Genomic DNA, 68,538 nt, shown 5'->3' on the forward strand with positions numbered 1-68,538 from the left:
GGGGGGGGGGGGGAGGGGGTCTCTTGTGCATTTGGAGTATAGAAGATTTTGAGCTTCATAATTCTTTTGAAGGGCAATGTTATCTTAGGGTGGAATGTTTATGGAACGAGAAAGGTGTCATATACTACTACAAAAAAGGCCTTTTAGAATGGTTAAAATTGACTTTTTACATCGATTGTATGGTTGTTCTAAGAAGTAATGTTATATAAAGTGATGACCCTTTTAGATTGGTTATAACCATTCTAAAACATTCATTTATTAAAATGGCTATTTTGCAACCGTTCTAAAAGGATACCATTTTAGATCTGTTGATTTAGCTAACTGATCTAAAATGATAACCATTTAGATTCATTATGAGAAAGAATTGTTCTAAAAGGTTAAACATTTTAGACCGTCTGTGCCTATAACCGATCTAAAAGTGTTTTTTTTTTGTATACATTTTATATTTCTTTTCCTCCCTATAAACAGAATCAAAACCATACATATATACCATATCACAAACAAGTTGATCCACAACTTATGTTTCATTGAAAAATAAAAGCAAAATGTACTACACTACTACTCATTGCAAATAAACTACACTCAAACGATATAAACAAATTCTTCTACCCGTTAAACCATAATATACACACAAAAAATAGATTCATCTCAACCCTAAAAATCCAAAAAATTCAATAAATGATCACTTCTTTAGATATTTGTAGAAAAATTCAAGTTACATTGCGAATATATAATATAAAGTGCAAAGTCAGTGAGTCAAAAATGAATAAGTTGTCGTTTATTGTTAAAAAAAAAGTATTTGTAAAAGCCATAAATGGAAAGACTGAGTTGAAAGAAAAGGAATTTTGATATATTCAGTATATTTTCAATACAAGTTCAAATCTCCCTTTTATAGGGTAAACAACTAGGCCTGAAAAGAGACATAAGGAAAAAATATCAAAAAAGATAAATATCAAGATAGAAAGATATCTTTGACATTTATAGCATAAAGGAATAAAGTACTCAAATGATTAAAATACCATATTAGTTTTAGCAACCAAAGCCTCTATGTTCTGTTGGTTTAATTCGTCTGGTTTAATTCTTCTGGACAAAGTCATTCTGAATCATCAATTTTTCCTACAAAAAGAAAAGAGTGGTCAACTAACCTTATTTGCACATTTTTTGCTTGAGAAATGAGATCATCAACTTTTTTTTAAAAAAAATTTGTAACATGATTAAACCAATAAATACATAAAAAAATCAATGTGTGCCAATAGACCAACTAATATTATACTTTTAAACAGTGTTGTTAAATGGCGGCCATGACGGATTTTCATGGCGGTTTTTCGAAAAAATGCCACCAAATAGCGGTGGCGTGGCGGGTTTGGGATGGCGGCGCCATGGCGGTCGTGGCGGTTATGGCGGGGTGGCGGAAAATGACATTTTTTTTTTGCCTTTTGTCCGCGGTAGGAGTTGGGCTGACCCGACCCAACCCTACCCAGTTATTCATTCAGCTAAAAGACCCTCCAGCACAGCTCTGTGATTCAGAACAACCTTCCATCTAAGAGAGAACCCAACCGCGAGCCTCCCTTGCACCAGCCGCGTCCCTCCCGCACCCCACACGCGCATGCAGCCGCGACACCAGCAGCCGCACGCGCACGCAACCGCGACGACCTCCGGCAGCGACGCACCGGCACGAACGGCGGCGACGAGCTCCGGCAGCGACGCACCTGTCACGAACGGCGGCCTGCAGCGAGAAGTTCACGTGGAGAAGACGAAGTTGTCGCGAAGAAGAAGAAGGCGAAGAAGAAGACGTATGTTTTCTTAGTTTTATTTTTGCTGTTTGACACCCCCTGTTTTCTGTCTGCAGCTTTTTTTTCCTTTTGCTATTTGACACCCCTTTTACTTTTAACAGTCTCATTTTTATTTTTTTCGTATTTGACACCACAATTTTTTTTTTCTGTTCAGTCCTCTTTTAAATGGCTGAGTTTATTTAAACTCTTTAATGAGTTTATTTGGTGTTGGTACTTGATTATTGTATGAACTTATGAAACATTTTTAGTTTATTTGAATGCAATCCTTTGTTTTTTTCAATTTCAATGAGTTTATATATATGTTTTTTTTTGTCCGTCATGACATCCGTCATTTTCCGCTACGCCATCCGCCATATTTTTATGGCGGATTTTTTACTTTCCGCCATGAACTGCCATCCGCCATTAACAACATTGCTTTTAAAAAAGATTGCATATGTCTTGCACATGATTTTTAACATGACTAAACAGCCAAGAGAACAAATTTCCTTCAATTTGTCCCTAATACTGATTTTAAATTTCTACTCATAACAAAATCAATCGAAATGATAACATGGCTAAACAGCCAAGAGAACATATTTCCTTCAATTTGTCCCTAATACCGATTTTAAATTTCTACTCATAACAAAATCAATCGAAATGAGGAGTAACTCACGCAAATCAAACTAATTAGTAAAGAACAAAAAACAAAAGTAACTCAAATTGCCTTCAACCTTTGCCCTTTTTGTAGCTTTTGAGAAAATGAGAATGTTTTGGGGATTTGCAACCTAGTATAAGGATGACTAATCAATAGTAGAAAACAATCCTCAAGCAAAATCAGCATCAACAAACTAATTCACGAAGAAGGATGGATAGAAATTACCATCCCAAATCTTTGAGTATTTCTAGTCATAAATCCAGAGTAATCTACCATTATTTTACATAGTAGAAGTTAAGGCCATGCCAGAAAACATCATGTAATAGCAATTAGATGTCCATTATGGCCAATAGACTGAATAGAAGTTCAAATTAACATTCGTAATAAACTTTGTATTTTGAAAACAATGTGACTTGACTACATGCATCAAGAATGGAGTTTAATTGGTTTAATATTATGAAAATTACTACGTTTTTTAGAATATAGATACAAGATCAAAACCAATAAGATTATTTTATAAAAACAGTGAATTACAAAATTATCTTCCTGCTAGGTGAAAAGCAAAATAAAAGTGTCATCCATTCTAGATGCGATATTCAAAAGTCAAGTTACAACATACAAAAATTACCTTGATAATTATTAGTGGAAGCTTGAGTTCTTTACTATTGATGACCTGCAAACTAGACTTTTCTACAAGTTTTCAAACCTGAATCATTTTCTAATATCAAAGCACAAAGCACAGTTGCTATACATATGATCACTGATCCGTGCACAAAAATAATTTGAGAAAATTGAAGTTAAGTTCCAATCACAAATTTCACAATTGTCTCAAAAATAGATTTTAATGTAGAATAACCAAATTTCATCACAATTGAATAAGAATGTTTTATTATAAAAATAAACACTACGAGGAACCAAAGAGGAAGAATTTGGTCAAAAGATACCTCAATATTGTCAAAAGTATCTTAGTCGGGCAATATTGATTTTCCTGTCAAGAACCATTTATTCAAGCACTTAGTAAGACTATATATAAAACAGCTGTAACATCCCATTTTTTTCATAAATAAATTTAAAAAGTTTTTTTAGTAAAAATAATAAAAATAAATAAATAGAGTAAATAATAGGTCGTAAATGCCCCTAGCTATAAATAACAACATGCTAGGTTTTTCAGACTGACTCCTGAGCCTCCTCTGTCTCTCATCTTCGTTTTTCCTCTTCTCCTCTCAAAACCCTTTCTTTTTCCCGCAGCTCACTAAACCTGTTTCAGAAAAACGATGATCTCGAACTCATTCACCGTTGGATCGTTGTGAAATTTAAACACCAGGTTTACAACCCAATTCCGAGCATTATCACCGTTGGAAATTTCAAAATCATGTCTGAGCTTATAGTAAAACCCTTTGCATTGTAGCCTTTTAATTTCTCGCAAAAACCCAAAACTGTCTCGGTAAAATTATGATCCCGGTTTCGTTAACCGTTGGATTTTCATGAAATTTGGATATGTTGTTCGAAATTCAACTGCGCACACTTTCACCGTTGGGATTTGTGAGATAAAATTCGTGGAGGGAGAAAAGGAATCGCATGAAGACAATACAAGTGGAGGTTTCAATCTCTTCTCCGTCTCTCTGACGTTTGAGAATTCTATCGGAACAGTCGGAGGAATAACTGAAGGAATCTCAGGGAACCGCTAGAGATGCTGCTATCGCTGGCTGAAGACACGTGAGTCCGCTGAGAGGTAAGGGATGAGTTATTCACAATTAGGGATTAGTGAAAACATATGTAGGAATCCTTAGAGATATCAATTGGAATGAGTTTTAGGGTGTTTTTGCAATTTTCATTTTATCCTTATAATTATTACAGTGAATTATATATGTTTGACAAACCAATTTTTGTGAAATTGATATGCTATTGTGTTGAGTGTGAACCCTATAAATCGAACATTTTTCTAATTAATATGAATTGATGAAATAAAGTAAGGAAAAATTCAAAGAGAGATATTGATTTTGTATTTTCTCTTTTTCTTGTTTTTATTAGGTTTTTATATATAATTTAAAATAATTAATGTCATAATTAAAACTGACCAAAGTGTTGATATAATTATTTAGAATTTGTGCATTGAAAGCTTACTTTGATATTTGTGATTCAATATGATGTATGCTAGCTTATATATATAGAGGTAGTTATTTATATTAATAATTTATGTAAATAATATTGTAGAGTGTTATAGTATGGTTCCAAAACTTATTAAGTGTTGGAGTTTGAGAATATTATGGTTAAATTTGATGAACATGTGTGTGTTGTACCTTATGAATATCATTAGGAATGTTATGAGATGGTTGATGTGATGTTTTGAGATGTTAAAGTGTGGACATGATATTCGATTCTGAATAAGTGGATGTGTTCAACACTTGATGTTACATTAATTATATTGTGAGCTACGAATTATACAATAACCCGACCAGTTTTTATGCGCAGTGTTAAAGAGAAAGTGTAGGTTCCTAGTTAGGAACCAGTGTTAAATTATAGCACAATTGTGTTAAACATGTTTGAAACATGAGTGTGAGGTCGTGGCATTGTATAATTCATGAGCAGTGTTTATAAATGAAATATGTGATGAATTATGGAATAATATGTTGCCTTGAGATTATAATATTGTTATTGAGATTGAGTAAAAGTGTAAAGTAGAACATGTGTTGAATTGTGAGATACATGAAAACATGTGATGGTGGATTGTGATATTATGAGATGTGAAATTGTGAATGAGTTTTGGTTGTGAATAAGTGTGTGATTAACTCTTGATGTGACATTATTTGTGTTGTAAGCTGTGAATTGTACAATAACCCGACCAGTGTTATCTTGAAAAAAGTGTAAATGCGCAGTGTTAAAGAGAAAGTGTAGGTTTTCTATTTAGGAACCAGTGTTAAATTGTAGCGCAATATGTTGTACGTGTTAAACACACGAGTGTGAGGTCATGGGTATTGTATAATTCACAAGCAGTGTCTGTGTGCTAAAATGATTTTAGGGGTCAGACCTGAATCAGGAGGGAGAGACCCTGACAGACTCTTCGGAGTGTAGGCCTTAGGGGTCACCGGGTTTGAGTGCTCCTTTAAGCCTATGTTGATCCCATATGGTTGGAGCATTCTCGCAAAACATCGTAACCCTGACTGGTCTCCCTATGATCTTACTTGGTGAGAGTGACCTGGCAAACCCATTGTTTGGTGTGTCTTGTTATGTACTCCTAAGCGCCCCATGGTGGTTTTTCACTGACATGGTACCACATTGCATATAGGCTTGAGTCTTAGCATAACTGTCTCATGCGCTTGCTAATTGTTTATTATGAAATTGATGTGTTATTATGTCTGGATCAGAGCGTGTGATTCTTGTGTAATGTGATTGATGATTGAAAAGTGAACTTTGAATGACAAAGTGGTGAAATTACGTGAATTACGTGTAACTAAGTTTTATTTGATTTATATGATATGTGTATCTAGTTGTCTTGTTTCTCTATTAGTTAAGAATGTGATAACTCACTCCCCGTGTGTTGTTTGTATTTGGATCCTGTGATGATCTTGAACTTTGTGTTCGAGGGAGCAGATGACTAGGTGAATTGCTTTAAGGAACCATGTGTTGAAGGGCGTCGGGACACAACGCTCTGATAGGATGTGACATTGGGGTATAGGGTTTTATAGACGGCCTTGTTTGAGCCGAAGTGAATTTATTATTTATTTAGAAAAGCTTTATGATGATGTTAGAAAGGTGAATGTGAGCCTACTACCCTCTTGAAAGGATTGTATTTAAATATGTTTTAAAAACTTGAATTAAGTTTAATTTTTTTTTAATTATTTCTTTTATTATTTGTACATATATGTGTGGGGTAGAGGGTGTCACAGAAGACATAACTTGTTCTGGTGAAGTACAAGAATGTTGAACCAATCAGACTCTTAACACCCTTCCTGAGATTTAGGCCGCATCCATTGCCCAACATGTGGTGTCTGAAAATAAATATAAATAAATAATATACCACATCCATATGGTAGAGCAGTTAAATACATGAATTGCTTCAAAGAAAATTTTATCAATAGCATACTTGAAACATCCTATTAAGCTTTTCATCTCTAATGTTTCCTAGACCATACAAAGTTACAGATCTTGAACCCTACAATTCATAAAATTACAGCCTTAGGACAAAATGAGATTTTTAACTATTTTGGTTTTCTCTTCTGTTATTTTCTAAATTCAGTGTGTCTGCATTGGCTTATTTTGTGCTCAAAACAACTTATAATTAAAACCTTACTGAGAAAGATTGATGGGAAAAAAAACTTTCCTTGAAAGTTAAACAAAACCAAACAAGCTCATAAATGGAAAAAAGGTTTCACTACATACACTTTATCCTGGTATTAACATTATTCAATCACAAACCTTCTTGATAAAAATAGGGTTGATAGTGATCTGACCAACACTAGAACCCCCAAGAACTATTTTCCCAAAGTAGTTGACTAGATCACATGCCAAGAAAATATTGACTACATAAAGGTTGCCCAGTCACAATCATTCAATAAAGAATCACATTTGTTGTAATTTAGACTTTAGAATAGCAGTAAACAATATGAATGTGATCAGATGTATATCAAGCTAAATTAAAAGGAAAGGAGATCAATTTCCTTCAAGTTTAATTGAATTTTTTTTATCACATGTTAGAAGGAAACCCAACAGGCCAAAGAAATAAAAATATCTCCCCCCCCTTCAACAATATATACAAATTGCTTGTTGAAAAAATTGTAGAAATAAGGTCTTCCTAATTTATAATTTAGATGCCTTAAATTTGGAGTAGATCCAATTCAAACTTCAAACTCCAACAAAAGTACACTACTATTTTCCAAGTCCACATGGTAAATCATTAACCTCTTTTGTAATGCCTACCACCTACCAACCCCAAGGAAAGAAAAACATTAAACCAAGTCAAATCATCGATAAGCAAATACACCAAAACCAACAATCGATAACTCTCCAAGTTCTTAGTCTATAACACACACCCCTCTCCCAAATCCTAGCTATTCAAAGTTCATTTCATCTAGCTGAAGCTTTGAAAAATGACAAAGTAATAGGAACCAATGCTGCAACTAAAACTAAAATGCATTTCAATTCTCAACTACCAAATTACACCATATAGCATGTTCAACCTTCCTACACACCAACTTTTAAAACAGTCAACCATTTCCAATAAATACATATGAATTCCCAAAACATAACATCTCTATATCATTTTCCTTCTTAATCAAACACATTGTAAATGCAACAACGAACAAACAAACCAAGTCAAAACCAGATGAAATTGAAAAGCTTTAGACAACGAGGGAGGGAGCTCAAGGATTCTTACCTTCACAGAGGAAAAAAAGGGAGAAGGCAGCAGTGCGAGGAAGAAGGGAGAAGGCAACAACGTGGCGGTAGACAGCGACAACGTGAGACGAGGGGCGTGAACAAAAAGGGGCTTTTTTTTCCTATGTGCCAAACGAGACTTCAAGAGAGAAGAGAAACCTGGCAAATGCGAGAAATGACACTCTGACGACAACAGCTGTTCCACAGGCACGACAGTGACAACTACAAACAGAGGTTCTGGTTTTGGGTTTGAGTTCCTCTATGGAAAAGGCAAACAGAGCACTAAGTGAGACTAAGTGCGAATATTGTGTATTGGAGTTTTGTTGGGCATCAAAGAATTTAGAATGGTTTAATTTATGACAGTTTTAAAAAGATATTGTTTTAGGACAATTTAACATATAATTTGTTCTAAAAAGATATTACTTTTCAACAGTTTAAAATACAATTGTTATTAAAAGAATCTTTTAGAACCATTCCTCTACAACGGATCTAAAAAATGTATTTATTTAAAAATGTTGCCACATTTTGTTAGAACAGTGCTTTTATAATTGTTCTAAATAATTGTTCTAAAAAGTGTTTTTTTTATTAGTGATAATAACAATAATTAATGTCTATTCATATTGTGACATCGACTTCAAAAGGAGATTGTGGGAAGACTTGAAACTTATAAAGCTCAAAGTAGTAATATGGTGTGGTGCACTATAGGAGATTTTAATTGTGTAAGAAGGTTAGAAGAAAGGCAAGGGGAAATGGAGTATGAATATAAAGGTGGAGAATGTAGAGAATTTAATTATTTCATCGGTGATATGGAGGTGGAGGACATTCCTTTGGAGGGTAGAGGCTTCACATGGTATGTTCTCAATGGCAAAGCTAAAAGCTTACCTAAGAGAATTATGGTGTCATAGGAGTGGATTGAAGTATAGAGTGGGACTATGCAATATGTGTTGGATAGAAATGTATCCGATCATTTCTCCCTACTCCTTAAGAATGTAGTGGTAGGATGAGGGTATAAAACCTTTTATGACCCTTGGTGTGTGGTTGGAGGAGAATAACTTTATTGAATTTGTGGAAGCTAAATGGAAGAAAATTGAAGTACATGGATGTGGGAAATTTGTTTTGAAAGAAAATTTGAAAAAAATTGAAAGGGAGGGTGAAATGGTGGAGTCATGAAATTTATGGCAACTTGAAAAATAAAACTCAAGTGCTAGAAGAGAATATGAGTGATTTAGATAGAAGGAAAGTGTTGGGTTGAGTGAAGTGGAGATTGGTAGAAGAAAGGAGTTATAACAAGATTTATGGAAGACAATGGTACAACATGAATCCTTGTTGAGACAACAATCAAGGATGAAGTGGGTCAATGAGGGAGATTACAATTCCAAGTTTTTCCACATCATGACAAATTGGAGGAGGAAGAAAAATATGATTGGAGGCTTAAACATAGAAGGTTCATGGGTGGAGGACCCAATCCTTATTAAGGAGGAAGCAAATAATTGTTTTCAAAGGAGATTTAGTGAGGAGCATTGGTGAAGGCCACTTCTAAATGGGCTGGCTTTTTGAGAAGATACTTGAAGGGGATAATGAGGTGTTGATCGCCAATTTTGAAAAAAAAGGAGGTGAAGGAAGCAATATGGGAGTGTGGGAGCACAAAGAGTCCAAGGTCAGATGGTTATAATTTCAAATTCATAAAAAGGTTTCGGAGTGTTCTTAAACATGATATTATGAGATTTGTTGAGGAGTTTCACACAAATGGTGTTTTCCCAATGGGGACAAATGCTTCTTTTGTCACCTTCATCCCAAAGGTTGTGGATCCACAAGATTTTGGCGACTTTAGGCCTATATCCTTGGTTGGATGTATGTATAAGGTGGTTGCCAAGATACATGCAAAAAGAATCAAAGGGGTGCTTAATGACGTGATTCACTAAAGACAAAGGGCATTTTTAAGGGAGAGGTTCTTGTTACATAGTGTACTTGTGGCGAATGAGGTGTTAGATGAAGCTAAAAGGAAAAAAGGCAAGTGTTGGGTGTTCAAGGTAGACTATGAAAAAGCCTACGATTTGGTCTCATGGACCTTTTTGCTTTATATGCTATGGAGATTAGGCTTTTGTGAGAGATGGATTAAGTGAATTTGGGGGTGTCTTTCCTCTATTTCTATTTCCATCCATGTAAATGGTAGCCCTACACCGAAATTCTCTCCTTAAAGGGGTCTTAGGCAAAAAGATCCTTTGGTGCCTTTCTTGTTTACTATTGTTGGGGGAGGATCGAGTGGCCTTGTGAGAGAGGCCTTTTCCAAAAACCTCTTCAAAGGCTATTTTGTGGGGAGGGATAAGGTGAAAGTGAGGAAAATTCCTTGGGTGAGTTGGAAAACTTTGTGTAAACCAAAAGCACATAGAGGGTTAGGTATTAGAGATGTAGATGTGTTCAATGAGTCTTTGCTAGCTAAGTAGAATTGGAATCTCTATCATCATGGGGATACACTTTGGGGGAGGATTCTTATTTCCAAATACGGGGGGTCAAATTTAAATGGTAGGGGGGGAGGGGCTCTCGAATCATTCAAATTGGTGGAGGGACTTGAGAAGGGTTTGTGGGAGTTGAAATATAAAGAGATGGTTTGAGAGTCTTTTCTCTTGGAGAGTGGGAAGTGGGGCTATAACAAAGTTTTGGTTAGCTAGGTGGATGGGTGATGAATGTTTGGCCCTCAAATATCCGAGGTTGTTTCTTACATCATCTCAACAAAATGCAAACATTAACCAAGTTAGTTTGGTTGTTGATAATGTATGGAAATGGAACCTCCAATGGAGAAGGCAAGATTTTGAATGGGATGGTCTTCAATTGAGACAACTACTAGATGAATTGAACGCCCAAAATATTCTTGGGGTAGGCTGTGATAAATGGTTGTGGCTGGCTGATCCAAGTGGACAATTCACTGTAAAGTCAGCTTATGAGGCAGTTTATAGTTCACGATTTGTATCACAACCAGAGGAGGTATTCATAGAGATGTGGAAGCTGAAAGTGCTGAAGAAAGTACAATGCTTTGGGTGAAGGCATTTCTTGGATAGACAGAATTTAAGGAAGAAACTTACAAGTCCAGGAGGAGGAAGACAAGTGCCAATGGTGCAAAGAAGAAGAATCAACATCACATTTGTTCAGGAACTCTAATGTGGAAAAAGATTCAATCAATCAACAAATCTTGTATTTCTCGTGGTTATGGATCAGGAACGGGGATGTAGATTTTCTTTTATCTGCATTGCAGCTCATTGCTAACTCAGTTGCATGCTTCATAGAGATATAACATGTGAGGTGTGGAGGTATTGGACTATTGATTGGGACATTATATGCAGTGCTAACTCATAGGCAGAGGATATCATAATAACTGCAGGGCACGTAAATGCAATGGTGTTGGCGGGTGCGCTGTGGTTGGTTACATTAATTATAGACACTCACTCTGTAATATTGGATTTAATTGGTTACAATATATTTATGGTCAACTCTGTCATAAATAGATTATAACCAATTGAAGGATATTGGTGATTATGACCGCGGATGGACTGTGCCTTTGTAACAATTACCGGGTACATCTTATACCTAGCCTTGTTTAATACATATTTTGCTTGTTAAAAAATTATTAAAACCAAGTGATTAGATATAAATGATTAAAGTACTGAAGTTAAGGTTGAATCATTTGAATAATATTTGAATTTGATCTTTCACAAAAACGATTATTGGCTAAACTATTTTTTCTCAGTGAATTCTGAATTAGTCTGAATCTCTTTTTCCCAATGAAAAGAAGGGTTAGGAAAAAAAATTAAAAGTTAATGAAGCTTTGACTTGAAAAATTTAATCATTTAGCTATTCATTGATCTCTACCTTTACCAAGTTTCATATAGTAATAACCACTCAATTTCGTTTATCAAATACCCTGCTGTCGAATCTTCTAATGCCCAAAATTTTGTTATATTGATGAATGATGAATGATGATGATTGGGAAATCAAGTAAACAATGTGATCTTTGAGGAGGATCTTTCATGTAAAACCCTCAATGATAACGTATGGCTAGTCGAGCTTACGTTGCTTCATATATACCCTAATAAATGTAAATTCAACTCTAATTTTTCCTACTTGGAATTTTTCCGGCTTGATAAATTTGGTACTAAAATTTCAATTCAAGTTAGGCCAATTTGAATAATATTAGTAGTTGTTGATAATTGCATTGCCATAAGGAATATCTAGTTATATGATATATTATCGAAGATTCAAATCATGTGTCCCTATTACCTGTCTCTTTCTCCATCACTTTAATTGAAAAGGGCCATGTATGTAAGAAAGAAAAAGTAAACAATTAAGAGAAAGTCACTACATACAACAACAAAGAAATTTTCTTGCTGGTATTAATTTTCAATTCAGGGACAGAAGAAAGGGTAGGGTTAAGGATAGGTGATATGATTGATGTTGACACTTTAATAAGATATAAGAGACTAGAGTTTTTAGAAATGTCTTATAGACACAATTTCATTGAAATCAATATTACAAAGTCTCTATGGAATCAACTTAGGCAATTTTTCAGCATCATCTTCAATTATTGAACCAATTTCTCCAATGCCCCTGCTACTTCCCACATTCTTCCAGCTGCTCCCAAATGAGATCTCACCGTCATAGGTTCCTCTGGTGATGATCTTGGGATTCTCTTCCTCATCAGTAGTTTTAATTGTTTCAGTTGTGGAGTGAATCGATATCTCTTGCTTTGTGGTTGGTGCAATGCCTTTTTCTTCTTCTCCACTTGTGATGTGAAAAGGAGGGCTTGTGAGTACTACATTATCTGGGGTGTGCACACTATCCACTGATGCTCTAACTGAATTGTCACATTCTTTGGAATGCAAAGAATCTGAGTGTTTGTTAGAAATTGAGTTTTTTTTGGACAGAGATTGTTTAGCCCTTTTGTGCCAGTTTTTGAGCCCCCTAGAAACCTTCTCAGTGAAAATTTCTCTCCTCATGCTAGAACCCATCTGTGACATAACGATAATGTAATGTAAGTTGTTATAACTCATAATCATTTATTTAAATGGACCATCTGCTTTTAAGAAGAGTTTAATTAAAATACATTGACATTGTAAAACCATTTTGTATGGTTATTCAATCATGAATTGTCATATAAGGTGATTACTTTGAAAATTATATATAAGGTGATTTACAATGAACAACGTAAAAATTGTTGATCTTATAGTGTATCAAAATTAAACTATGTTGAGAATTAGCATTAATTACAGGCCAATTTGATATAATCATTGTCAAATTGAAGGCAAATAACCACAAAATAGCTACACAGCTACACCTATAACAATCCTAAGGCCAATGATAAAGTCCTTTTTGCCATTGACACAAAAAGGAAAAATTGAATCTATCAAATGAATGAAATGAGCATCTAAATGATTTGATGTATATTTACCTGAGTAACAAGTGCATAAAGGGGCAGTGTCACATAACCACAAAATAGCTGCACAGCTACACCCATGACAATCCTAATGCCAATGTCCTCTCTTTTTCGATTGAAGCAAGACCTTGGACCAAATTCATACTGTTGTTTGTGAGTAGAGTCAGCATAAAAAACAAACTATCTCAAGTACACATTACTTACCCAAGTCCAGGTGAAGAATGCAAGTTGAAAGGAGTTCTGCAAAAAATCATAAAAGGTGATATTATTAGGATGTTATGCATAAACATGTTCATTTTCTTTAAAACTAATTACATCAGACTCTTAAAATCCGTGTTATTCTATATCTCTGTAGATTACATCAATTAGGAAAGATGTAGTGTGGTTTAAATGCCTGATATAAAAGACATCAGATTTTACTTGTGTAGAGTTTTTACATTACATTTTATTTTCTCAAACAAATTTTACACTTTCTACACATTCAGGGACTAAATCAGAATTTTTGTTCTTTCAAAGACTAAATTATCACTAGTTTACACATTCAAGGACCACATTCAGGACTGAAATGGTCATTTACCCATTGTTATTACTTTAAGCTGTTGGAAGATGCTTGATTATAGTGAATGATTTTAACACTTTTATGTAATGTATGTATGTGACAATATCTACCTGGATAAGGATGAACTTGAGTAAATGGAGAAGCCATTCAGGTTGATGAAACCAGAAATGAGCATCACTAGGTGTTACAAGTAGACTTCCTTTGATCACTGGCTTTTCCTTGCAACTATCCACACACATCTTTGTTATTATGACTTGCAATTTTGTCCCAGCAAGCAAAGCAACCTTCAAGACAAAATATGAAAGCATACAAAAGTCACAAAAAAAAAGGGTAGAAGAAACAGAAGAAAAATAAAATCTGTACAATCAATTTAATGCAATGGACAAAATTATACGAAATAGTATAAATGTACCACAAGCGGAATAAATGGAAGCCAGAAGTAATTATAGAACTCTGCAAACAAAATGAAACCATTGTTAAGTACTAATGCTTTTGTTGCAAAAAATGTTTTCATGCCATGAAAATATATTGATAGATATAGAAAGGACAAGACTAGTGACAACTTGATACAACATTGCATACCATGTGCGCTAAAAAATATGAAAAGTATGGAGAAAATCCAGATCCAAATCCTGCAAGAGCATCAAAAGCTTGGGTTCATAATTTTTTGTCCTTGAAATTTAATCTTTTGTAAGTATAAAAATCTTCTTTATAAATATTGAGGTAGCCGAAACCGGTTGCCCACATGACTAGGAACCCTGTTTCTGATCTGACCATAGGGATTACCAGTACCTGATTCCCATAACCTTCTCAAAATCTTCATCATAAGTGCGACAAAGAAATTTCTTGAAGTTGAAATTGCAGCCTAAAGAAATATTAGCCTGCAATTTTAGGAGAAGAAAAGTTTTGTCTGGTGTCACAATGGAATAAGTATGTTTGACAACTTACATTATTGTAATGAGGCTCGGTCCAGAAAAGCCAAAACCTATAAAGAGTAAATTTGGTCTAAATTCTATATGCTCAAAGAGTACCATGAATTCCTACTACTAAGGGAGTTGGTACAAAATTATAGATGATTTCACTTACTGCAATGAAACCATTTCGTAGAGTGAAGTAATCATCTTTTGATACTGAGCCATAGAACTGCCTAATAAAGCAAACCTACATAGAACACTATGACTTTAGTTAGTATAGGTAAATAATTGGATGATTTTGTGGCAGTTTTTTTTTATCATCACTTTATTAGAATTAAAACACTGGTATCTTTTAAAAGTTCTAGCTTCTAACATAAAAAAATCAGATGAAATGAAAGACAAACTAAGAAAGTAAGAACATTTATTCAACTTGAGTTTAAACTGACTTCCTAATGAACAATTGCAGATAACCCCAATATTTTGAATAGTGAATCATCTTGCATTTTTTATTTTGGTTCAAATGAATCATCATTTATAAGACTATAACTCAACTACTTGCCTTGAGGTTTTTGATGTTTATAAGGATAAAATCAAGGATTTGTTATGAATTTTTAATTGGAATAAACTGTACAGATTTTTTTTATCATGTGATTCAATCATGAATTACTATTTAATTAAATTATTTTGTAATAATTACTTTCAAAACCATATGATTTTAGGGTGATTTCTAATAGTTGCACTGTAAAAACTAAAAATGTTTACTATGGAAGTATATCAAAATTAAGATTCAAAACTAAACTACTAGTGGTTGGTATATTGTCTTTTGCAGTTCAAAATTTTCATTCACATTCACTTACCATCCAAAGCAAAGGAGAATGATAGCTCCAGAATTTCAAATGACGCTTGCCAATCAATGTTTGGCCTATATACTGGAACCTTCTTGGATCTGTACAGGGAAAGTTTACAGAGGAATAAAAGTGAGTAATAGTATATGTCAAGGTTGATTTTTATTACAAAATCTCAATACAGTCTCTCTAGAATGACAAATAAATCAAGAAATTAGGTTACCATTAGCTATCTGATATTCAAGTGTTTGAGTCTCGTCCTCCCATCTTTTCCATTTTCTCATCTGTCATAGAAAATTGTAATGCCAATTGTACATCAACCCAATAAATGGTTCTCCCAGACCTTGCATCTATCTTGTGAGCTATTTGTACATTTAATGAACATGTATTTGAATACTTTGTTAACTTTAGCTCTTCGATTTTATGCCAATGTATGTTATTAACATGCTTCATCTAGCCAGGAAGAAGTGAGCATAATGGGGTTTCTTCTTAGCTTTTTCCTCTGCATTACTAGTGATTACAGTTTAGAAACACATATGATGATACTCCCTCCAACCTCGTATACATCATAAGCAAAAACATAGTCTTGTATAAGGGTGTAAATGAGCCAAAACTATTTGAGTTTATCTTGTTAAATGCTCGATCAAGCTTATTTGTTTAATAAAATTAACAAACTCAAGCTTGAGATTTAACTCAATTATTTAAATAAATCAATCTCAAGTTTTGCAAGCTTGACATTGGTAACTTGTGAATAATTCGTTTAAATTTATACTATAAAAAATTAAAATTTCATTAGTTTCACAATATCCTACCACATGTGTAACACTTCTTTTTATTTGTAGGTTACCATCTAGTATTGACATATTTTATTAAATACTAAATTGATTAAGTTAAATAATTTAAGAACTTTTTTGAAAATTAAAAAAATTTAAGTTATAAATGAATTAAGCAAGTCAAGTCAAGCCAAGCTCAAGTTTTAGTTTTTAAACAAGTCAGCTCAAGCTTTTAATTAAACTTGTTTAAGTAATTGAGTCAAACTTTAGTCATTCATTTTTTTTTTCACAAGTCAAGCCTAAATCTTTATTGAACTCTGCTCATTTATATCCCTAATCTTGTATGTTGGACTTAAATATAAGTAAATCAACTAATTTTGTCATACTTAATGTTATCATTCCTAAAACATTCTTCATTTAATTTTAATTCTATTTTTAATGACTCTTATTTATTTATGATAACAAGTTCTAATGAAAGATATTTTAAAATAATCTTATTTTTTTACTTGAGATTAATAAAATTAAATAATGTTAGCTAATTTTTTTAATTAGTGTGAAAATACTTATAACTAAATCTAAAGAAAATACAATACAAATGAAATACAATGTAGATGGAACATTACAGACAAACTGATCACAATAACTGACTAATTAAGCTACTTATTTCAGGTTATAATAAAGGGTCTAACGACTATATATTAAAAATATAAAATACTTTTACATTCTTATTTAATTAAGCATAATGTTATATAATTTTTAAGATAATTATTATAAAAATTAATAAATGATTATTATAAAAATTAATAAATTTATCATATTATAAAATAATCTTATTTTTTTATTTGAATCACCGGAATATGGATATATCATTTAATTTCGGAGCATAATTATTAAATGATTAGATTCACCGTGGAATAATCAATTCTTTTTCTTTAAGCTATAATCACAAGAATACTAAATATATTCTTTGAATTATAAATGTTGAAAATGATATACCTCATATTCAAACTTCTACTATAGAAAAGCCGGTGTATGGTTCTCAGGTTACGTGTTATGAAAACTGTTATGTGTAGACAAATTCTTCTCTCTAATTTCTACATGATTGAAAATGGTGAACATACCTTTGCCTTCCCAAGGCACATTGTCAATGTGCAGAACAAAATGTGAAACACGGCCAAAAAGGAAATGAATATGTTTAGCTGCAGGATTCCATCACTTGAAATTAGACTAACCATGCCCTACATTCATCAGCAATAAAAAATTGATGATGTATATATCAGTTGTTCAGTATAACTTCTGTTACAGATTGTGTATACGCAAAAGGAGAAGAAATAAGGAACGAAAATTTTCTTTAACTTGGTAAAACTGATACATTAGAAATAAACACGTACAACAAGGAATATTAAAATAATAGACTCCATTTTGGTTTTAAAATTTCAACAATTAATTAAAAATTAATGATTAATATAGTAATATATTAATTTTAAAATTTATCATCAAAATTATTTTATTATCTTTTATGATTTTCACTTTCTTTTTTCTCAAATAAATCTTTCCTTTTTGGTAAAGTAGGATATTTTGGACCGAGAATCAGAAAATAATTATGAGATATAGATATTAAGTTAAGGCATTAATCTTTCTCAATAAAAAATGTTTCTTGTTCACATACTCAGATTGAATCTCAAATTAAAAGATTAATTATCTATCAACTATACCATATACCATATCATAAGAGAGAGTAAATATCTTAATTAATTACCTTTATATTTCTTTCTTATTTATTTGTATGAATTATTACTGTATATGTTTATGGATTGAACATAAAATAATATTTTCTTCAAAACTGGTCTGTAGTTTTTTTATCTATCTACGTACTTTAAGATGGTGTCAGCATGAAATTAAGATTAATTATTATTAAATCAATCTCACCTTTGCTTCACAATAGTTGACTTCAATTGTGGATTCATTGGTAGCAGGTGCTACGTCCAATCCTGAGGTTGAAGTACGAGTAGCTGATCCTGTGAAGCCCACAACATCCTTACACGGGAGAAATGAATTTGCCACACCCTTGCTGATGCAGATTTTTGATATTGGCACTTCCGATATTGTGAGAATAAAGGACATGAAACCGAATTTCATCATTTCTATTATTCAATCCGAAAAACAACAAATACCAAAATTAAGCTTTTTCATCGATCAAAACAAGTTTATTTCACAAAAAAACTGATCAAAGGAAACGTTACCCATCAATGAAGAAAGTAAAATGCAAGTAGCAAATAAAAGATAATTATAATAATTAAGTACATTAATCCCACAGATGCGCACAAACCTGTTTTGGTTTTAGTCAAAGCCTTCCCTAGCGATTTTCCTTTCCCTTTCCTCAAAATCTGGAGCATATATATATATTATACATTCAAAACCAAAACTATAGGTCAGAATGAAATTTTGAATCAATTTTAAATATCTACTCAATAGAAACCAAAATAAAAAAGTAAAAATTGTTATCCTTTAGCCACATATCACTTTATAATAAGAGAACAAAGACACTTGTGATTTCTAACCTAGCTATTACACTTGTTATACATGTACAGGCATAATTACCCGTATATTTATTACCTCAGATAATTTGTGGAGTCCACCCTCAATGATCAAAGATATCATAAGAAAGAAGAAGCAAAAGACTGAAACAGCCCATGTTGGCGTTTCTTCAAGGGATCTTTCTTTTCCTATGTCCATAATCGCCTTTGATCTTCGTTAGTTTCCTTAGTTTCTGCCAAAGATATTCTTTGTATATCTTGAGACAAGAGAAGAGAGCATGCACCTCTTGTTATTGTAAGTATGCATACATATGCATGATAATATATGATACTATGGTTAAGTGAGGGCAAAATTAAGGAGGAGAATTTGCTAAAGAACTGTGCCAAGCTCAAGTGGGCGAGGCTTGGTAACACCAACATTGGTGTTATGATCTTTATATAGAGGTGATATGTGTGGTAGTCACATACACGAGGGAAGTGATTTTCCATTAAAGTAATAGCATACGAAAGAAAAATTAATAAACTAGTTCTACAAGCAACAAATAGTTGTCTGTTTGTTGAATCCCAAAACTCCGTACACCGTACAATATGCTGAATATGGCTTGTTTCTAACATGTCAGAACTGTCAAATGACCAACTTGATCACTTCAGCAACGTGTCGGCCGCGTACTGCCAAATTAAAGGCACAAAATACATTGACTAATGACTTAATTATTATCTATGATTATTGGACTAATCAATTAATTAAGAGTTTAAAGAGAAAAGTATGTGAGTATATATTATGGTACGTATATATATAATGCAGAAGTTGGTGAGGTTAATTTTGAGATGGATTTTTTAATCTTTTAGCCTAGCTTTAGTGTTTACTAACAATTTTGGATTACAAATTTATGTAATATCTATAAGATTTAATAAACATATTTATGGGGTGGATGTTTAAATTGGTAGTATCAGAATTCAAAAATTAAATTGCATCAGAATGCAGTCAACAAGGTAAAAGTAAAAGAAATGAGAAAGAAATTTAAACACAATCAAACGTATTCATAAAAAAATGTTAATTCTTGCAATATAATAAGATAGTTTAATTATTGGAGTTTAATGAATACGAAATGTTAATGTAAATTTTTTTATACTATTAACCAACTAAAAATTATGTTTAATATAATTTTTAAAATAATTATTATCAAAGTCAATAAATTTATCGTATAAATATAATAATTTATAATTAAATAAAAGTATAAAATCACTTTAGATTATTAATTCATATCCTATCTTTTCTAGTTATTGTTGGGTGGCAATCTAAAAAAATTATATATACAATCTAATTAGTACGTTTTAATTAAATTCTAACAAATACTACCTAATGGCTATCGTTTAAGACTTTGACATGTTCCAATTAATTAGCCTTTTACATACAAATAACTTTCAATAACCATAAAGAAATCCTTATCTCAAACGAAAATTCAAGATTATTTGGCTAAGTCTCGAGGTTCTTTAATTGATTTCATGAAAGACTTTCTTCAACTAACCTTGAATCAGTAGCAGGTCAATTACAACACTTTAATGTTCATGATTTTTGACTAAACTATTCTCCTGATGTTTCACTCGAATTAAAACCAATCTTCGATCAGCCTCCTTCGTGACGGCTAACATACACTTCGAACATGTTTACAATCAACCAAAACCTAGAAAGAGAAATTAAGAAGCCATTAAACAGCTCCATGCGCACAGAACTAAGGGTTCAATTGTGAGCTACTATTGTCGCTTCTTATTAATGATTCACATCGCGTTTTAGTTTCTTTCAAACGTCGATGAAGGTTGATAAAAAGAAGAGTCACAGTTTCCTTGAATGAAAATACTCTTAGCCTTCCTTAATAATTTAGAAGATTTTGATAGTGTTAATTTTTTAATCAATCAAATTATATATTATCTTTTCATTATTCACTTTTTTATGTTTTTCAAATTCATCCTTGATTTTAATTTTTAAAAATTTTAAAATATGATTAAAGATAACTTTAAAAATCTGAACCTTGAAATCTTTTTAGTTACTTTTAACACTTTTTCTAATTTAAAAAAAGTTACCTTTAAAGTTACTAAAAAATTTTAGGGTTCAAACTTCTAAAGTTATCTTTAATCATATTTTTTAATTAAAAAAGATACAATTTTAAAAAATAATAATCAAGGAATACTTTGAAAAAAATAATAATTAATGAGAAGATGATATGTTATTTGATTGGTTAAAAAATTAATAATATCAAAATCCTTCAAATTATTAAGGACATTATAGAAACTCTTTTTTTATCCTTTTCTTTTTTTTCTTTCTTTTTATTTTGGGATGAAGGGAACAAAAATAAGAAAGAGGAAAATGAGATGAAAAATATTAAGGGTTTGTTTTACATATATTTTTTATTTTCATTTTTAGTGGAAAAAAGAGTCTATGTAATGAGTTTTTTTTTTAATTTTTATACTGTCATTTAATTATAAATTAAATATATAATAAATTTACTCATTTTTATAAAAATTATATTAAAAGTTATATTTATTTTCATTTCTGATTGGTTGACCCTATAAAAGTTTTTAACTTTTTCTATGAAAATATTCCCTAAATCAAGTCCAAATTTGAAAATAAAAACATTTCCAATGTTTTTTTTTTAAGAAAAACAAATCCATGCAAGAATGAAAACGAAAAAAATGTGTGCAGTAGCATTTGTAATTAAATTAATGAAAAAATATATGTGACTCTTTTCTTTTTCACACTTTGTAACACTTTCTTCTTCAAGATACAGCAACGCCCAGCCCTAATCTCTTACTTCTCCTCAGTTTCACTCCATGCAAGATCTGTCTATAATTATTAATCAATGAGAGGAAACAATTTCAACTTCCCGGAGGTATTCCTAGACTAGCTAAGGTCTTCTTCTTCCATATTTTTCATTTTATTTATTTATTTTTGTGTTGGGATCAGTATGAAGCATGCTACAACTCTCTCACATCATTCCTCCATCTTAAGAGGTTCTTTGGTTATGAGGAGGGAAGAGAAGAAAATAGTTGAGAAAAGAAAAAAAGAGAATCGAAAAAAGTAAGTAAGAAATAGGGAAAAAATAGAGATCATTTGGTTGAAAAAAAAAGATGAAAATCAAATTAATTTTTTTTTATTAAAGTTAGTTAATAAGTAATAAAATAATAATAAAAAATAACTATTAAAGTTGAGTAAATGATGATTTAAAAGTTTTTAAAAAAGGATTTTTAAATTATCGTTGGAGGATAAGATGGTAAAAATAATTTACAGGATAAATTTCTCCTTCAATCTCCTCATATGAGAGGGGGAAAAAACATCTAGGTCCCACACATTTTTTCAAAAAAAAAACCTACGCACATCAATTCAACCAAACGATCGTGTTCCTGCGCCTTTCGTTCCTCTTCTCATTCATTTATCCAACCAAAGCAGCCTTAACTCAGCATTGAGCAAAACATGCATGAAAGCACCCTGCAATCCACCGGACTGAATAAAATTTATGTTGCTTTCACTCAAACAGTGGATATGTCAAAAGATATTGTTTGGCAATGGTTGTACACTACTCTTCCATATATGCTTCTTTCCCTCTCTAACAGTGGTTCCATTTATTTTGTTTTTTTTTAAATATGTTTAATAAAAATATTTTATATTATTCAAAATCTATTTTTAAATTATATAATTTTTTTTTATAAATTTTAATTTATTAAAAAATAATAAATCATATGAATTTCAATATTTTCATTTTTAAAATAAAAATAAGATATTAAAATAAATGCATTTTCTAAATTTAAAAATATGAAATTACAAAATATTTTATTTACTATTTTACCAAGTCTTTTTATTTTCTGAAAACAGAAAATATTAAGGCAAAATAAACACATTTTACAAATTTGGACTATTTAAAAATACAATTTATTTTTCAGAAAAAAATAAAAACATTTTCTCAAACCAAAAATCCTTCGTTTTTTTTATCATATTTTGAATGATTAATTTTTTTATTTACGGCTAATATATTGTAACCTTAGATATGATGCTATAAAAAATTGTTGCGCTCATCATATCAAGAATTTTTATTTAAAAGAAACAGTTTTAAAATTAACGGTGGAGTGAAAAAAGGAAAATAAATCACTAGTACTTAATTTATATTATAACAAAGAAATGTGTACTTGCCTACTTTAAATAAATGACTTTTATATATTATCATCATTCAGTTATAAAATATATTTAAATATAATTATTATAAAAATTAATAAACTTATTATACGTATTAACATCAATTTGTAATTCAACAATAATGTAAACTATCAACTGGTGTAATTTATTTATTTTTATCAATCTTGAGCTATGTTATGTTTTTTATGAATGAGCTAAGTTTTCAACATTCACCTTAACTACTAGCATTTTTGGTAAATTGGGGAAAGTTTTTTATGATATTTGTTAATCAATGTCATTAGGGCATTGATTAAGTAGTCAAAAGAAATAAATAATTAGTGTGAAAAGTATAAGAAAATGTAAAATAATCATAAATAATATAATTTCATGTATTTTAATATATAAAAAAATCATCTTTTAATTATTTAAATAATATCCTAAGAATACTAGTTAACATTTATCTTTCTTTTAAATGCAAGCAAATGCAAAATTAATAAGTTCACAATAATTAACCTTAACGAATTCCTGCTAAGTCAAATTGAGGAATATTCCATTCAAGAACGGAGAAACGATGCTTGCAATAACTTGTACAAATTAAGATGTAAAGAAAATCCAATACCTAGATACTTTGTTTGACCAAAACATAGCTGAAGTGGCATGAACTTAATTTAATTCCCGTAATCACAGCAGTTGGTGCCAAAAAGTCAATAGGATGGTGGCTATACCACGTTCCATCGTCGCATTTGTACGTGCTTATCATTTTTCCGTCATGATCATGATATGTACGTATTGCTATTGCTACAAACATTTTTTTTTTCGGTTGCAAGGAAAACAGCGTACGGCTGGTCCATGTGATTTTTCGAGTTAATTAAATCAAATTATTAAAACGTATAATTTTGCCAGAATATTGACTATATTTAAATGAGCACTTAGCTATCGTATTGGATTCCCATTTTGATGGGTGATTTCTTTTTTCCTCCTAGAAACTGTAGACTCACGGTAGCAATTTGAAATAAAACAAGTTATATGAATTAATATATGAAACTTCTAGATCAAGACTTTCATGTGTGTGCATGTGTATATATATATATACACATACATATTCTTGTGTATATATATACTATCGCTAGTTCTCCACATGTAATTATTTAACTTCAAACGAAAAGTATGATATGAGATCCAGATGTGCAGTGGATTATTATTATTACTTTTATTTTTATCTGCAGAAAATTTCTCTAATAACATGACAGTTCTATGTTGATGTCTGCAAGGGGCCAGAAGTCAAATTATGTGATGTAACAAACTTCCACAAAACAAAGTAATAACAATTTGCAAGTTGCTATATGTTTTGTTTGTGATTAAGAATCCTTTTGGTTAAATTTGAAATATGTCATAAATTAAGATTAATTTTATAAAAAAAAGTATTATAATTTTGAAAAGAAAAGGATTTTGAGTGTTATTTCTAAACTTTAATTACTATCTCAACAGCCATAGGAAAATAAAGAGAAAAGGATGAATAATATGATATTAATCGATATCACGTTTAAACAATATCATAAAACATAGGAAGTATTATTTACACATATTTTTAAATATTGGTGAACTTCAACATTTTTTTTTTGAAAGGCACTCATTCAACATATTAATACCATTTTATTATGATCACAGTACGCATTCAATATATTTGATATTTAACTGGTATTTTTTTTTACGAATCAAATGTATTTTCTATATTTTCCGTAAGAGATAATTACATTTAAATTAAATAAATTACTATAAGCGACAAAAAAATTTATGTAAATTTTATTGAATGCATTGCATAATCATCTATATAACAGTCTTAATTAGACTTAATTCATACCAGATATTTAACTAGTATGAATTATGTTATAATAAGATATGGAAAATAATCTTTTTATATATAATTTTAATATAATTGTATTTTAAAGAGTCCAAATTTATTGATTATAAATAAAATAATCCTTATCAATTAATTTATACGCTCAACAGTCAATTATTATACCATCTATTTGAACTTAAAATTTCTGTAAATTAGAAACACATAATAAAAAATGAAGGTTACGACATCTAGTCTTATCAGATTTTAAGGAGGGTTCAATAATAATTGATCATGATACATGCATGAAATGGAGTAGTTATTGACACAAAATTAAGGCGCCGCCCAAATAATGATCAACAACCACAACATTCTTACCAAAAGTTCCCGTTACATTATTGTTAGGGATTAAGGATGGCTATTAACACTTATTTTTTGAGACATTTTGTTAATTATAGATTTAGATTATATTCGGTCACATTTCAATTAGTTTATATTCTTTAAAACACATGAAAGAATATTTTTAAAAATGCTAACATCTCATTTTTAGTTTTTTTATATCTTCTTCAATTTTTATTCTCAATATATTTATTAAATTTATTTTATTATTATTATTTTTAAAAATAGATCATAATTTTATTATTTTTATATCATTTTATATTTTTTTTAACTACTTTAACAATAAATAAATCTTACCAATTACTTATAATTTAATAAATTAATTTTTTAGTTACTCGTTGGTTTTATCAATCATAACTTAAATAATATATTATAAACTATAAAATCATGTGTGAAATGCATAACTAACGAATCAATTAACATAAATTGTTATAATTTATTCAGAAGTCTTAAATTCAAATATTGTATTAAGTGTATAATAATTCTATCAAACTCAAATAAAATTATCTCTATTGAAAAATAATAGGAGAAAACTATTCCCAAGAGTCACTGTAGTGGATGGGTTCAACGTGTGGTGTGCTAAATTCTGCATGTTGCACGAAGAGTCAACTTTTGCTTTTCGTGGAAAATCTTAATTTTTTTTACCATTTCAGTTCAAAGTGCAAAATTAGGAAGTAAAGAAAATTAAAAACAACTTTTAGTATTAACCATAAGAAAAATGTTAGTAACACGCATTTTAATGATTGATCGAGATTTATTACAAATTATAAAAAAATTTAGTGTCACATTTTAATTAATAAGTTCTACATATTTTTTGGTTTAGATCATAATATTTTTTATTAAAAATAATCATGTTCAAGTTGTACGATAAAATTTGCGTTGCTTGTGTACTAGTGGTCTAGTGCTATTCCCAAGTCCCAACAATGTACGTTAAAAAACGAGTAAGAAACGTGGATGCTATTCTATAACAATGTCAAAATGTCAGCATAATTGAGTGGTTAGGATCAATCATTTGCTGAATTGGAGGATGGATGGATTTGGCGAAAGGGTTTAAAGAAGTGGGATCTGGTATTTTTGGACAGAAAATTGCACATGTATCAGTTTTGAAGAGAAAATTATTAAATATATCTTTCTGGACAATAATAGATACTATCTTATGTTTAATCTTTTTGAGTAAATTATGCGTAATTGTTTAAAGTTCCGCTACAATTTAAGTTATTTTAATGGTGTTGTTAAATGCATCAGAAATAAAAATAGAAAAATTTAGAATTCTAGAATTTTTTTTCTTGACTATTGATAATATAAATATTCATCTAGAATATGAAAATATAATTTTAAAGACTTTAAAATGGTTAGAAGATAATATATATATATATATATATATATATATATAATAGATTATATGTATATGTCACTAAAGACAATCATATTTAATTAAATAGAATTATTATGAATGATAAAAAAATTTATTTCAAATGTTTAATAACCAAGCACATATTTAAAACTCAAATTCAAAATTACTAACTTAGCTAGAACAACCTCATGCCAAAAAAGATTAATTATGATTCATATATTAGTAGATATTAAAGTAATTAATAACTTATTTATCATTGTAATGATATGGCCAAGGCAAACATATCAATAAAGTGATTTTTTTTGTATTGATATAAAATATCTATCAACTCTATTGATTATTAATCGTCATCAAAGAAATTGGTTAGTCACCTAATCTTTCTTTTTAATTATATGTTTTCTATCTATGAGATTCAAACTTTATAGTTTATTTAAGGAATTTGAACTCATTTCCATCTAGACCTACAACATATTTATAAAATAATAAAGATTGTGTAATTATTTTTTATTCCTTTTAATTTTGAATTCTATTTTGATTTTTAATTTAAGTTGCTGTCTAAATCTATTTGTGCTCCCATTGGTCTAGTCTCCTCACTCACCCTCACATCCAATAGTCTCCTCTTATGAAATTGTGAACTTCACTCACCTTGAATGCATATGGGATATCCTCTTATATTTTTAATATCAACTAAATAATTTGACATGTATTAACCAAATATCAAAATTCAATTTTAAATAGAAATATTTTATCTTTGAAATTTAAATATATTCCTAGGGATTTGATTAATTAATGTCTATATCAACGGGTTGATTTAACTTTTTATCTCTGTCAATCCATTGTGAGAAAATAGACAATGTATCATAGTATACAACAATTTTATATCATGTCTAATCATAAATCATCATATACGATAAGTTAGTTAACTTTTATAATAATTAATTTAAAGTAATAATAACCATGATTTTTTATTGATTGATTGTGTAAAATTATTTTACACCATCAGTGCATGATTATTAAGCTCATTATTTTCAAAATCTTTAATTTAAATAAATTATCAATAATTTTGTAAAAAAAAGAATTTATCAATAGTTAAATATATAAAGATAAATGAGCTAGAAATTGAATAAATTTGGTGTACTAGATGCATTCAACAATAATTCGAATATCATTTCTTTCTTAGTGATATCAGTGACACATTTGAAGTGTATTTTATAACGTATTGTGGTTAATTTCTAACTTTTTTACTAACTAAAAAATTTGTTTGACAAATAAATTTTTTTTAGTAGTTTCTAATATTTTTTGAAATATTATTTAAAGTAAAAAAATTTAAAATATCAATTTTTAACTTCTAACCTTTTATATTTATTCATCTTTTGTTTTTGAATATTTATTAGATTTTCTTTTTAATCTTTTGTATTTAAAGGTAAATTTATTATTTTTACCTTTCTTTTACATATCATAGATTTTTCTCACTTTTACCTTTTTATTATATATGATGTTGTTAGTGATATATAATAAGTTTATGTAGTTTTTTTTGTTTTTTATATTTTATAAATAAAAAGTGCAAGTGTTTAAAATTAATTTATTACTAAAATTACAAATACTACAAAATATATTTTTTAATCAAGAAATCAAATTAAAATTTATATAAATTCATTACATAAATATGTCTATTTATGTAATTTTACATTTTTTAATTATTTTAATATATAATTTTACCAAATACTTATAAATTAATAGAATTTTTTCAAACATATTCCTTAATGGCTTAGAAATCCGTTTTAGAGCTCAACACCGGTAAATGGGTCATTAATTCACTGTTGTTATAAACACTATTATCCTTGTCATTTTAGACCTTTTTGTTTATTTTGTTATTTTTTTTTAGCTAAACTTGTTTTGTACTATACTTATACGCATATAAACTTATATATTTTTTATATAGGTAAGTGTCTTTTATTTTATTTTGTTACAACTTACTAGCTTTTTAGTGATTTAAACCTATGATTCAGAAGCGCACTAAGTCTCATTTAAACCTATGATTTAAATTTAATCAAATTGTGAATTTATTGCGTAAAAATACAAAATAAAATTATGATTCTGTTATGTATCTAAGTTGAGATACTTAACTAAATTACGATTTTGTTATGTATCTGAGCTAAAATACGAATGAAATTAAAATACTTTATATAACAAAGATGTATTTTTATTGTGTATTTTTTTCATCCTCTCTTACACAATGAAAATACATTTTTGTTATATATTTTATACGACGAAAATGTATTTTCTCTAAAAGGATAATTTGAAAATATCTTTTTTAAAGCATGTGGGTGTGAATAGAAAAACTAGCAATGAGAACAACAACTCCCTAAAATGAGAAACCCTTTGTACAACTCACGATGCAACCCCAAATTTATCACATTATGCACTAGAAGTAGTGTCTCACCAACAAATAGAACAAAAATGCCAACAATATGCACCAACAACATAACTAAATCAACAACCAGAAATCTAATGGAAGCAAGCAAAATGAAGGGGAAATAACACAATGTCACAAATCATTGAAGAAATGGAGGTTACTTGTGCGAAGTGGCCAATGTAGGTACATCAATGGTAGTGGAGGTAGCGAGGGTTCATTGTGGTTGTGCAGAATAACAAAGACATCTAATCTACTATATTATAAAAGAGAACCTCAGGAAAATTACTGGTGTGTCCCTTCTTAGAAAATTGTCACCTGTCCGTTTTGTTGGTTTTATTGTCATTTTGATGTGTTAAATTACTGGTGTGATCCTTCTTAGAAAATTGCCACCTGTCCCTTTTGCTGGGTTTATTGTCTTTTGATGTGTTTTTTTGTTTGTCCTCAGCTTCTACACGTGGGTGGTTTACGTGTTGATTTTTTTATCTGCAATGATTTACGTGTTAAGCAAGTGGTTTACGTGTTAATTGTTTTGATCATCAAGGAATTTTTGTGCCATGTGTTTGATGGCTAAGGTAGCTTCCACTCTTTGATTGGGCACGTGGTTTGGGGGTTTTGTGCAATCCCGTTGGTTGTTGTTGTGTCATTTTGGTTTGTTTCTTTTTCAAGTTTGAAAGCAAAACTAGATTTGAAGGTGTGAGGCTCGGCTCTGGTTGTTTCTTTACTAACTTTTATGTGCATGGCTGTGATTTTCGTTTTTGTTTTCCAGTTTGGTTTTGTTCTATTGTTGGGGTTGTTTTGTTTTTTTGTTTAATGTCTTTATGTTCGGTTTGGTTTCAGTTTGTATGTGTGTTAGTCTTTTTCGCTATTTTTTTTCTTTGGTGCTTTGTTCACTAACTTTTATATTGTGCATGGCTGTGATTTTACAGTTTTTCTTTGGTTGACAAGTTTCTTTTGGGGTTTGCTTTTCCTCCATTGCTGGGTTTGACTGTGAGAAGAAAAGGTAATGTTTATGTTGTGCATGTGTTTTTTAGCTTTCGTTTGGCTTTTGCTGGGTTTGTTCTGATTTTGTTGTCCTTTTGTTTTCTTCTTCGGGTGCAACACGTCTGTGGTTTACGTGTTTTTTTTTCCTAAAAAAAAAAAATGTTGTCCCATGTGTCTGATGGATAAGCTAGCTTGCATTGTTTGATTTGGGTGTTTTGCAGAATGGTGTTGGTCGTTGTTGTGTTATTTTCATTTGTTTCAGTTTTCAGTTTGAGAGCAAAAGTGTTTGTTTGATTGGTCGTTTGTTTGCTAACTTTTATGTTGTGCATGGCTCCTATATGATACGTGTTGATTTTTTGATCAGCAAGTGGTTTACGTGTTAAGCAAGTGGTTTACGTGTTAACTTTTTCATCAACAAGGAATTTTTGTGCCATGTGTTTAATGGCTAAGCTAGCTTCTAATCTTTGATTGGGCACGTGGTTTGGGGGTTTTGTGCAATGTCGTTGGTTGTTGTTGTGTCATTTTCGTTTCTTTCCCAGTTTGGTTTAGCTTTGTTGTTCGGTTGGTTGTGAGAACAAAAGGTAATGTTTTTTTGTTGAATGTGTTTGTCTAATTTTTCTATTGTGCATGACTGTGATTTTACATTTTTCCTTTGGTTGAGAAGGTTGTTTTGCAGTTTAGTTTTGCTGAGGTTGATTGGGAGAAGCTAAGGTAATTGTTCATGTTGTACATTCTTTGCTTGACAAGTTTGTTTTACAGTTTGTTTAACTTTCAAGTTTCTGAGGAAAACTGTTTGTTTGTTTCGTCGTTTGTTTTCTAACTTTTATGTTGTGCATGACTGTGATTTTCCTTTTTGTTTCCCAGTTTGGTTTAGCTCTAGTGTTTGGTTGGTTGTGAGAAATAAAGGTAATATTTTTTTGTTGAATGTCTTTATCTAATTTTTGTATTGTGCATGGCTGTGATTTTACAGTTTTTTTTTTAATTGCCAATTTTGTTTTGCAGTTTAGTTTTGCTGAGTTTGATCTGGAGAACCTAAGGTGGTATTCATGTTGTGGATTCTTTGATTGAATAGTTTGTTTTACAATTTGGCTTTGTTTGGCTGTTAGTTTTGAGTGTGGCAAATGGAAATTATACTTTTGTACCCAAGTTTGGGTTTGGCTAAGAGAAGTTGAGGTTTGAGTTGAGGATGACTGTTTTTGTATGGTTTGTTAATTTTGGTGTTAATGGATTTTTATATGTTAATTATGTTTAGTCACATGTGCAGATGTTTTGTCCATATGTTTATTTTTACTGATTTATATGGAGTTTATTATGGTCTTATGTGTGTTTTATGAATTTTCTTCTTTGTTTTGTTGGTGATAGGCTGTTAACTTTGGTTTGCAGTGGTTGAGGTGGTAGTTTATTTTTGTGCCCGTTTGACTATATGCTTGGTTTTTAACTGATATTCTATTTTTCTTGGAGTTATTGTTCAGGGTTTCTGATTATAAAGTTATGCCACGTGTTGCTGATAAAATAAAATTGATAGATGGATCAAGGGAAGCTCTTAAGCTTTCTGTAAGGATCACTGATCTTTGGTTCATTGGGATTCCCGGAAAGACTGAACAAGTCGAAATGGTGGTTGTTGATTCTGATGTATGTTTTTGGCGGTTTTTTGGGATTATAAATTATGTTATTATATTATTGGTCATTCAATGAATTATTTATATCCTTTCTATATTTGTAGGGAGATGAAATCCATGTTGTTTGCAAGCAGGATCAGCTGAAGTCTCGCAAGGCTGATTTGAAAGAGAATTTTACTTATGTGATGCATAATTTTAAAGTTATCAAGAATGATGGGAAATTCAAAGTTTGTGATCATGAATATAAATTATGTTTTACTGGAGTTACTGTTGTTAGGCAATGTGATATGGAACAGTTACCTTTTAGGAAATTCAGATTTGTTTCTTTTTCCAGTGTCATTGCTGGTGATTTTAAAATTGGACTCTTGGTTGGTAAGATTGTTGTTTACAATTTGTGGATTGATTTTGATTGACTTGCTTATGTCTTTTTAAGTAAGATACATTTACCTTGTGGTTGTTTTAGATGTTATTGGCATGGTTGATGAAGTGGTATTCCGATATGTGTCATCCAAAAATACGAGGGTTGTTTTGAATTTAAAGGATTTAAGGTTATCTTTGACAATTTAATTTGAGTGTGTATGATTGTTGTTTGTAACTGATGATGATTAGCTGCTGATATACTGATACATTAATTGTTGTTTCCTTCTGATAGTGGCCAGGTACTATCCTGTACACTCTGGGAAAATTACTGCTTACAATTTTTGTCTTATTTGAATGATATTGAAGATGAAAGGCCGATCGTTATTCTCTTGACTCATGCTAGGATTAAGGAAGCACAGGGTCAGTGTAATGTTAGATTTCTCAATTTCCATGCTTGCTAGATTATATTTTTTTGGGTCTAATCTGTAGGATCATATCCGGCATCGGTCAGTAATTCTTTCAAGGCGTCCAAACTCATGATCAATGATCTCGTGCTGGAAATTCAAGAATTTAGAGAGGTATTTTGGCAATGTGGTGCTTATGTGATTGTAATTTCAAATTGTTAAAAATATAAGTAATGTTTGTTGGGTTTTTGCATTTGTTGTATTGTTATAGTCTTTTAGATTTAGGGATCGAGGTTAGATCAATTTTGGCGCCTATTGGACAAGGGAGTTCATAGGTTTCAGGCTCATCTCAATTATCATCAAAAGATGTGTTTCTGTCAAAGACTAAAGTAAAAAATATCTCTGAGATTAATGCCAGTCCAGAGGTGATGTTCTTATTCATTTGTAGTTTTTCTTTGTAGAAAATCTAATGTCAGTTTCTTCAAATAGGAGTTTGTTTGTGTTACTGTCGCCAAGATTATAGCCGTAGTGATGGACAACTATTCATGGTGCTATCCGCCTTGTGGTCAATGTTATAAAAAAGCTAACATGCAAACTGTGCTGTTCACATGTTCGTGTGGCAAAGAGAATGATCAACCTGTACTGAGGTGATTGATTCACTGTTTAATTAGTATGAGGTTCATCAAGTACTTTTTCTTATGCTGGTATCTATATTGGCAGGTATCGGGTTGAGGTGATGGTTAGTCACAAGGGTGAACAAACCAAATTTTTGATCTGGGATCATGAATGTGCACAGTTAATTGGTCAGTCAGCGGATGAAGTCAACAGGCTCAAAATAGAAGTATGTTATTGTATAGTCATGCAATGTTTTTTAATTTACACTGAGCATTTGTTACCTTGGTATCGATTTTGATTCTTCTTTTTCTACGCAAGGATGGGGATGTTGATTTAAATGCCTCTCCTCAAGCATTAGATAGGCTATTGGGTTGTTTCCTTGCATTCAAAGTGAAGGTGCAACCAAGGTTCAGGAATTCTGTTGTTCTTAAATATTCAGATGAATTAGAGTTGATCAATGTTGTGCTAGATTTGATTCCCGATAGTGAGGTTGTGTTTTGTCAAATCTATTTTAGTTATTGTGAGTGTATGCATATATTCCATTTGTTTTTTAACTGTCGATTCATATATCATCTAACCATGTTGCAAGATCGAGAATTCAATACTTGAGTCGACCGATCCTACAATGCTTGAATCTGTGAATAACATTGTCTTTCTCTGTTTTTCTTGGTGTATGTTGCAATGATGGAAATAAAATTTAGCTGACTCATCAATCAATATTTGATGCAGCAATCTCTGTCTATTACAGCTGATCATGATCAGTCAATGCTTGCCTCAAGTGAGCCTACAAAGTTTGAATCTGTAAGTTGGGATTATCGTTGTGTGTATTTGCTGGTGTATTTTTGGATGATGTCAACAGAATTTAGCTTACCGGTCAATTAATATTTTATGCAGCAATCTGTGTCTGTTACCGGGGATCATGACCCTCTTCTCAGGATTCCATTGACACCAACTAAGCGCGTATCTTCTGATGAGTTGGATAATGAGCGAAAAAACTTTGAGATCTCACCTGCTGAAGTTTCCTCGAAAAAATTAGCCAAGCATTCTCAGCCTGAATGAATTATGTTGTTGAAATGTTGCGTTGGATGTTTTTTTATGACCGTATGGTCAAATTGTAATATTTGCCCCGTCGCAGTTTTTGTGGTTTTTGAACTCTTTGTATGGAGGGCGTTGTTGGAACATTAATTTTCGTTAAATTGATTTTGTAGTTGTACACAAAACTGGTTTTCCCCCCCTTTCATTAAATGAAACAGTAGTTTTTTGGGACTTTGCATTACTCTATTTGTTAACCCTGTGATGGAATTCCAATCTGTGGATTGTTGTTGTCAAAATCTTAATGTATGTAATCAATTCAAGTTAGCTAATGAATGTTAACGAGTTAAGATAACTGATAAAGACAGATTGAATGCAAGGATTATTTCGGTTCAATACAAGAATGCTGATAAATGTTACCAAGTCCAGCTAACTCATGAATTAAGGTTTTTTTGGAGGGAATTGCACGTGAACTAAAATATAAGCTGACATTTACTAATTAAAAACTCGGTTTTTTGACTACTCAAATATTAATGGTAAGTCATTAGAATCAGTAAAATACGAAATTGCTATTGCACAGCTAATTTGGAAATTTAGTATAATCAGTGCTAAGTGAGGACAGATTCAACGCAAGGATTGCTATTGCACAGCTAATTTGGAAATTTAGTATAATCAGTGCTAAGTGAGGACAAATTCAAGGCAAGGATTATTTCGATTCTATTAGAGATGAGAATTGCAAATATGACACATTGATCAATTAAAGAGAGATTGGACAGCGTTCAATATCAAAGTTTTCTCTACCCTGCATCTTTAGTTGTAGTTTTGTGTTGTAATTTCAATTTAATGCTAAATTTCCTTTTTATCTTTCTCTACCCTGCATCTTTAGTTATAGTTTTGTGTTGTGATTTCAATTTGATACTCGATTTTTTTTATTATAATGATAAGTGTCAAAATGTCTAATCACATTTAATCTAGCAAACACAGATTTGATATTTGGCATCTCTTGCTTTATGTCAATTAAGATTTGTTTATTAAAATTTACGCATGAATCTTCAGCTGTAATTTTGGATGCCAAGATAAATTTGCTCATTAATTATGAAATCCATTATATAAAAATGTCAAATCACATTTAATCCCCCAAATCGGCATTTTATATTTGGCATCTCTTGGTTGATGTCAATTAACATTTGTTTATTAATTTACAAAATATTTCATCCTTTGTTGTAAATTGCGTTCTAAATTTTTGACCTCTAAAAATGCAGATCAATCACATAGTGGATTCTATATCCAGAACTTACTCCTTTATATATAATATATCTTTACAGCTGAGTCTGATCATTCCTCCATGACTGATTTTTGAAACTACTTAAATTCAACTTGCATGTTTAATTTTGTTTTTATTACAGAATTGAACATTTGGAATTACTTTGATGTATAATTTGGTCTTTGTGTATTTCAAGTCTTTGTTGTGGTGAATTGATATACCAAAGAGCTTCATTGATATCAACTGCAAACATGCAAAAGAATGCACATGCAAATGCATGTACCTCAGGTAAAGCCAGAATGTATAGAAAAGGTATCCTGCAAAAAAAAAAAGGCTCATCCTGACAGATCACATGAGACAAGTATAGATTCCACTCTGAAAGATATACAATGTCATGGTGAGAAATTATAAATAAGATGTTTTCTTTTATAAATACATTAATCTGTTCAACTTGACTTAATTTGTCTCTATTTTTAAGTCATGACAGCTGATTTATTAAAAGATATGAATTCTGAATCTCCACAAGGTATGATGATAGAAAATCCTTACTCACTTTTTTGCCCAAATTTTAATTATATCTATGATATCTAACGTAAATTGTCACAACATCTGATTCTAATTCTTTCTCTGACGATGAAAATTGTGAATCCAATACTAATGAAGCTACAATCGATACTGAAGGTAATAATTATAGCTTTGATATGACGTTAAGGATATCAACTGATATCCTTTAAATTAAATTCCACTATCTCCTTAGACAATTTCAGGCTATTCTGACTTGGGTGATCAGGCCATGCAATGTACACATTGCAATGCAAAAATGTGGTATGATGAAAGAATTTCAAAAGATAGAAATACAACAAGTCCAAAATTCAGCTTATGTTGTGGAGATGAGAAAGTTGAGCTTCCGTTATTACAAAGTCCACCGAAATATCTTGAACGACTTCTGTTTGATGGTAAAGAAAGTGATAGTAAAAATTATCAGTGCAACATACGGACATACAACATGATGTTTGCCTTTACGTCTGCTGGTATTAAGCTAGACAAATCAATTAATGAAAGTAGAGGACCTCCTACAATTAGAATTCAGGGTCAACCATGCCATCGAATAGGCAGCTTATTACCAATGCCTGGAAAGCAACCAAAATTTTCACAATTGTATATCTTTGATACGCAGAATGAAGTTGAAAATAGAATTAATACAATGAGGTAGTACTTCTTTTGTTTCTTTTATTATCAAATATGAAGTATTCTAATTGCGAAAGCATTTTTTGTCACACCAATGAATCTGTTTTTATATTGTTTTTTGCAGTCAACATGTTAGAATTCAACCAGAGATTGTTTCAACTTTAAGTCAAATGTTGGATGAGTACAATGTTCATGCAAAAAGTTTTAGAATGGCCAGGGACAAATTGGCAAATACTCAAGTCGATAATGTAAAATTGAGATTGATAGCTACACATGAGAAAGACGGTCATACATACAATATCCAAATGTTTCTGAAGTTGCTGCTCTAATTGTTGGTGATTTTGATCCAGACTCAAGAAGGGATATTATTGTTGAAACTCAAAATGGAGAATTACAAAGAATCCATGAATTACACTCTAGCTATCTAGGACTCCAATACCCTTTACTCTTCCCTTATGGTGAAGATGGATATAGACCTGATATACTTCACCGTTGTACACCTAGCAGCAGAAAAAGGAAGAGAAATCGTCTAACGATGAGAGAGTGGTTTGCTTATAGACTACAGTCCAATCAAATGAAGCACAAACTTTGTTGCATTCTAGAAAACTATTCCAACAATTCATTGTTGAAGCATACACGATGGTTGAGTCTGAAAGGCTTAGCTACATTAGGAACAATAAAAAAAAAACTTAGAGTTGACAAGTATTGCAGTTTACAAACATCATTAGATACTGGAAGTAGTAAAGACTCTTCTAAAGGAAAAAGAGTGATTTTGCCGTCAACCTTTGTTGGCAGTCCACGCTATATGGACCAACTTTATTTTGATGGTATGGCAATATGCAGTCATGTGGGTTTTCCAAATCTTTTTATTACTTTAACCTGTAATCCAAATTGGCCTGAAATCCGTAGAGTGCTTGCACATTTGAATCTAAAACTAATAGATAGACCGGATCTTATCTCACGTGTTTTCAGATTGAAGTATGAGCAGATGCTTTTTGACTTAACAAAAAAACACTTGCTTGGAAAAGTTGTCGCATGTGAGTTTGTCATTAATATGCTTTTTAAAGTTACACATTTGTTTATTCTTTTTAATTTTTCCTTGATATAATACAATTATACAGAATTTCTATATTATTGTTCCACTATTAATACAATTAGCTAACAATTGCAGATATGCACACAATTGAATTTCAGAAAAAAGGACTTCCTCATGTGCATTTATTGCTATTCTTACATCCAGATAATAAATATTCATCTTTAGATGACATTGACCACATAATATCAGCAGAAATTCCTTCGCATGAAAATGACCCTGAACTCTATACATTAGTCCAAAATCATATGGTACATGGACCATGTGGAATTCTCCAACCTAAGTCTCCATGTATGAAAGAAGGCAAGTGTAGCCATTTTTACCCAAAAATGTTTCACCCTCAAACTGTTTTAGATTCAAATGACTATCCAATCTATCGTAGAAGAAATGATGGTCGTACCATTTAAAAGAATGGAGTTATTATTGATAATAGATATATAGTACCTTACAATGCAAAATTGCTGAAGAAATACCAAGCACATATAAATGTTGAATGGTGTAATCAAAATACTTCCATTAAATATCAATTTAAATATATAAACAAAGGTTATGACATAATCACTGCTGTTGTTATTCATGATGATAATGGTACACTTGAGAATGCTATCAGTCAAAATGATGAGATTAAAGAATATGTGGATTGCAGGTAATATTAATTCAACATGTATACTTAAGTTACTGATTGTTTCTTTAATTAATTCTTTTAATTATGATTTTTTTTGTCAGATATATTTCTCCATGTGAAGCTACTTGGAGAATTTTTGGTTTTCCAATACATGCTAGAAAGCCTGCTGTGGAGAGATTACATTTTCATTTGCCAGGACAACACATTGTTTTTTATGAAGATGATGATGATATAGATGATATCCTGTCAAAGCCAAGTATTTCAGATTCAAAATTCTTAGCCTGGATGAATAACAACAAATGTTTTTCAGAGGGTAGAAATCTGACTTATTCACAATTTGTTTCCAAATTTGTCTACAACCAAAAGGCTAGATCATGGAACCTTAGAAAGAAAGGCAATACAATTGGCAGGTTAATATGGGTTCCACCAACCACTGGTGAATTATTTTATCTAAGAATGATGCTTACTGCATGTAAAGGAGCTACTTCATTTGAAGATATTAGAACAGTTGAAAATGTTCTATACCCTACATATAGAGAAGCATGCTTTGCAATAGATTTTTTGCAAGATGACAGAGAATTTGTGGAAGCAATCAAAGAAGCTAAGGACTAGGGTACAACTAATTATTTGAGAAAATTATTTGTGTTAATACTATTATCAGGTGTCATTACTAAACCTGAAGAACTTTGGAATCAGACATGGAATTGGTTAGCTGAAGACATTGCATATCATTATAAAAAAACAACTCTGAACACAGGTTAGTTTTAATCAGTTTGTAACTTTCTATATTGAATAACATCACAGATATGCATTGTTTAACTATCTCCTTTATCATTTGTTAGAATTACACATTGATGATGAGCAACTTAAAAATTTAACATTATTGGAAATTGAAAAACTTCTGCATCCAAACCAAAAATCACTCAGAGACTATCCTACAATGCCATATCCTGAGGGTGGAAATCATGCATCATGTCTAGAGAATAGTTTGATATTGTCTGAACTTAATTACAACAATGATGAGGCTAGATCAGAATTTGAAAATCTTTTTCTATCAATGACAGGTAATATACCAATTCATATATTATAAATTGCATTTAACAAAGTTAAATTTCATCTGTATTTTCTAATTTTACATCTTCTAATTCTTCATTTCTATCAAATCTCAACTTATTTTTTATTCTAGACGAACAAAAACAAATTTATCACAAAATTATGGAAGCTGTCAACAACAATAAAGGTGGCATGTTTTTTCTATATGGATATGGAGGTACAGGAAAAACATACATATGGAGAACATTAGCAAGTTCACTGAGGGCAAAAAATCAAATTATGATTATGGTTGCTTCTAGCGGCATAGCTTCTTTGTTATTGCCAGGAGGCAGGACTACTCATTCCAAATTTAAGATACCTGTGCCAATTTTTGAAGACTCAACATGCAATATACTTCAAGGAAGTCAGCTAGCAGAATTGTTAAATCAAACAAATCTGATAATTTGGGATGAAGCACCCATGGCACACACATTTTGCTTTGAAGCACTTGATCAAACTTTAAGAGACATTATTAAAGAAAAAAAAATCCCAATAAAATTTTTGGAGGCAAAGTTATTGTATTTGGTGGAGATTTCCAACAAATTCTGTCAGTCATTCCAAGAGGAAGTCGTTCAGACATTATAAATGCAACTATCAATTCATCATATCTGTGGCCTTCATGTGAAGTCTTAACACTCACCAAAAACATGCGTTTACAAGGCAATGCCCAATTAATTGATGATCAAGAAACTACTAAATTTGCAAAGTGGATTCTAGATATTGGAGATGGAGTTATTGGGAATCAAAATGATGGATATGCTACTATTGAAATTCCTGAGTACCTACTGATTACTGAATATAATGACCCCATTGATGCTATAGTCAAATCAACATTTCCATATTTATATCAACATCACAGTAATCCTGATTTCTTCAAATCTAGAGCAATATTAACTTCCACCAATGAAACAATTGAAGAGGTCAATGATTATATACTTTCCTTGATTCCAGGTATTAATGCACATCTGAAATTTACAAAAACTAAGGTCTACTCAGTATTTATTCTCTATTTAACTTTGTATGGTACCTCAAATAAATTTAATAGGTGAACAAATGGAATACTTAAGCTCTGATTATATAGAGAAGTCAGAAACCATTGACAATTGGCATTTCCAATCAATCACAACTGAATTTCTCAATTCACTAAACACATCTGGTCTGTCAAATCATCGTATCAATCTAAAAATCGGTAGTCTTATAATGTTGCTAAGAAACTTAGACCAAACGCAAGGACTCTGTAATGGTACTAGATTAATAGTTACTAGACTAGCCAAACATGTCATTGCAGCTGAAATCATTTCTGGCAAAAATGTTGGTGATAATGTTTACATCCCAAGAATGTTAATGTCACCTTCACAATCACCATGGCCTTTCAAGCTTTTAAGAAGATAGTTTCCAATCATGCTATCTTATGCAATGACGATTAACAAGTCTCAGGGCCAATCACTTTTTATGGTTGGGCTTTATTTGCCAAAACCAGTCTTTAGCCATGGGCAATTATACGTTGCATTATCGAGGGTCAATTCAAGGCAAGGATTAAAAGTTCTTATTCATGATAAAGACAAAAAAAATATGACTTCTACTACTAATGTAGTCTTCAAAGAGGTTTTCAAAAATCTTACAAGGTAACTCTAAATTTTCAAACAAGAAATTGTACTATCTATTGGCAATAATTCCAAACTGTTATCTTACTTATATACATTCTAACATACAACCAAAGATGATATCATATATTACAATGTTAAATTTAACATTGTTAGGTATGCAATCTTAATCACCACATTAATATCTTCCATTTATAATTTCATTTAATTAACATTATATTATTTAGCAGTTTATCACAGCTTAACATTTGCTTTGACATTTACATGAACAAATTTTCTTTATTTCTCTGCGAAATATAGAAATTTTAATTGTTGAAGTTCAATGATGAAATATCTAGCGTTCATATGTTACTGCTTATATGATAATTATCCTTGAAACAATATTTTTAAAAAATCGTTCATGCCAATAGTCCAAATGTAGCACATCATGCTGCATATACTGCATTCCTTCAAACCAACATCATTCTTATTTTACACAAAAAAAACACATTTAAAAATGTAGTTATGCAAGATGACATAATCACCTTTAAATAATTCGTTCATACCCCCTCTGCAATACATAAAAAACGAAATGTTAACAAGCAATTCTAGAAGTTGGCCCAATGCTCATATCTTGGCCCAAGATAAATTTAGACAGTTACTGCCCTACAATACCAACGGTCTTAGGCTTCAAATTCGAACAAAAACTCTTCATCTACTTCGTACTTCTTCAATTCACAGTTATTGATATCACATTTATTTACAACCGTGCGACATTGGAAAGAAGCAAACATTAAATACCACACTAAAGGACTATCATCTACTTTCTTCTGCAAATCCTTTTTCATTCCTATTTCCAAACTCTACTTTCACGCCATACAGAAAATGAGCACCACATCCTCAACCGCATCAACTGAGGTAAATCATTTCTACTCTTTTCTTCACGGCACCTACCTTTTTGTTGTGTTTATTTTCATTTTCATGGGTTTTTGGTTTGCGATTTTTCTGCTATGTGTCTGATGCACGTGGTTTAGCGGTTTTGTGCAAAGCCGTTGTTTTTTGTCGTGTCATTTTCCTTACTTTCTTTTTCAAGTTTGAAAACAAAACTGGACTTGAAGGTGTCCGGCCCTCCTTGGTCGTTTCTTTTCTAATTTTTATGTGCATGGCTTGGTCGTTTCTTTTCTAACTTTTATGTGCATGGATATCATTTTCGTTTTTGTTTTCCACTTTCATTTTGTTCTATTGTTGCCGTTGTTCTGTTTTTTCGTTTAATGTCTTTGCCTTTCATTTGGTTTTCGTTTGTATGCAGATTAGTCCTTTTCGCTGTTTTTCTTTTTTGGTGTTTTGTTTACAAACCTTTATATTGTGCATCCCTGTCATTTCATAATTTCCTTTGCTTGACAAGTTTCTTTTGACATTTGGTTTTATATCCCTGTGATTACAGAGGAAAAATGCCATCATGCGACCACCACTGATCATGCAATTTATCGCTGCCTTCAACAATGACAAGGTCATCTTTTTTCTCAATTCTTCCATTACTATTATTGTTACACATACATGCATTTATATTTCCCACTTTTTTTTTCAGAATACCATACAACTTCCAGCCTTCTATCATACTCAATGGGCACCAAACTATCCTGAGATGGTTCATCTCAGATACAATGGAGCCATTTATGAAGTACGAGTCAGACAACACAGAGATAAAGTGTATTTAGCAGATGGACTCCAAAGCTTCCGGAAAGATTTGAAAATTTATAAGTCAACCAGCACCAACTTCTTTGCATGTGACCATCACTCTGTTTTTGACATACATTTCATACCACCACTAGAGCGGCAAACTTGCAGCAGGTAGAGGCATTCATCCAGGAAGCACATATGGACTCTTCAACTTACTCAGGAAATGCTGGATCATCTTGAACCCCTGGTAAGCTGACTTTCATATCTTAATCTCTTTAAACACATTTTTACCATTTTAACAATTTAATTTTTTTCCAAATTACAGAAACTCCCCCATTGTACAGAAGTTCCTCTTAGAGCTTGCGGCAACCACATGACAGTCTTAAGACAGGCATGGCCCCCTACTGCAATGGAAAGTTGAAACGCTGAATCTTGCTATTGGTGGAAAAGGTGTTGTCCAACCATGGTATGATTTTCTTCAAGAAATGGATTTTGATGATGGAGATGAAATTTCTATTTATTATAGGTATTATGAAAAAATTTGGGATATCATAATCAGGAGGCAGGAAGATTGGGAAGATGATGACAGTGAGTAGGCTGTCTTTATCATTTTGTTGTTAATATGTTGCTGGTGCAACAAACAATTTTTTTATTTTGCTATGTTGCTGGTGCAACGAACAATATTTTTATTTTCCTGTTAATTATCCATGAACAACTAGATTAATGCTTTAGTGTTAATTTCTATTTCCCTGTTTAACAGCTTTATCACGTTGATGTCTATGAACAACTAAAAAATTCTAACCAAACAATCCGTGCATGTGCACGGGTTGCAGACTAGTTATTCATAAAGAGAGTTTGTTACAAAAAGTTGTAGTGCGGGTGGAGGTCATTGGCATCCAAGTGTTTGGAACACTTAAGGGCAATTGTTGACGTTAGAGTAAATGGAAAAGTATGCCATGAGGTGGTGGCGACCTACACATGGTTGCGTGAGGGGGTGCCTATGTGCAAGGATGGCATTGCGATATATGGTGGCTATGGAGGTTCACACAGGGTTTCAAAATTAGGTGCAAATAGAAAAGTGAAGCACAAGGGTCAAATTGGTGTGTTCAAAATGACACACTACACCGGTTACAATTTGAACCTTTGTAAAATGTCATATTTTACATTGGTTGTTATTCAAACTAATTTAACATGTAGCATATTAGTGATGTAAGTGCCAAAGGTTCAATTTTTACATTGATTTTTAAAGAAATAATGTAAAAAAAAACGATGTAATATATCACCCTTTTGTAGAAAGTTGGGTTCTTGAATCTTATCTACAATATATTATCCATTAATTGCAAAAAAAAAATGTTTAGTTGGTCAGGGATCATGTTAACAACAAATAAATATCAAATGACGTGGGGGGTTTTGTATACATCCAAAATTGAAAGTAGGCTCCACAAATGACCCCATTTTGAAAGCAGGCTCTCAAAAACTCTCTTAGTGTATAAGGTTGTGATAATTTTGTAAATATAAGTTTTTTTTAACAAAGACAATTTTACAAAAATCATCTTAGAAAATTCTAAGATTTCATTCCTAAAAACCATCTTAGTTTGGTAAGTTAAAATGATCATTTCAATGAATTTCACCATCTTATTTTCATAATTGCAAATGTATCTACGGACTTAGATAGATTATAATTTAGGTTTTCTAATTTATTTGATCTCTTTGACTAATATGACAACCAAATGATGTTGCTTGTGATGGGAAAGTTGGCTTATTTCCTCTCTCTCTGGGAGCATATGACAAATTGCATAATGTTGATCATGAAAAGGTTTACTTTAAGGGAATGTCCATTTATAATTAATTAGGTAGAACTTCAATTAATATGCTTAGAATGATTTTCACACTTAGACACAGCTATCTTCAAATATTAATTCTTTCATGTGTGAAGGATACCATTTCTCCTCTGATTTGCAAGTATGTTGTGATCACTTATATGCTAGAGGCCTTTTTTGATGGCCCTGTATCATAAGCACTTGTCTTCATGCACAATTAACAAATTACACACTGAAAATTAAAACTAATTAGAGTGAAAATATAGAAACATCTTTCATTCTGAACTTTGGCTGTTTTATAGTTGGTTATCAAATGCCGTCAATACCCATGAAAGCTTTTGATGTCCAAAATACTATAAATCCGTATCATCTCCATTAATGATTTTCAAATAATCCCTTCTTTGTGAACTATATAATAATAGAATAAACTAAATTTGTAATTTTAACTACTCTCATTCTATTATTATGGTTATAATTTATCATGTTTAATTGTCTATCATTCTAAATTTATTAATAGGTTCTTAGGAGGCATGGAGATATAGGTCTGCTTGTTAGACTTATAGTGTGAGAATACTATATCTTTCATGTCCATGGTCAACATAAACTTGGTAAGAATGGAAGATGTTTTAATTGATAGTGGATTCTTTAGAAATTCTTAAAATCATTAAAAATGCTTTATCTTCCACTCTTACACATATGATGTAAGCATTCTATCATAGCTTTCATGTCCATGATCTACAAGTACAACTTAGTAAGTAATACTCTCTAACTAATCATAGATATATTAGAAATTCTAAAACTTATATGATTGTTGCTCTTATTTTGCCATTCCTAGACTCATTGTTGTCTTTCAAATTTCTTATAGTGGTGAGTTTCATAATTTAAGACTTCTAAAGATTATGGAGGAAATGAACTTGGTAATTAGGATATCCAAAATTTTTGTAAAGCACCACATTGAAACTTATAATTTGTAGCGCTATATAATTTGAACTTGTTTCTCTTATTCTAATCTTTGATTTTAGATTAAAAAAAATTATGAAAAGAAGCAATACCAAAATTCTTATGCCTAGCATAGTCTATGCCTTAACATTTTCTATTTCTTTGGGAGCTGTCTATTTTCTCTTAAGTTACTTCAATTGCTCCACATATTATTGCCTATTATCTAGGTTTGTTCTATTGAATATTTCTTTTTTGATACATAACTTTTTCGTATTCTCACTTTAAAAGATTATTGTAGTGAGTGATACATTAATTCATATTGTTTCTTATATAGATTTAAATTTAATCTGTCATAACTTGAAATTTTCCCTCTGACTACGATGAAGACCATCGTTATTCACAAAATAATGACAACAGAACTAACAGTCTTCGTAGTTAATGGGGACTCATCAAATTCTCATTTTGTCTAGGGATTGCAATTCACGCTATTGTCAGCAACATCCCCTTTGGATCCTCAATCTTTTAACCCTTTAGCAAGCCATTCTTCCGGATGTGTTTACTGTCATAAAGGTGATACTGCTTGGAACTATTCAGTAACATTTTAATTTTTATGCATATTTAGATGAATCAAGCAGAGGAAGACCAAGAGTAATAGAAAGAACCTGTTAAAAAAATGATTTATGTGTAAATAACCTCATACCTTCATTGGGCCTCCTTACTTCCCGAAGATGCCATTGGGCCCCCTTACTTCCAAATTGTGTTATCCAAATTTTAATTAGGTCAATCAACATTTCTTTTAATATAATTTTTTTAGGCTCCAACCCTAATTGTTCATATGGCAATATTACTTTGCATTTTATTGGTAACTTGAGCATTTATCTGGACCTAATTGTACTCAATTTTGAAGTGATTCCAGTTTTTCAAGTTATGGTCTTCTACTTAGATATTCAATTTTCTATTTTGAAGTGATTCTATTTTGTTTTTTTTAGGAGTGTGTGTCATTTACCTTAATCATTCATCATCATGCATATTTTTCCTTTTGTATTTTTTTCTGAAGGTCTTTGAGATTGATGATGTGAAAGCATGGAAATCTGTTTTGATATCTGTCACTTCTTATGCATTGGGGCTCTTCTTGATTTCCAAAGCTCCCTGCCTTCTTCCTCTGGCTTGGGCATGGACAGGGACTATAATATCTAGGGTTAGTTTAATTCACACATTTTTCCTTATCATTATTTCTTAGTGACAACTCATTTTTTCTTAAAGACTAGGCCAACTTTTTTGTTTTAAGTTGCCTATAATATACTTAAATATGTTTAAAATATTTATTTATTATATTTTTTAATTACAATATTTTTTTTGTAATGATTGGTAGTTTAGTTTAGCATAACAAATATTTGCATCACTCACTTTATACATATAAAGAACACAACTTATATTATATGTCTAAGTGGAGCCATGCCACGACCACGAAGAGGGGAGTCCGATTCCACTAGCTACAATTGAAGCTGTTACTAAGGTAAATATAAAATTCTAAATTGTCTTATTTTGTTAGTTACTGAAACCAGCAGAATAACTGAGATCATAAATATGGTAGATTTAGCAATTGGAGAAAATAATATTAATTGGAAACCAGAAAATAATATATTACATCGTATATTGGTTGTTATTCACTGAAAAGCTAGTTCTTTTTTTTATCAATTGTATAATATTTTATTAATTAATATTATTATTTATGGTCGTTAGCGCACCCATTCCTAATGTTTTCATGGTCATTAGTCTACTATTAAAGAAAATTTGAATATCATTATTTTCTTAAACTCAACAAGAGCTTTAACATGAGCTTGCCATATTTTTTAAAATTATTAATTGTAGAGAAAATAACTCTTAATTTGATAGTATAAATTCGTATATAATATCAAATTTAAAAATAATGTCAATAATGGGACCTTAGTTTTGTTTTTAATTGGGTATGCATGATTTTTTTTTTGTCAAAACTTGGATGTTTGCATTCATAATGTTATTCATATAGTGGTTGGTGGTGATGCTATTTTTATTAAGGTTTGGATAACACTATTCGACCCATTTACTTTCCTATTTAGAGCTTGTTTGTAACTAGACTACTAGAGTGGTAATTTCATGAATAATGGGAGTGCTATGGTAGTGATTTATTCAGCTTGTTTTGGTTGTATACAGTGTACACTGAATTAAGAAGCTCAAAGCTTTATTTATAAATCAATTCTCTTGTTATACTGCATACTGAAATCGGAATAAATTTCCATAGAATAGGTGCACTGATTAAATCCTTGGAAAAGTTTCCATCATTTAAATTGATCTTTACATGCTATGTTATGCTATTTTATTGGTTTTTAGGTTGAAGAAAAGGTCAGATTGTCAATAATTGTCCATTACAAAAGTTGTGAGGTGCTATTGAAAGAAATTTAGTTTTTATTGTGATTTATTTTAGATGGACACTTTAGAGTACTCATTTAAAAGAACCTGCTATGTTAAAATTTGTTTTCTAGTGAATAGTTTTTTTACTGAATTAAAACCTATTGTTTATAATCATTATGGAGAATGCTTAAAGCTGGAATAAAAAATTATTATATATCTCATTTATTATTATTGTAAATTGTAAATAGCTCTTTAATTTAATTTGTATATATTTATAAATTTTTAATTATATTTAAATAAAGATAAAATAATTTTAGGTTTATATTTTACTTTTAATATATTATAAACAATAGTTTTGTTTTCAAATAGAAATATTATATTTAAAAATAATTAATTTATAAATAATAAATCTCAATTTCTAAGACGGTACGATTTCTCACAAAACCGTCTTATAATCCTCTAATTTTTTAAATTTTTTTTAAAAAATAACACACATTACAAGACAATTTTTTAGAGAATCGTCTTAAAAAACCTACTTTTTAAGAGGATTTTAAAAAAAAATCGTCTTAAAATCATAAAAAAATTATTTTTTTTTAAAAAAGAAGACATTATAAGATAGTTTTTTTGAGAATCATCTTAAAAAATCTATTTTTCTTAGAATTTTCTTTTTTTTTTAATTTTTTTAAGAAATACATTTTAAGACGATTTTTCAAAAAATTATTTTAGAAATTAGACCTTCTAAGACAATTTAAGAATCGTTTTGAAAAGTCTTAACTTTTCATGACTTCAAAGACCGTTGAAAATCATCATAAAAAAATCTCTCAAAATCATCGTGAAAAGCAATTTTTTTTAGTATTGTATATGGTGTGATTTTGCTAATCACAGAATCTAGCAGCTATAGGCTAAGGTAGCAAAATATGGATTTTGACGATATTGAAGACCATTCTGCCAAACTATTTCGAGCTCAAACCCACATATTTAATCAAACTTTCGTTTTCATAAACTCTATGTCCCTTAAATGTGCAATTGATCTGTGCATACCTGATGCCATACACAAGTATGGCCAACCCATGTCACTCTCACAACTCATTGCTTCACTTTCAATTCACCCTTCTAAGACTTGCTTCATTTCCCGCTTGATGCAAATTTTGACCCATTCCGGTTTCTTCTCTCAACACAATGCCACAGAAAATGAGCAAGAAGTGAGTTATGTGCTAACTGATGAATCTAAAGTACTCCTTAAGGACCATCCCTTTAGTATGATTTCTTTGCCACAAGTCATACTTGATCCAATTTTGGTGAATCTATGGTTTCAATTCTCTATTTGGTTCACAAATGAAGACCCTACCTACACTGTTTCACACACAAAATGGGGTGACATTTTGGGATTGTGCTAGTCGTGAGCCCAAACTCAATCACCTTTTCAATGATGCCATGACTAACGACTCTCGATTGATTTCTAGTGTAGTGATTGAGAAGTGCAAGGGAGTGTTCAATGGATTAGAGTCTTTGGTTGATGTTGGGGGAGGAACGGGGACTATAGCTAAGGCCATTGCCAAGTCATTTCCGCATTTGAAGTGCATTGTATTTGATCTCCCACGTGTTGTTGATGGCTTGCAAGGAACAGAGGACATAGAATATGTTCAAGGGGACATGTTTGAAGCAATTCCTTCTTTTGATTCCATTATGTTGAAGGTAAATATTATCTAAATATTAATTATCTTCATACTACACCTTTAGCACAACATCATGTTTTGATTGTATACAAGATTATATATATAATTAGGGTGTAAGTTGCTCGATAATTTGACATGTGACTAATATATATATATATATATATATATATATATATATATATATATATATATATATATAAATAAAGTGAATAACTATAAATTGATGGTTAGGATTAAAAGTTATTAATAATAACATTATTATTTAAAAAAAGTCATAACTTTATGATTTTTTTTATGACTTTATCTTATAGCTAAGATTTACTTTTCTCTCACTCTCTCGCGACTTTGTGTGACTCATTCTACATAATAGTTTGATTTGTAAAATAAAGATCTATTTTGTTTATTATGGCCTTCTACAATTGAAATTTACCATACAAAATGTTGTTTTTACTAAATAGCAATTGAATATTTAATCTCATTGTAATTTGAGTGACATGTAGACTATAATGCATAACTGGAACGATGAGGAATGCTTGAAAATCCTGAAGATATGTAAGGAGGCAATCGCAAGCAAAGATAAAGAAAATGTGATTATCATAGATGTGGTGATAGGAAACGAGAAGGGAGACAGTGAATTGGATCATACAAAGCTCTTCTATGATATGGAGATGATGGTGTTAGCCATTGGAAAAGAGAGAAATGAGAAAGACAAGGCTAAGTTGTTTTTCTCTGCAGGTTTCAATTGATAGTTGTAATTCAGAATATTAGGAGTAAGTTTGATTGGTTTGTTGAGTTTGTTAAGTGTACTTAGGCTGTATAAATGGCCTGTGGGTGTAATCCAATTTATATATATTCAATTCCATCTCATTCTAAATATACCCTTCTCTGGCTTTTTCCTTTTTTTTCTCTCTAACAGATTTGGTATCAAGAGCCATATGCTCTAGGGATTGAGTGGGGAGAAAAGTAGTGGGTCTTTGAGTAAAAAATCCGAGTGTGGGTGTGAACCGGGGAAGAGGTGTGAGAGATTCAAACACTGTGAGGATCCTTCAGGTGTGAAATAGCTGAGAGTTGTGAGATTGTGAGTGAAGCAATCTTTAAGGTGTTGATTCTCAAGCTGTGGTAGATTTCAGATCTTGCGAAATATTCTTGGATTCTTGGTGATTGCTGGAAGAGCTTGAGTGTGGATCGATCAAGAAAGCATCATGAATGGTCATGTACCTGGAAATTTACCAGTTCTTGATGGGAAAAACTAGTCCAAATGGAATGTGCAGATGAAAACCCTATTTGGTTTTCAGGATGGGTATGAGGTTATTCATAATGGAATTGAAGAACCTACAGCCAGCACACCAGATGCCCAAAGACAAGCTTTGAAGGATTTAAAGAAGAAAGACTGTAAGACACTCTTTTTCTTGCATCAATGTGTTGACTCTGCACATTTTGAGAAGATTGTTGCTCCCCTAACTTCGAAGGAGGCGTGGGATATTCTTGCAAAGGCTTCTTCTGGCAATGACATGTTGAAAAAGGTAAAGCTAAACACCTTGAAGAGACAGTATGAGCTCCTCCAGATGGAAGACAATGAGAGGATCTGTGATTATTTCACAAGATTACTCATAACGGTGAACCAAATGCAAGAATGTGGTGAAAAGTTTAAAGATCAAGATTTGGTAGAGAAAGTGATGAGAACTTTAACCCCTCGATTTGATGGGAGAGTTGCTGTAATTGAGGAGGCCAGGGACTTATTTGAAATGAAAATCGAGCAGCTACAAGCCTCTCTAGAGGAACATGAGTTGATGATGAATGAGAGGAGCCCAATAAAATTGCAAGATCAAGCCTTATATGCTTCGAAATAGAAGCAAGGGGAAAAGAATACGAAGTGGAGAGGAAATGCTAAGAGATATAGCAACAAGCATGAAGGAAAGAATCCTTCATTTGAAGGCAAGAATGATCAGACTGACTTTGCTCTGGATCACTCAGTGCCATATGGAAGAAAAGGAGAATTTGGTTCAAGTAATAAGGCTGGAAAAGGAAGGTTTGACAAGAGCAAGATCTGATGCTACAATTGTCAAGGTTGGGGTCACTTTGCAAATGAATGTGGAAGTGCATATGTAAGAGAAAAGAAGAATAAATACAACAAAAATGAGGCTCATATGGCAAAAGCAAAGCAACAAAATGAAAGTGAAAGTGGTTTAGATGTGGAAGCAGTTGTATTGATGACAAGTATCTGCAATTTTAGCAGCAATGGAGATTCAAAAACATGGTATTTGGACACTGGGTGTTCAAATCACATGACTTGTAATCTGAATTGGCTAGTGAATCTTGATGAAAGTAGGAAATTCACTATAAAGTTTGCAGATCACAGCACTGTTAGGAGCATGGGAATTGGGAATGTTGCTTTCAGAAGGAATGATGGAATTCTAGCAATAATAGAATAAGTGATGTATGTGCCAAATATGAGGTGTAATCTAATGCTCAACTTCTTGAGAAAGGTTTCTCAACATCCTTAAAGAATAAGTTTCCGGATTTGCTAGACCCAGGTGATGTAAGAGTGTTCAAAGTCCCATTGTCTAGGAATATAACCTTTCAAGTGAATATGAATAATGCTGATGTGCAGTGTCTAGCATCAACTGCCAATGAAGATGGGAGTTGGCTTTGGCATTCTAGACTTGGGCATTTGAATTTTAAGGGACTGAATCAACTCCAGTCACAGAAGCTAGTTGAAGGCTTGCCCAGGATCAGAGTTCCTAACAAAATTTGTGAGAGATGTTGGACAAGTAAGCAACCTAGGAACTCCTTCAAATCTGAATCACCTGCTAGAGCAATTGAAGTGCTAGGAGTTGTACACTCTGATGTATGTAGCCCACTGGAAGTGCCTCCAATGGGAGGTAACAAATATTTTGTAACCTTCATTGATGAGTTTAGTAGGATGATGTGGTTGTACCTAATCAAAGCCAAAAGTGAAGTGCTTTTTGTATTCAAAGAGTTTAAAGTGTTGAGTGAAAAACAAAGTGGAAAATCAATCAAAATCATTAGAACAGATGGTGGAGGAGAGTATACATCAAATGATTTCGAACATTTCTGTATCCAGCATGGCATAATTCATGAAATTACTTCTCCCTATGCTCCTCAGCACAATGGTTTGGCTGAGAGGAGGAATGTGACATCCTGGAAATTTCTACCCGGAATTTTTGTAAACGGTGCATTTTGAATGGCTATATATGTATATGAGTATTATTCAATGTATGTGTATGTGTATATATATTCCTGGTGGAAGTAGGTATTTTGGGGGAAAAGATACGCGGGTTAGGCTAATTAAGGAAGAGAAATCCATAGCTGGATGGTTATAGGTTAATTCTCAATTAATTAGTCTAGAAATCATCGCTTTGCGTGCAACTTAAAATTTAACAAAACCAACCTCTAAACCACGCTCGGGGTTTCATTCTGAGCGTTTTGATATATATATTACCTACCTTCGAAAACTGGCCCCGACGGGTGCAGAGAAACGCGAGGGACTGGAACCAGAGAAACGGCACGCAAACCGAGGTAGGATTTTAGCATTTCAAAGGTCAGATTTTTCTCTTCTTCTTGTGACTGTGCATGAGTCACATCAAGAGAAAAAAGGTGGGCCCTTTTTGTTCCCCTCAAATGGAGACATGTGGCATAGCTTAAAATAAAATAATAGGAAAAGAGAAAACCTTTTTTAAAACCAAAAAGCAACACTCTCTCTCCTCACTTAGCCCCAAAATTTCAGAATCTCTCTCCCTCTCTCTCACGCAGCCTTCTTCTTCTTTTCTCTCATCCACCATTGTTGCCCAACAAAGCTCCAACCTTTGGTCACCATTTCTGCTCCAAATCGCGAAAGGAAGGCATTTTCGGAGTCGTGAAGCGCATCTCTACGTGTGGGACTTCGAAATTTCAGGTTTGGGTAGACTTCTTTCCCACTTGATTTTCGTGGGTATGGGGCTTTGGGAGATATGATGGGCAGTTTTGCTTGGTTAGTGCTTTGTGATAGTTATTTGTGAAGAGATTTGACAAAAGCATGTTAAACTTGTTATGTTTGAGTGAGTTAAGCTTACCCATTCAGTTTTAGGGTTTTTATGATGATGCTTTTAATGTTGGTGTGCTGAAATTGCTTATGGAAAACTGTTAGAGATGAAGGGTAGGGTTAACCTAGGGTTAGAAAGTGAGAATATGGTGTTATGAGTGGAAAAAAAGAGTGAGTTCTTGAGAGTTGGAAGGCCAAATCTGGATTTAGTGGTATTTGGAGGTTAAAGTGAGTTAATCCTAATTTGAAATGTCATTTAGGACTTATGAGAAAGCTTGGGCTGTGCAAGAGAGAAAAACAAATGACCGAAGTGAACAAAGAGCCATTTCTAGGGTAAAATTGGGTGTTGAGGAGTCAAATGTTGATTCGGTGGAATTTTAGGTGTAAATCCAGTTTGAGCAAGTTTAAATTGATGTTATAGACTTGCGTGCGGTGAGAGTTTGCTCCAAATTTACCTCATTCTCAATTTCACTTCTCAAACCTTGAAAATCCATTAAATTAAGGGGTTTTGGATACCTAGATTTTGAGTTGCTTTGGTCTGAAGCTTGTCCTTGGTTTAGACCTGATTGGTACATGATTTGGGACTCGTAGGATTCAATTCGGGCAAAATTGGATGAGGGACAGAGTGGTTTTCGAAATCTGCACTTTATGCAGAATTTTGCTGTTGAAATGTGCAGCAGAATTTTGTATAAGTGCAGAAAAATGCTTGAGTATGGCTGGTTGTGAAAAGGGTAGTACATATGGGGTTATGGACATTTCCTAGCAGATCCCAATGGTCAAAATGTAGACTTGTGTACTAGAGACTTCCAGTAATATTTTCGAGTCGATCCGACGGTTAACGAATTGGAACGAAGGAAATGTTACTGGGGTATTTGTATGTGAAAAGCTGTGATTTTGAGTTGTGTTTTGGGTAGAGTTTTCTGCCTTTGCCTTGTTTTGCTTGGTTTTGTTAGTCCATGATGATTGGATGTGGAATTACCTGGATTTTGTGGAAGCTTGGGAGGATTGATGGGGACCCGGCGTTGAGAGGAACGAGGATAAGGGCTATGTGGGAGTACGTGAGCTCAGTTGGAGGTGGGCAACATGGGATGGTGGGTTTGTACGTCATTTGTGGATGTGGAGAACTTGTTTTGCACCATCGCCCGACCTCCACCTGGTACCACATGTGATGGGTACCCCATAATCCTACAAGCTTGAAATGAGGAAGTGTAGAAGGGTGAAACTTCCTGCTTTTATTCGTTAACCACAGAGTGGTACATGGAGATATGTCGCGGGGGTCAGGAGACCTTGGGGACATCAGGTGGGGTGCTATTGCCCAAAACCAAGCTTGACCAATCCCGACCCAACCCGGGCATAGTCAGTCAGTGAAAACCTGTGATGTACCTAAGCAGGCGAGCTCCTGGCAATCAACAGATAAAAGGAACAAAGACCACAATGCGAGGAGGCTTGTGTGGTGGCTGGCCAGCTGTGAACTTTGATTGATATATGGGATATGGCCTCTGGTAATCGATTACCAAGGGTGGGTAATCGACTACAAGGCTTAAAAGTGAAGACAGGAAGCTAAGATGGTCTTTGGTAATCGATTACCAAGGGAGTGTAATCGATTACCAGGCTTAAAAACGAGATCAGGAAGTTTAAAGGGTTTCTGGTAATCGATTACCAAGGGGTGTAATCGATTACCAGGCTTAGAAATGAAGGCAACATGTTGTGGAGGCCTCTGGTAATCGATTACACAGAGGAACAAGCCACTGGTAATCGATTACCAGTTATGTGTAATCGATTACACAGTGCATTTTTGCAGGTTTCATGTCCTGAGGCTGTGTAATTTGAGTTTGGCCTTTGGTAATCGATTACCAAGGCTATGTAATCGATTACCAGAGATGAAAAGCCTTGAGATATCCCTTTTACTTGCATGTAGTGGTTATGAGACGCTTTCTGTTGCCACTTAGTTCGATATCGCGTGAAAGAGTCTACCCCTTTCTTTTATTTCTTGTAGATCGCGATGGCGGCGCAACTAATCCATGATCGAGTGGAGATGGAGTGCCTAGAGGGAGCTTGGGAGACCCTCGAAGGCAACGCGAGGTGCCTATTTTGGGGCACGATTCGATTCACGGCTACATCATTGGTGCATCCAGATGAACCCGCGCGCACGCTTCAGCGCACTGTGGAGTGGATACTACCCACGCTACACCATACCGTCTAGTGGAGCCAGTCCAAGTGATCGAGGTGACGTCATCCGAGGAAGACCCTGAGGAGGATCCTGAGGAGCTACCTCCTGAGCCTGCTGTGGATGCTCTTGACTTTCTAGAGGGTGATGAGGACCCACTCCTGAGGTGGATTCTCCCGAGGACGTCATGTCGGCATCTGAGGCAGACTCTACGGAGGATAGTGGCCCTGGAGAGATGGCGATCAGTGGAGGCTCTTCATCATAGTAGACAGCTCATTGGACTAGTTTTATATACTTTTGAGGGTGGTTGTATCTAGGACTGACTGTTAGGTTTACTCTTTTGTTTTTGTATGGGTAGACCTATTGTATAGGAATTTGATGATTGTATACATGTGGCTGAAGCCACTACTGTGGACACCTTTGCTCTGGATGACACTATGTATTTTGCAAAACTCCCATATTTTGGACAGCTTTAAATGATGAATGTACTTATGTTTAATCTTGTTATTTGAAAAGAAAGCACTAGCAAACTTTATTTGCAAAAGATTTTATCGACCGTATTTTATTTTATTACTTTCACGTGACGACCTAAAGTAATGGTTGGCATACCTTTCCTTTTGAAAAAGCAAATATTTAGAGGTTATGAGTGATCAGAAAAAAATGACTCCGAATAGAGTTGTGAACTGGTCATTCAGGACTCTATAGTGATGATTTTCCTTCTGAACTTAATTATTGTGAAATGAAAAAGAAAAAGAAGAAAAAAAAAATCACTATGGTTTTTGTTATTTAAATCATTACTATTAAACCAGTCATTATTTTGGGGACGCCACAAGGAACAGGACAGTAATGAATATGGCAAGGTGTATGTTGAAGGAGAAGCACCTGCCATCAGATTTCTGGGGAGAAGCAATGTCCGCTGCAGCATATATTTTGAACAAGTGTCCTACAAAGAAGCTAAAGGATAGAGTGCCTGAAGAAGTATGGACACAAAGGAAGCCAACAATGAAGCATTTTAGGGTGTTTGGGTCTTTGTGCTTCAAGCATGTGTCTGATGAGAAGAGGAAAAAACTTCATGACAAGAGTGTACCTATGATACTGGTTGGATATCACCCAACTCGTGCCTACAGGTTGCTCAAATCACTAACCCACAAGATCTTCATAAGCAGAGATATGGTAATTGATGAAGATGGCTCTTGGGATTGGAAGAAGAAATCCACAATTATCACTCTGGTTGGAGACGAGAATAATGAGGTTGAATTCAGTGAAGAAATTGGAATAGAAGTGGAGCATGAGAGGTTTGCAGTTGTGCATCTGAAACCACAAAGAAATAGGCACCTGCCTTTGAAGTTTAAATAGTATCATGTAGACTTGCCTAGCATCCTTGGGCAAGCTACAGTGACAGAAGATGAAGAAAAGGTAGAAGCAAAGAGGAATGCAAGTGAGTTTGTGCATTTTTCTTTTTTGGCAGATGTTGAACCAATTGATGACAAAGATGCACTGCAACAAGAACATTGGAAGGCTGCAATGGAAGAGGAGTTGAGAGTAATTGAAAGAAATCAGATATGGGAACTTGTTGACTTGCCTCCAAACAAGTCTCCCATTGATGTGAAGTGGGTATTCAAGGTGAAATTAAAGCCCGATGGAGTTGTTGCCAAGCATAAAGCAAGGCTAGTTTCAAGAGGATTCCTCCAAAGAGCTGGTCTGGATTATTCAGAAGTGTTTGCTCCAGTAGCTAGGCTAGAAACCATAAGGTTGGTAATAGCTCTAGCCCACAATAGAGATTGACCCTTATACTAGCTTGATGTAAAGTCAGCTTTCCTAAATGGTACCTTGGAAGAGGAGGTGTTTGTGAAACAACCTCCTGGATTTAAGATTAAGGGTAAAGAAGATAAAGTGTTCAGATTATACAAGACATTGTATGGCCTAAAGCAAGCTCCAGGGGCCTAAAACAAGAGAATAGATTCTTTTCTTGTAAAACAAAGCTTCCGCAAGTGTGAAAAGGAATATGGAATATATGTAAATAAGAGTGACAAAGATGATATGATAATTCTGTGTTTGTATGTTGATGATCTATTGATCACAGGAAGCAATTAGTTGGCTATAGAGAGATTTAAGAAGAGTTTGAAGCTTGAATTCGAGATGACAAATCTGGGATTTCTGTCATATTTCCTGGGAATTGATTTCAAGGAAGCAAAGGGATTGTTGATCATGCACCAACAAAAGTATGCTACTAATCTACTCAAGAGATTCAAGATGATAAGCTGCAATCCAACATCCACTCCAGTCGAACCAGGTTTGAGATTAGTGAAGGATGAGTCAGAAAAATCAGTGGACAGTACACTATTCAAGGAGGTGGTAGGGTCATTGAGATATCTCTGCAATACAAGACCAGACATCTCATTTCCAGTGGGTCTGATTAGCAGATTTTCAGACAATCCTAAAGCCTCTCATTGGGCTGCTGTCAAGAGAATTCTGAGATACCTCAGAGGCACACTCAGCTACGGTATTCTGTTTTCCAAGGAGATTGATCAAGTTGCTCTCATAGACCAGGTTTGAGTTTTAGAATTGATGGGCTTCTCAGATTCAAATTGGTGTGGAGACAAGGTGGAAAGGAAGAGCACTACAGGTTATCTTTTCAAGTTTCTGGATACACCAATAAGTTGGTGTTCAAAGAAACAACCAGTAGTAGCTTTATCTACATGTGAGGCAGAGTACATTGCAGCTTGCTATGCTGCATGCCAAGCACTGTGGTTGGACTCCTTGCTTGAAGAACTAAAGATCAAAATTCATAGGCCAGTTAAATTGTATGTAGACAACCAATCTACTATCAGCTTGGTCATGAATCTAGTAGCACATGAAAGATCAAAACATATAGAGACAAGATTTCATTTTCTTAGGGAGGTGATCAAGAAGCGGCTTGAGTTGAAATACTGCAGTACTGAAATGCAACTAGCAAACATTCTTACAAAAGGCTTGAAGGTGAATACCTTTGTAGTGTTGAGAGACAAATTTGGTGTTTCATCTATAGAGATTCTGAATTAAAGGAGTGTGATAATTGTAATTCGGAATATTATTAATAAGTTTGATTAGTTTGTTGAGTTGGTTAAGTGTACTTAGACTATAGAAATGACCTGTGGGTCTAATCCAATTTATATATTCAATTCCATCTCATTCTAAATATACCCTTCTCTGGCTTTTTCCTCTTTTTCTCTCTAACATCAATAGCTACAAGATAACTCCAGTTCTTGATTTTAAGTCTCTCATCGAGGTTTATCCATAGTAACAACTGTTGAAAAAGTGAAATGAGGGGTGACACACTACGTAATCTGCATCATTGAAATAATTTCTCTATTAAGTGTCTGCACGTTTGCCATTTTATCCAAGTTTCTCAAAGTTTTCAATCTGTTTATATATATATATATATATATATATATATATATATATATATTAATAACAATTTGGGCTAAATTTTTTTTAAAGAAGCAACAATATACTCAAATGAATCATTAAAAGGCATGCATGGTAAGCTAAAATTATTTTTTTAATACCGAACGCTTACTGTTAAGTAAAATGTATCGATCACCTTACAGTTTACCAAAAATCATTTGGTGGTATTTATTGTGTCTTTCAACTATAATATAAATTATTATGCCCGTTTTTATTTATAAGATATTTTTTTTGTTTCTTGTCCTTTTTCATAAGACCCTGACTTTTTCCATTTTTATATGATTCCTTGCTTAAAAAAACCTAAAAACTACTATTTAAATACAATAATAACACCAAGTGTTGTTTTTATCCAAGGCTTTGTTGTGTGCATTATTTTTTTATATTAAAATATCCTTATTTATTTTAATTTTATAATTGAATGTTACTTTAAATTGTGTCTTTCTCTCTCCTATAAAAATGAAGAAGATGAGTAAGCTTCAAGTAATGCTAAGGATAAATTTTAAAAAAAAATATTAGAATTACAAACAAATTTAACATTAATATATAAATTAATCGACTTTCTTAATGTGCATAAATTAATCAACAACATGAATAGAAACAAATCTAGTATAATTAAGGATTAAGGGTTAGTAAAAATATTTTCAACAATAATAATGAGCGAGGATAAGACTTGACCATCCACTTACAACAGTATATATGGAGGCAATGGCCTCCACAAGCATTTTTTTTTCTTATTTAAACATCTTTAATAAAAAAATTTGCCCCATAAAAAAAGTGTTGTCCTATAAGATAATTGTTTTTTTTAAATGAAGACAAAAAATTATAAAAGATAAAAGAGAAAATACATTAATATGTTCATAAGATAGTTGTAATTTATAAAAACTTAGACATTTTTGGACTTTTAATAGTGAGATTACATATTTTGTAAAAATTATAATATTTTTATTTGAAATATTAAAGGTTATTTTTTGTTCCCATTAATCAAATTTTCTGATTAATCCACCATTTTAAGACCCATAATTTCACTAGTTTTTGTCTATTTACCGTAACAGTAAATAGGATATGATAATAAAAAAATGGATTAAAAAAGTATAGGATGTTTTTGAAATTTTGAATTCAGAATAAACTTATAATCAAACTCCTATTACAAATAAAATTATTTATCAATTACATCGTATTAGTGGTTACAAGAGCATTTTTTTTTACTGTAATAGTAATAGATTTTTTTTATATGTTCCACTTTTGTATTTTAATTGTGTAACCATGACTAAATTGAGAATGGACGCCAAGTTTAAAACTCCAAGACAATCCTATATTAGTATTTAGTACTCCTTTATATCCTTTAAATCAAAATGTACAAATCAATACCAATTATGGATGAGAGTAGGTGCCGTGCAGAAAAGGAGAAAAGTGGATGAGAGCAGGTGCCGTGCAGAAAAGGAAAAAAAAAATGAATGAGAGTAGGTGCCACACGCTAATACTAAACACAAGACGTTTTAAATCTAGTGTTTAATTTTTATTTACGGGCACCATAACAAATTTACAAGCTAATGATATGAAATCTTCATTGGTATGATTTTAAGGTAGTTATTAATAAAAATTAATAAATTTGTCAATACACGATAATTTTGATTGAATGATAATATAATTTTTCCTTACACTGTCCGTGAATTCTAATAAGTTTTTCATTATTTTTTCAACTCAAATAATAATCATGAAAAGTACAATTCATGTTTTGGTCCCTCCAATATAAATAATTTTTTATTTTGACTTTCATAGTTTTTTTTCGAAATGGTTTTGTATTATGATATTTTTTGTTTTGTTCTTAATATTAGTTTATTTTGTTTTATTAAGTAATGATGTTACTCATGAAAGCCCACATTAGCATGTTAGGTAAAATTACATGCTAAGGGCAATATATGTTAAATTGGGACACCCAAACAAATAAAATAAAATAAAATACTAAGAAATCCTTTTGAAAAAATATTTTATTACATAAACTAAAATAAAATGAAATATACTATAAGAATAAAAAACAAAGTCTAATGTATAATAATAATAAGTAATAAAAGTAAAAACTAAAATAGATGAAATTTTTTAATATTAATAAATCTCACGTTCATTGGCTTACATGTAACCAAACAAGTTAATACGTGTGTATGTGAAATTGATTTTGAATTATAGTGATATAAAATTGGTTAACTAAAACACCATCAATCTCATATAGTTCGAGGTTTGAAATTAGCTGTTGAGATGTATTCTTGATAGACAGTGCGCAATTTTGATATACTCATGCTACAATTATATATAAAAGCATTCAATAGAATGATAGTTTGTAGTTACATGATACAAGCAAAGTTGAGTTTTCTTCCCGAGCATTTAAGAATAAAGAAAAATTAATCTTCTTTTCTATCTAAAATTCCAATGAAATTGAACTCTAATCAAATCACTATAACCAAATTAAAGCTATTCTTACTAAAGAAGGTAGCTCAATGGGTATGCCAAACTAAAAGTACAATGCCTACTAAACAACAAAGAAGTTTATAAGTGCTTTAAATAGTTAGGGAAAATTGACAATTAATGCTACAATGACAAATGAAGCTTCTCAACCTATTTTTTCTCTTTGATTAAATGTTTCCATATGTAATTTTAACGTACACATACAAAAAGGTCCAAGGAAGGAAGCAATCAAATAAATCAAAGACTTCAGCATCCTGTTTGCGATCACGATTGGCAATCGACAAGGAAGCAATCAAAAGCTCCCATTATTTCATCTAACTTGCACTAACAACAGCACATTGACTGATTTTTACTAATGGAGACAATATATTGTATTTGGTTTGCTACTTTTTGGTATCTCTGGTACCATCATTAATATACAATTGTCTTTAGCAGAAAAAAAAAACGCATTAACCATAATAATTATAAAATCACAATATATATTATTTTTCTTAAAAATTTATTTGAAAGTAATAAAAGGTATCTTAATCATGTTAAACAAAAATTTGAAAAATATATTTAAAAATAAATGAATAAAGAGAATCAATTGAAGTTAATTACATATTTTTTTCTGCTTATAAAAAAATTACATATTTTTCTTATTTTATTTTATTATTTTATTGATTGAAAGGTAATTATACGTAGATGGACGAAAGAATCGAGGGTTTTCTTTCTTATACATAGATGGAGGAAAGAGTCGTGAATTTCCATTTTAATTATTATAAATGTTATATTCTTTTTTATTTTTTATTATCTTACATGTTAGTATTTTTTATTTTATTTTATTAGTTGTAAAATTTTCATTAGTTGGGGAAGGACCGATCTAGAAACCATATAAATAGGGGTTAATTTTTTTTCTTTATAATTGTTTAAATGTTTAACTTTTAATAAATAATAATTTTTTTACTATTTTTACACATAAAATTTAAAATAATTTTATATTAACTATCACTTTAAGCATTATAGTAAAATAATAAACATAATTAATTTTACACTAATTAACCTTAACCATTATTAAAATGACAACATGTAAAATTAATTTTATATAATTTTATATTAATTAACTTTATATATATATATATATATAGACACACACGCTTGTAGTAGGAACTCGGGTCCTGTCCTTCCCCTTTAGATTCCTGGATGCTATGTATTCATGCAACAATTATTCGTTTTTCAAGAATTTCTCAATCCTTGTTCAATAGAGATTTTAATTTGTCATTAATGTTAAAACCTTTAAATATTCTTTAAAGTATATCCGATAAATAAAGGGATGTTTTAATTGGTTATTTATTTAAAGAGAGTAAAATATAATTTTTTTTATAAAATAATAAAATAAAATAAAAATAGAATAAATAATAGGTTAAGAATACCCTAGTTATAAATATAGAGGTAAGTTTTTATAAATACAATAAGTATCTAGGCTCTTCTTTCCTCCCAAATTTATTCTCTATTCTTCCTCTCCCAAAATCCTCTCTTTTTCTCGCCGACACCCAAATGTATCCTTGTAAAACTATGATCCTAAACTGTTGGATAATCCTCAAATAAGAACCCCACCTTTAGAACTCATTTTCGCACATTCTATCATTGGGATTTCCAAAATGATGTCTATATAGAGACAAATGTCTCTCGCACGAAGATAGTGAAATTAAGGCTTCAATCCCTTTTCCTTCTCTCTAATGTTTGGAAACTCTAGCAAAACAATCAGAGGAAAAGCTTAAGAAATCTTAGGGAACCACTAGAGACACGACTATCACTATCAGACTATACACATGAGCCCGCTTAGAGGTAAGGGATAGGTCTATCGCAATTGGGGTTAGAGCGAACATGTGTAGGGATCCTTAGAGGATCAAATTAAAGTTAATTTTATGATGTTTTATGCGTTTTAATTTTTTTATGTACAATTAAAACTACGAATCGCTCATGTTTAACGAGCCAATTGATGCCTTGATGCGAATTGGATGGTTTAATTGAGTGTTTGGCTTTGAATGTTTGGAACCTAGAAATTTGAGAATTCTTGATTCTCGAGTGTTTTCTTGAAATTGATTGAGGGCTTTTGTTCCCCATGATGTGATCACATATTTTATGCTATTTGTTTTGAATTTGGGTGTGTTTTGAGGTTTGAATAATGCCTTTTTTGCTTCATGAAACAGAGGTTTTTCGCGAAGCATGGACATGCTTGATGAGAGCTCATCTGTACTTAGTGAAAATAAGTTTTTTAAGCTCATGCTATTTTCCTGACAAGAATTAACGCGTATCCTACAAATGACTATGAAAATAATTTAATTACGTTTTGTGGTTTTCATAAAAGTTGTAGCCCTGAATGTTAGCTAACAAATGTCGTTGGTTTTGCTCAATTCGGAGTTGTATAGCCCCCTAGAAAGTCAAATTACTGAGCAAAGGTCGAGTTGTTAGGATTAAGCAATGAACCAATGTTTACCTTAGGTTTAGATACAGTTAATGGTCAAACTGGTTTTTTTTATCAACATAATAGTTATAGATAATTATCTTAACTTTCAATCAAGATAAGTATGAACATAATTGAATTAGTACATCCCTTGTACTTGTAATGTTACTCTACAAAGGTCATAGTAACTTAGCACGAAATGTAAGGATATACTTGTTTACCATACATGTACGTGTGGTTGTTGTTAACCAAATGAATAAGTGAATGATTATGCCTTAAATGTTGGAAGATTGTTATTGTATGATATATATATATATATATATATATATATATATATATATATATATATATATATATGTTTTGTGCCATGTAAATATTAATATTGTGTGATGTATGTATGATTCTTGAGGCTTAATGACATGTCGTTTTGGGATTATGAAATTGTGATTGAGATTGAGTGTAAGTGGCAAGTTGAGCATGCGTTAATTTGTGAGATACACATGAACATGTAACGGTTGATTATGACATTGTGAGATGTTCAATTGTGGACATGGGATATGGTTGTGGATAAGTGTTTGGTCAATCCTTGATGTGATATTACTTGTGTTGTGAATTGTGAATTATACAATAACCCGACTAGTGTTTATCTTGAGAAAAATATTTATGTGCAAGGTGTTAAAAGGAGTGTCATTGTTTATCCGTATTTTATTTAAAAAAGTGATGACTCACTCCCTTGTGTTGTTTGTGTTTGAATCCTATGATGATTTTGAACCTTGTGATTGTGTGAGTAGATGACTAGGTGGATTGTTTTAAGGAACCTCGTGCTGGAGGATGAGACACAATGCTCTAATAAGATATAACATTGGGACATGAGTTTCTGATTTAATTGCATGATGTTCCGAATATGTTATTTTACTTTATTTTATATTACTGCTTAACTCGAGTTCTTTGGTAAACTTGAACGGCTTTGCTTTGAGCTGAAAATGTTTGTGAAAAGTTTTATTTGGTAATAATGAAGCAAATATAGATCTTTTACCCACGTGAATTTATATCGATTTTATTGAATAAAATTAATTTAATTATATTTCATATTTTATATGTTTTTCCCATTTATATGCATGTTGGGGTAGAGGACGTCATATCTTAAATCGCTAAAATTTGCTGCTCATATTTGAATTTTTAAAATTTTTTTTGATTGAATTTTTAATAAAAGTAATTATTGCAATTAAAGATAATAAAATGGATTTATTTATAGTAATTACAATTAAAGATAAAAAAAATGTAATATATGATTTGATTTGAAACATCATTTTGGAAATAATAAAATATTAAATATCTTTCATGGGTGATTTTGGAAACAATATATAAAAAGTTGTATATGAAGGTTGAGTTATTTCATTCTCTACCGTATCTAAAAAATTTAATGAAGTATTAATTATTAATTTTTATATTAATCTTCTAATTTTTTTTAGCTACAAAATCATTTATCAATATTTTATAATTAAGTAATTTTAATATTTCACTTTAAATAGATAAAATAATTAACTCATTCAATCTGTATTGTAACATTCTTAGATATAATTTAAGTAATTTTAATTTTGAAAAACTCCTTTCAGTGCTAGCAACTGCTACTAGTATGGCTAATAATATTCTATAAGCAATTCACACATTTGAAAAAGAATATAATCCTTTTATATAGTTTAATACTTCTATTGGAATGTTAATTTCTTCTTTTAATATTTCTCTCAATACTTTTAATTTTGAAAATAAATCAAAATCATCAATATCTGAATGTTCATGAGATCTTAATTTTTTAAGATTAATACAATATTTTTTTAATTCATCATCGCTTAAAGTTTTAAATTTTTTAATTCAAATAAAAAATCAAAAATAACTTTATATTGTTAAAATTGCTCAAATCGAGTCTCAATAGAAGAACTAGATTGATATACTATGCATACAAAACATTTAATACAAAAAGAATCTTCAACTCAATGTGCAATCTCATCATTAACATTTTCATCAAAATGTGATTTTCTATGAATGATACGTTTTTTCACGAAATTTGAACTTTATATTAGCAATAAGACCTTTTAAATGATCTAGCAACATCTATATGCATATCTTTTAACTGCAAAATCTTACTAACAAAATTAATAGCAAACAAAATATCATACCAAATATTTGTTCCTAATACAAATTCAAAGTTTTCAATCTCATAAGTTGTTATACACATGGCATCACTTTATAATTTAGGATCTTAACAACATTTTGGTAATTGAAGCAAAATATTTCTTATCTTTGGTGCTTGAAATTTTATTGCTTTGACTCTTTCAATTCTAATCTCCCATTGACTTTGAGATAATGGTTTAATAGAAAATTTGCATACATTATCTTGCAAAATTTTCCATCATTTAGTGGATGAAGCAAATAAAGAATAAATATGTTGCATAACTCAAGAAAAACAAATAGCTCTAGGAGATAAATTAGCCATATCACATAGACTAAATTTAAATTATGGCATCCACACAATGTATAAAATGTTTTGAAATTTATATCTAATACTCTTTTTTGCACTCCTTGTTTTTTATCTTTCATGTTCAATCCATTATCATAATCTTGTCCCCTTATATAATTAATATCAAACTGGTATTTTCAAATCATTAATAAGCTCATCAAAAAGGTATTTTCCTGATGTATCATAAACTTCTAAAAACTCTATAAAGTACCTTTCTATTTTTATTGGAGAATTTGATGTATGAATGCATCTTAAAATAAGAGTCATTTATTGATGACTTACACTAGGTGTACAATCAAGAATAACAGAAAAATATTTTGCATCTTTAACTTTCTTTATTATGATTTTTTTTTTATTTGGAAGACTAACAATTCTATAAGTTCCTTTTGTATAATATTACTTAAGTAAAGAACAAGATTTTCACTATTTTTTATGCATCTAACATGTTTTTTTATAATTGGATCAAATTTTGCGGGCATTTCAATCAAACTCAAAAAGTTATCATTATTTTTTCATATATCTTTTCATTTGTCCCGCAAAAAACAAGATTATTTTTAGAAAGATATTTAACTATAACTATAATTCTAAGTAAAACTTTTTCTCGATGTTCCTTTTCTTTATTAATTTGTTCTTGTAAATTTTTATCTATAGTTTTTTTTTTCTTTTCAATCTTTTTTTCTAGTTCAATCCATTTGGCCATATTGTTAATATGTTCATGACTTGTCTCATGACTTTTGAGTTTTGAATCAAGATTTTTCCAATCCCTAGTCCTTCATTTACTAATTGATTAATACCACTTGAACAAAATAACTTATAACAAAAACAATTAACTTTATCTAAATCTTTAGAATAAACTAGTCATTTCTTATCATATTTTCTCCATTTGGTAATATCCTTTGATAAAAAGATGAATTAAAATGCCTATTATTTTTATCTTTTGAAAATTGTAAATCGTTATGTCATATTGAACTTTTTTCTATCATTAAATTTCTAAATTTTTAATCAATAATTTTCCATTTTCTTGGATTATGAATATTTTTAGGAACTTCACTCAGGGTGTTACTATATTCATTATTTTCTTCTAATAAAGCATTTTCCTGTAAATCCTTTTGTTCTTTATTGAAATCAAGACTATTAGTATTTTCAGTGTTATTTACAGGTAATTGTTCTATCATTTTTTCATCAATTGTACTTATTCATATATCCTTTTTATGAATAGTAACAAATTTATCAAGAGCATCAAATTGAATTAAACTTTCAATTTTTTTCTCTCTCTTTATTTTTTTAAAACCATATTTATATTTCTTATTTGACATTTTATATTATCAAAATTCTAAAAGTGTAAGAAGAAAATAAAATGAAAACACAACAATAGAATTTATAAATTAATAGAAATGTTATAAAGTAAAAAAAAGAAAACAGTGAAACAATAGAACTTAGAAATCGAGAAAATTACACGTTGATGTTTTCTACTGCAACAATTTGGTATCAATTATTTACTTTGACGATTTACTTCAAGTCTTAGGAAAATAATAGAAAGATAAAATAAAAAGAGAGAAAAATGATTATGAATGAAATAATGAAGAGAATGATGTGAAAATATTGATTTTTTAATGTATATATATACAAGATAAAAAAAAACTAATAAGGTATAATATTGGAAATAGCTAATCACCAAAATGATTTTTCTTTCAATTAAAATATTAATCATAAATTAATATTGTTATTAAAATTTTACCATTAAAAATCAATGTTTTTAATATATTATTATAAAAGATAACTTCAAAAGTGTTGTAACCAATGATTACGTTAATATTAGAATTTAAAAAATTAATTATTATATTTCATTACTATTGAATATTTCTAATTTATTAGTATTTTAGTCATGACGGTAGCTTGTGTGTTTCTCAAATATCTACAATATTGCTATAACAAAAAAAAAATCTACATTATTAATAACTTTTTAATTTTTGGGCCTAAGGCATAAGCTTAATCGGCCTTATTGTCAACATGACACTATTTCTAGGCTTTGTACTTTTCTTAAACTTTGGCTGATCCGTGCGGAAGGTTGC

The 68,538-nt window shown here is 31.4% G+C and overlaps 2 protein-coding genes and 2 pseudogenes across 2 annotated transcripts; 3 read left to right on the forward strand and 1 right to left on the reverse strand.

Moving 5' to 3' along the window:
• Positions 1–12,155: 12,155 nt before the first annotated feature.
• Positions 12,156–19,245, reverse strand: LOC100805442 (MLO-like protein 12). The gene is made up of 14 exons (XM_003540901.4): positions 18,933–19,245; positions 18,646–18,703; positions 18,246–18,460; positions 17,438–17,554; positions 15,767–15,827; positions 15,556–15,644; positions 14,871–14,945; positions 14,577–14,665; positions 14,367–14,416; positions 14,197–14,237; positions 13,895–14,068; positions 13,430–13,465; positions 13,241–13,369; positions 12,156–12,800 (listed from the first exon to the last, which is right to left on the reverse strand). Exons 1-14 carry the CDS (start codon positions 19,050–19,052, stop codon positions 12,333–12,335), a joined length of 1,722 nt encoding a protein of 573 aa, XP_003540949.1. The 5' UTR covers positions 19,053–19,245; the 3' UTR covers positions 12,156–12,332.
• A 9,908-nt stretch (positions 19,246–29,153) lies between these two features.
• On the forward strand, positions 29,154–34,062 carry LOC102667657 (replication protein A 70 kDa DNA-binding subunit C). Its single transcript, XM_006593032.1, has 13 exons — positions 29,154–29,203; positions 29,951–30,011; positions 30,670–30,716; positions 31,478–31,637; positions 31,729–31,996; positions 32,088–32,172; positions 32,277–32,404; positions 32,474–32,562; positions 32,878–33,035; positions 33,109–33,229; positions 33,322–33,492; positions 33,733–33,804; positions 33,898–34,062. Exons 1-13 carry the CDS (start codon positions 29,154–29,156, stop codon positions 34,060–34,062), a joined length of 1,575 nt encoding a protein of 524 aa, XP_006593095.1.
• A 1,870-nt stretch (positions 34,063–35,932) lies between these two features.
• LOC106795275 (uncharacterized) lies at positions 35,933–43,156 on the forward strand (annotated as a pseudogene).
• Positions 43,157–48,627: 5,471 nt separating this feature from the next.
• Positions 48,628–50,132, forward strand: LOC100779204 (probable O-methyltransferase 3; annotated as a pseudogene).
• The last annotated feature ends 18,406 nt before the right edge of the window (positions 50,133–68,538 follow it).

Source organism: Glycine max, chromosome 12, assembly GCF_000004515.6.
Source record: "Glycine max cultivar Williams 82 chromosome 12, Glycine_max_v4.0, whole genome shotgun sequence".
Lineage (NCBI taxonomy): Eukaryota > Viridiplantae > Streptophyta > Magnoliopsida > Fabales > Fabaceae > Glycine > Glycine max.

Bases quoted from the DNA above. Each gene is read 5' to 3' on its own strand.
- LOC102667657 (XM_006593032.1), top strand. From the start codon at position 29,154: ATGTCACAAATCATTGAAGAAATGGAGGTTACTTGTGCGAAGTGGCCA. The intron at 30,717-31,477 runs GTAATTGTTCAT...GTTATTGTTCAG, and splicing joins GTTGATTGGGAGAAGCTAAG to GGTTTCTGATTATAAAGTTA. The intron at 31,997-32,087 runs GTAAGATTGTTG...TGGTTGTTTTAG, and splicing joins TAAAATTGGACTCTTGGTTG to ATGTTATTGGCATGGTTGAT.
- LOC100805442 (XM_003540901.4), bottom strand. From the start codon at position 19,052: ATGGACATAGGAAAAGAAAGATCCCTTGAAGAAACGCCAACATGGGCT. The intron at 17,555-18,245 runs GTGAGATTGATT...TGATGAATGTAG, and splicing joins TCAACTATTGTGAAGCAAAG to GGCATGGTTAGTCTAATTTC. The intron at 13,466-13,894 runs GTAGATATTGTC...GATTTTTTGCAG, and splicing joins TCAAGTTCATCCTTATCCAG to AACTCCTTTCAACTTGCATT.